Here is a 68,802-nt window from a genome sequence, read left to right as displayed (position 1 = left end):
CGCCGAGCTTGAGAGCACTTGCACCAGTGCAGCTCTGAAGGCATTTGCCACTGTAAAATTGAACAACAAGGAACGCCTTGAACTGCTTACCTCAAAGGAGAGTTCATCCGCTGCCTGGGCAACGTATCTCTTAATAGCATGGGCAGCAGCAATAGCTGGAACATTCACAGGTGCCACCTCATGGTCCAGCAGGGGCTTCCCCTTGTTCTCAGCCTGAAACAGAGAGCACAGGCCACAGTGAGGAGCTGGGAACCAACAAGGAGGACTTCAAGGTGAGGAGCACATCTGCAGAGAAAGCTGCAGGAAATGCACTCGGTCCTTATCATGGGCACTTCAGAAGGAACTGCAAGTCTAATAACGGCTGTTTCTCTCCCTGGTGTGCAGCAGGCACACGCCAGGCAATGCAAAGATGCATCTCTCCCCACCCAGACTAATCAGCAATGGCACTGACGCAGACAGGTGGCCTTGTCCATTTTGCCCCCTCCTTTCCTGCGCTCTTTGTGCAGGAAGGCTGACTGTTTCAGATGCTAGGAGACCGTGAAGAGGGAAACCAAAGCTACGGCTGCAGTTACAAGGTGCAAACAGTGCCATTGCAAGCACCAAGCAGCTCTCTTGAGCAGTCCAACCAACAGCAAGGCCAAACAGAGCAGAGAATGATTGTTGTTTCTGCAGCCATTTCAAGGGAAAAGTCAGTAGAGGACAAACACAACAGCCGAGATGGCTCTCGTACTTTTATAAACTTGCCACCCTTGCACTGCTGTCTTGCCACAGAGGAGCTCTCTTGGAAAGCAGGAGAGCACATCTGCGGCTCACTCTGCTGGCTGCAGTCAGGGAACAAAGACCAATCAGAGCTTCATACTCTACCTCTGTCCATGCCAGGTCAGGCCCACAGCTGATCTCGCTGCACGCCACAGCCATCAGCGTAGGTGTGACAAGCTGGAACTGAAAAGAAACACACTTTTATTTTCTCTGTTCACATCTCTGCTGTGCTCCCTACAGCTGTCGGGCACACTCACACAGCCCAAGCACGCCTGCTGGTGTCCCTGGTGATGCTGTGCAGCTCTGCACAAGCTGGGGCTGGGACTCTTTGCCTAAGGGATTGCTTTCCATAAAACCAGCTGGTCACAGCACCACAGACAGCATCCTTCTGAGGGCTGAGCTGCAGAGCACGTGGAGAAAACCCACACGTGACCAGCGTCCCATCAAAGCTGGATGAGGCTGTGTTACTAAACACGGGGCGTCACGGGCTGCTAAAGCATGTGGGGGGACAAACCATGGCAGGTACCTGGCAAGAGATCAGAACGAGGGAGACAAATCTCACGAATCCGCAGCCGTTCCTTGTCACTATGCTCTGATCTTCCACGAGCAAAAGCTGCAGCAGGGAAGCAGGCAGAGGGTGGAGAGAGGAGAGAGAAAGAGCAGGTCAGTTTGCTTCCACGGTTTAGCAAAGAATACGAGGGAAAAACCAAAATCTGCCCTCCCTCAACTTTAATACTTAAGTTTTCAACTTAAAACCATTTCCCTTTGTCCTGCTGTTATCTACCCTTTCAAAGAGTTGATTCCCCTCCTCTTTTTAGGCTCCCTTTAGGTACTGAAGGCTGCCATGGGTTCAACCCACAGCCTTCATTTCTCCAGGCTGAACAAGCCCAGCTCCCTCAGCCTGTCTTTGCAGGGGACGTGCTCCTGTCCCCTGATCATCTCTGTGGCTCGCCTCTGGACCCTCTCCAGCAGCTCCCTGTCTTTCTGGACACTGTAGTGCAGCTGGGGCCTCACAAGAGCAGAGCAGGGGGGGACGATCACCTCCCTGTCCCTCATGGCCACCCCTCTGCTGATGGAGATAATGTGATCCTATGAGCTCCGCCAGCCAGCAGTTCTCAGCACTCACTGTCCCCCCGTCTCTCCCACACTGTCTCAGCTTACCTACAAGGTGCTGCACAGCACGGTGTGAAGACAAAGGGACGCAGTCGGTGCACAAGTGCAACAAGCGAGCTGCTCAGTCAGAGCTCCAGCGCTCCAATGAAGGGACGCAGCACGCACTGCTCCTCCCCTCATTCTAGCCCTTATGACATCACTGAGGGCCACCAGGCTGCTCCACCACGACGGACAGGGTGGGGAGGCAAGACCAGTCACAAGGGCAGAAGATTCCAACAGCCCAGCCCAACGTTCTGGAATCAGGGGCTGCTTGGAATTCTACCCCAGCCAAATCCTGGAGAAGCTGGCACGGGGTCGTCATGACCAAAGCGCAGGACCTGGCGCTTGCTCTTGTTGAGCCTCGCACAACTGGCCTCAGTGCATCCCTCTGGAGGGCCTTCCTGCCCTCAGCCAGATGGACGCTTCCTCCCAGCAGCGTACCTTGCAGTGCTGGGCCCATGTCAAATCCACACTAGAGTGGGTTTTGTTACATTCAAGGGCATGTTGCAGCACCCATCTATTTCACCTGGAAGGAAATAAAGCAGGAGATGGGAGAAACACAGAACTACTGCCAGACTGCTTTATCCCTTTCTCAGCCCAACTTCCCTTGCCTCATCCCCTACCCCAACTCCTAAATGATGCCCACAGGCTGATAGTTGGATCTCAAGTCCATAGGACTCCTTTCACAGGGCTCCATCAAAAAGGCTGTCACACTTGTTCCGTACGCTCACACTGACCCAGCAGTGGTATCACAGTCACTTAACACACACACAACAACCAAACCCCGAGCATGCACATCCCTTCCTGCGTGACTGCAGCCCACAGCTCCCCTTCACACCTCCGTGGATCTCTGGTGTTTTACACGGATGCAGCCTCGCTGCAGCTCCGTGGCTGTCACACAAGGCCTGCAGGACCTCTTTCTCTGCAAACCCCGTCTGCAGGCATTGGTTCACGAGGTTCACCTCCTGCCCTCCTGAGCAAAAACAAGCACTAAGAACAAGAGCAAAGCACGCTGGACTCGACCTGGCTGGATCCCCAACCCTCAGTCCTGTCAGACGGACCCTGGTGTGGAGACTCATCCCCAAAGCCTGGCTGGACATCAGCACAGGCATCATTCTTCAAACGCCCCATCCAAGCAGCAAGGGATCAAAGCGTTGGCACAGCTGAAACAGAAATGCTGTGTGAGTTTCCTGTTAGCACTGAGCAGGAACAAATCTACCGCTGAGCAGCAGGATGTGAGACAAGCAGCAGAAGACACCCAACCTGCAGAACCAGCTCGTTTGGGGTCGGTCCAGATGTTTGTCTGCTCCCTTCCCTGGCCCAGGCCAAGCTTGTGAGCTGCTCCTCCTTGGTGCAGGGGGAAATGGTGCAGATGCCATGTGGTGGCTATGCACAGCATGCCTTGCACTTGCTTTTCCTCTCTCCATCTGCCATTAGCAAACAGCATCTCCAGCCTGCAGAGATCACTGAGTCCAACCCCTGCACAACAGTGAAAAAAAAGATATGATAAGGGGTACTTAAAGCACAGCATCTGTAATCAGATCAGACTCCTGCACTGTGAATACTTCCATGAGTATTCCTGCAGAGTGCATCACTTAGTCTCTCTCTAGCCTTGTGTTCATGGTTTTCCTGTAAGAGCTTGTCTAAACACTGCCTATAATCGTGGTTATGCTGGAAGCATTTGGATTTATTGATCCTTAGTGTGATTTCAATAACAAATGCAGATGTTTTTTTGTTAGGGACAGCTTTCAATTTCTCAACTGAAATTTCAATATTGCATTAGGTGTTGACAACCACGGGGCTGCAGTACAGAGAATTACAGGAAGATTAATTTCTCCATCTCCATGCTCCTAGACATTTATGATTACAGTGATGTAGTTATATACAAAGTTGCAAGATACCAAAGCTAGAATAACCTCTTGGTGCAGCAGGATGTCTGGAGCCCAAGTGCAGAGTCTCAGTGTTGCAAAGCCTTGAAGAGGTGCACCGTATGTGCTGGGGCTGATGACACAGACACTGGAGCAAGGCCAGTGTGCTGTTAGAAACTTGACCAGCAGCTGATCTGTTGTCAGCCATTTCTGGACACAAACGGGATCTGGTCGACTTAGGACATGACCTTTGGGCTGGAGAGCAACTCCCCGAGGAATCACACAGCCACTGCAGACCGTTGGCAAGAACCCCATACCAAAACAGCTCATCTGCAATCAGTTTTTAATCTGTGCAGCAGTGATTGGAACAGGCGCACGCTCTCTGCAATTGCAGGAATGTTCACAAGTGGAATGTACATCACCTGTGTGCTCCAGCTCTTCTGTGTGCATGCTAGGAGCAGTGATCCCCCTGCACCCAGGGCTGCAATAAAGTCATGTTGGGTTTCTAACCTGCCCACCAGCAGCCCAGGCTGCCCAGAGCCACATCCAGCCTGGCCTTGGATGCCTGCAGGGATGGGGCATCCACAGCCTCCTTGGGCAACCTGTTCCAGTGCCTCACCACCCTCTGGCTGAAAAACTTCCTCCTCACATCCAACCTAAACCTCAACACCCCCCGTCTCAGTTTAAAGCCATTCCCCACTTGTCCCATCACTATCCACCCTCCAAAACAAAACACCTCGGCTGTTCAACACTGAAAGAGCAAAATAACCCACAGCTCTTACTTCCACTGTATGCATTTAATTCCAAACTTAAGGTCACAGGTTAATTACTCATGTGATCCTTCCTGACAGAAGAACTACTCGTAGTGATGTGTAGCAGTAAGGAACAGTTTGAAAAGGTCATGGACATATTAGAACTTGCAGCATTTATCTTAATAGATCCCTACATTGCAAAGCATTTTGTAAAACACACGTTACAAGTACTGTGCACTGGATTACACTATATCAAACTCTAAGTAACAATACAGGTTGCTTTTAAATCTACACTTACATGTTTTCTTCTAACTCCTTTTTTTTTTTTTTAAATGGTGAGTGTACCATTAATTCAAGACAAGAATTTTGTTTGTAAGTCGATCTCTATAACTGTTCTTGGCATCATTCTGTAGGATGAACTAGATACATGGAATTTGGCACTGGCTCCCCAGGGCAGTGGTTTGGCACTGAGCTGACAAAGGCCAAAGAGCATTTGCACAATGCTCTCAGACACAGGGCTTGACCCATAGGAGGTCCGGTGTGGAACCAGGAGGTGGAATACATGATCCTCGAGGTCCCTTCCAAATAAAGATATTCCATCATCCTCTAATACTTATATTCCCAAGTCCTGTACACAGTGCTCAGGTGCTTAATTGAAAGGTTCCATGAAACAGTGAGGTATCTATGTCCCTTTACCACCCAGTTATTCAATTTGCCACGTGGATCTTTTATCCAGTCACATTAAAAAACCCCTCAAAGTATTTCCTTCAGTCTTCCATTCTGATAGAGCTTTCTGGAGCAAATAAAGAGTTGCACCTCAGAATGTCCACACCTCCCTTCCTGCACCCTGCATACTTTTTTCATTGTACTGTGATTACGTACCATTCTATTGTCACCCTCATTCTGTCATTATCTAGGCAGTTTACTGCCATTAAATTTTCCAGCAACAGATGCCCACAAGTACAGCCAGCCTGGACTTATTTCCAATACTTACCTTTGTCCTGATGTCCTTGTAGAAGCTGGGACATTTCTCCATCTCAGCAGAAGAGGGCAGGAGGGGTCCAAGGTGAGGGCACGCTCTCCTCTATTTTTCTGGCACTCAAAGACAAAGGGAACAAGAAAACCAGATGTGTTTCCCTGCCCATGGCAAACACCAGCCTTTCCATCCTTACAGTCCTTCCTGCCATCAGCAGAGATATTTTGCTTTCTTGTGCCACTTCATCCCTTTAGCATCTGGCATTCTAACAAAAAAGTACTTACAAGGAGTTTTAATATTTTCATATTAAATGTCAGAATTAGAACCATTATGTTTACCAAATATTTAAAACGTTCAACCCAGTGAGAAGTGAATTGATGTTGTATTTAGCATTCAGATAAGAACTTGTAAAGGAAGTAAAAAGTGCTGCTTTCATAAACTATAGTCTCATTGTCAAGCCTTGCGCTGTCTCAGCAGATTATTACAGAATGTTCATTCAAGCAGGAATTAAGAGATGCGTCTGAATTGATAAGAACAACGAATAATTAAGAAAGCTTGACTGCAGTCTGCTTGAGGATTCCAGTCTGAAGTGTGTTCCACCTGGTGACAACTGGGAATGTCTTTCTCTCACCATTAGTATCATTGCACCTCTGACTAAACACATAGCTAATCACCACTGAAGACTAACTACATGTTGATTAACATTCAGAGAGATTGTGCAGGTGTCCTTTTAGGAACTGGCCTACAGTATGCTAAGAGGGATGGATGTGGGGACATTAGGATAACGTGCCCTCTGCCTGTTAAGACAGCCCCAGCAGAGCAGGTCAGCAGGCTGAAGAGCTGAGTGGGTCACCAGGGCTCAGAGACTTCACTCGGCCATCTGAAAGTTGAGGGACTTCAGCCCAAGCTGCCCTTTTCCATGCAGGCAAGGAGGCCAAGAGAAGGTGGATCGGCACGGTTCTGGTGCAGACAGGGGCTGCAGTGTGAGCAGGCCTACACAGACAAGGCTGTGCCCACACAGAGTGACAGCAGCTTTCGCTGTGAGCAGATTCCCAGGGGGCCTGAGCCATGGCAGTTCTTGATGGCAGCATGTTCCAATCAGCCCTGGAAGTCTTCTCTGGACGTCTGTCGCATTCTGGAATCCACACTGAGGACGCAGTCGCTGTGTCAGAGCAGCTGGCAGAGTCACGGGGAACCGTGACGTAGTTGGCCCAGGGAGCAACAACAAGGCCTGCACTGCTCAGCCAGCCCAGGCCAAAGGGGAGCACGAGAGAGAGCAGAGGAGAGAGGGGGGGAAAGAGGGCCAGGAAGGAAAGGCCTGTGCCTGAATGGACGTGTAGCAGCAGCTGCTGACAGCAAACTCGGTGATGGCAGGGGCACAGCAGAGCAGTGCAATGCTGGCAGCTTCCTGTGTCTTTCACACAGGCACTGCAGACATGGCCAGCACTGGGAGATCAGCAGAACTGCTGCACACCTCTGCCAGCCCAGGCCAGAGGAGTGCAGAACAGTGAGCTGCTGCTGAGGGGAGAGAGGATGGCCTGAGAGCTGACCTGAGAGGCAGGGCTGGCTGTGTGACAGCAGCCTCTGTGTCCTCCTCCTGTGTCTGTGAGGGCCAGAGGGCCAGAAGAGAACATGCCCAGACAACGAAGCCCTGCTGTCCTCTGCTGCTCAGCTGGAGAGATGTTCCGCCTTCCTGAAGGACGCTGATCCAAAGGGAAGGAATCAAAGGAAGTCCAGGCTGGCTGTCCTTGCGGGCATCAGCTGCTGGCATCTGCATTGCTGCTGCCATGAGCATGGCACAGGAGGTAAAAGATTGCTTTTCCTTGTGTGACACAGGAGCTCTTGACTTGAAAGCTAGAGGGATGCAATAGAAAGAGCTGCAACCTCTGCCAGACATGGGAAAGGTGAGTGGGATGTTGTTTCAATTAGTGCTGATGTCAGGAGGACTTTAAGGATGGAAACTCTGGTGTTTGCCATGGGCTGGGAAACACATCTGGTTTTCATTTTCTCTTTGTGTTCCAGAAAAAGAGGAGAGTGTGCCCTCACCTTGGACCCCTCCTGCCCTCTTCTGCTGAGATGGAAAAATGTTCTAGCTTCTAGAAGGAAATCAGGACAAAGATATGTAATGTAAATAAGTCCAGGCTGGCTGTCCTTGTGGGCATCAGCTGCTGGCATCTGCATTGCTGCTGCCATGAGCATGGCACAGCCGGTAAAAGATTGCTTTTCCTTGTGTGACACAGGAGCTCTTGACTTGAAAGCTAGAGGGATGCAATAGAAAGAGCTGCAACCTCTGCCAGACATGGCAAAGGTGAGTGGGATGTTGTTTCAATTAGTGCTGATGTCAGGAAGGACTGGAAGGATGGAAAGGCTGGTGTTTGCCATGGGCAGGGAAACACAGCTGGTTTTCATTTTCTCTTTTTCTTTGAGTGCCAGATAAAGAGCAGAGTGTGCCCTCACCTTGGACCCATCCTGCCCTCTGCTGCTCAGAGGGAGAAATGTCCAAGCTTCTAGAAGGTAATCAGGACAAAGATATGTAATGAAAATAAGTCCAGGCTGGCTGTCCTTGTGGGCATCAGCTGCTGGCATCTGCATTGCTGCTGCCATGAGTATGGCACAGCAAGTAAAAGATTGCTTTTCCTTGTGTGACACAGGAGCTCTTGACTTGACAGCTAGAGGGATGCAATAGAAAGAGCTGCAACCTCTGCCAGACATGGCAAAGGTGAGTAGGATGTTTTTCCAGTTGCTGATGATGTCAGGAAGGACTGTAAGGATGGAAAGGCTGGTGTTTGCCATGGGCAGGGAAACACATCTGGTTTTCATTTTCTCTTTCTCTTTGAGTGCCAGATAAAGAGCAGAGTGTGCCCTCACCTTGGACCCCTCCTGCCCACTTCTGCTGAGATGGAGAAATGTTCCAGCTTGTAGAAGGACATCAGGACAAAGATGTGTAATGAAAATAAGTCCAGGCTAGCTGTCCTTGTGGGCATCAGCTGCTGGCATCTGCATTGCTGCTGCCATGAGCATGGCAAAGCAGGTAAAAGATTGCTTTTCCTTGTGTGACACAGGAGCTCTTGACTTGAAAGCTAGAGGGATGCAATAGAAAGAGCTGCAACCTCTGCCAGACATGGCAAAGGTGAGTGGGATGTTGTTTCAGTTGCTGCTGATTTCAGGAGGACTGTAAGGATGGAAAGGCTGGTGTTTGCCATGGGCAGGGAAACACATCTGGTTTTCATTTTCTCTTTCTCTTTGAGTGCCAGATAAAGAGCAGAGTGTGCCCTCACCTTGGACCCCTCCTGCCCTCTTCTGCTGAGATGGAGAAATGTTCCAGCTTTTAGACGGACATCAGGACAGAGATATGTAATGAAAATAAGTCCAGGCTGGCTGTCCTTGTGGGCATCAGCTGCTGGCATCTGCATTGCTGCTGCCATGAGCATGGCAAAGCAGGTAAAAGATTGCTTTTCCTTGTGTGACAGAGGAGCTCTTGACTTGACAGCTAGAGGGATGCAATAGAAAGTGCTGCAGCCTCTGCCAGACATGGGAAAGGTGAGTGGGATGTTGTTTCAATTATTGCTGATGTCAGGAAGGACTGTAAGGATGGAAAGGCTGGTGTTTGCCATGGGCAGGGAAACACATCTGGTTTTCATTTTCTCTTTCTCTTTGAGTGCCAGATAAAGAGCAGAGTGTGCCCTCACCTTGGACCCCTCCTGCCCACTTCTGCTGAGATGGAGAAATGTCCAAGCTTCTAGAAGGACATCAGGACAAAGATATGTAATGAAAATAAGTCCAGGCTGGCTGTCCTTGTGGGCATCAGCTGCTGGCATCTGCATTGCTGCTGCCATGAGCATGGCAAAGCAGGTAAAAGATTGCTTTTCCTTGTGTGACACAGGAGCTCTTGACTTGAAAGCTAGAGGGATGCAATAGAAAGAGCTGCAACCTCTGCCAGACATGGCAAAGGTGAGTGGGATGTTGTTTCAATTAGTGCTGATGTCAGGAAGGACTGTAAGGATGGAAAGGCTGGTGTTTGCCATGGGCAGGGAAACACATCTTGTTTTCATTTTCTCTTTCTCTTTGAGTGCCAGATAAAGAGCAGAGTGTGCCCTCACCTTGGACCCATCCTGCCCTCTGCTGCTCAGAGTGAGAAATGTCCCAGCTTGTAGAAGGACATCAGGACAAAGATATGTAATGAAAATAAGTCCAGGCTGGCTGTCCTTGTGGGCATCAGCTGCTGGCATCTGCATTGCTGCTGCCATGAGCATGGCACAGCAGGTAAAAGATTGCTTTTCCTTGTGTGACACAGGAGCTCTTGACTTGAAAGCTAGAGGGATGCAATAGAAAGAGCTGCAACCTCTGCCAGACATGGGAAAGGTGAGTGGGATGTTGTTTCAATTAGTGCTGATGTCAGGAAGGACTGTAAGGATGGAAAGGCTGGTGTTTGCCATGGGCAGGAAAACACATCTGGTTTTCATTTTCTCTTTCTCTTTGAGTGCCAGATAAAGAGCAGAGTGTGCCCTCACCTTGGACCCCTCCTGCCCACTTCTGCTGAGATGGAGAAATGTTCCAGCTTGTAGAAGGACATCAGGACAGAGGTATGTAATGAAAATAAGTCCAGGCTGGCTGTCCTTGTGGGCATCAGCTGCTGGCATCTGCATTGGTGTTGCCATGAGCATGGCACAGCAGGTAAAAGATTGCTTTTCCTTGTGTGACACAGGAGCTCTTGACTTGAAAGCTAGAGGGATGCAATAGAAAGAGCTGCAACCTCTGCCAGACATGGGAAAGGTGAGTGGGATGTTGTTTCAATTAGTGCTGATGTCAGGCATGACTGTAAGGATGGAAAGGCTGGTGTTTGCCATGGGCAGGGAACCACATCTGGTTTTCATGTTCTCTTTGTCTTCGTGTGCCAGAAAAAGAGGAGAGTGTGCCCTCACCTTGGACCCCTCCTGCCCTCTTCTGCTGAGATGGAGAAATGTTCCAGCTTCTAGAAGGACATCAGGACAAAGATATGTAATGAAAATAAGTCCAGGCTGGCTGTCCTTGTGGGCATCAGCTGCTGGCATCTGCATTGCTGCTGCCATGAGCATGGCACAGCAGGTAAAAGATTGCTTTTCCTTGTGTGACACAGGAGCTCTTGACTTGACAGCTAGAGGGATGCAATAGAAAGAGCTGCAACCTCTGCCAGACATGGCAAAGGTGAGTGGGATGTTGTTTCAATTATTGCTGAAGTCAGGAAGATTGTAAGGATTGAAAGGCTGGTGTTTGCCATGGGCAGGGAAACACATCTGGTTTTCATTTTCTCTTTCTCTTTGAGTGCCAGATAAACATGGGATAGTTTGCCCTCAACTTGGAACTCACTTGCCCTCTGCTGCTGAGAGGGAGAAATGTCCAATCTTCTAGAAGGACATCAGGAGAAAGATGTGTAATGAAAATAAGTCCAGGCTGGCTGTCCTTGTGGGCATCAGCTGCTGGCATCTGCATTGCTGCTGCCATGAGCATGGCAAAGCAGGTAAAAGATTGCTTTTCCTTGTGTGACACAGGAGCTCTTGACTTGAAAGCTAGAGGGATGCAATAGAAAGAGCTGCAACCTCTGCCAGACATGGGAAAGGTGAGTGGGATGTTGTTTCAATTAGTGCTGATGTCAGGCATGACTGTAAGGATGGAAAGGCTGGTGTTTGCCATGGGCAGGGAACCACATCTGGTTTTCATGTTCTCTTTGTCTTCGTGTGCCAGAAAAAGAGGAGAGTGTGCCCTCACATTGGACCCCTCCTGCCCTCTTCTGCTGAGATGGAGAAATGTTCCAGCTTCTAGAAGGACATCAGGACAAAGATATGTAATGAAAATAAGTCCAGGCTGGCTGTCCTTGTGGGCATCAGCTGCTGGCATCTGCATTGCTGCTGCCATGAGCATGGCACAGCAGGTAAAAGATTGCTTTTCCTTGTGTGACAGAGGAGCTCTTGACTTGACAGCTAGAGGGATGCAATAGAAAGAGCTGCAACCTCTGCCAGACATGGCAAAGGTGAGTGGGATGTTGTTTCAATTATTGCTGAAGTCAGGAAGATTGTAAGGATTGAAAGGCTGGTGTTTGCCATGGGCAGGGAAACACATCTGGTTTTCATTTTCTCTTTCTCTTTGAGTGCCAGATAAACATGGGATAGTTTGCCCTCAACTTGGAACTCACTTGCCCTCTGCTGCTGAGAGGGAGAAATGTCCAATCTTCTAGAAGGACATCAGGAGAAAGATGTGTAATGAAAATAAGTCCAGGCTGGCTGTCCTTGTGGGCATCAGCTGCTGGCATCTGCATTGCTGCTGCCATGAGCATGGCAAAGCAGGTAAAAGATTGCTTTTCCTTGTGTGACACAGGAGCTCTTGACTTGAAAGCTAGAGGGATGCAATAGAAAGAGCTGCAACCTCTGCCAGACATGGCAAAGGTGAGTGGGATGTTGTTTCAGTTATTGCTGATGTCAGGAGGACTGTAAGGATGGAAAGGCTGGTGTTTGCCATGGGCAGGGAAACACATCTGGTTTTCATTTTCTCTTTCTCTTTGAGGGCCAGATAAAGAGCAGAGTGTGCCCTCACCTTGGACCCCTCCTGCCCACTTCTGCTGAGATGGAGAAATGTCCAAGCTTCTAGAAGGACATCAGGACAAAGATATGTAATGAAAATAAGTCCAGGCTGGCTGTCCTTGTGGGCATCAGCTGCTGGCATCTGCATTGCTGCTGCCATGAGCATGGCAAAGCAGGTAAAAGATAGCTTTTCCTTGTGTGACACAGGAGCTCTTGACTTGAAAGCTAGAGGGATGCAATAGAAAGAGCTGCAACCTCTGCCAGACGTGGCAAAGGTGAGTGGGATGTTGTTTCAATTATTGCTGAAGTCAGGAAGATTGTAAGGATTGAAAGGCTGGTGTTTGCCATGGGCAGGGAAACACATCTGGTTTTCATTTTCCCTTTCTCTTTGAGTGCCAGATAAACATGGGATAGTTTGCCCTCAACTTGGAACTCACTTGCCCTCTGCTGCTGAGAGGGAGAAATGTCCAATCTTCTAGAAGGACATCAGGACAAAGATGTGTAATGAAAATAAGTCCAGGCTGGCTGTCCTTGTGGGCATCAGCTGCTGGCATCTGCATTGCTGCTGCCATGAGCATGGCAAAGCAGGTAAAAGATTGCTTTTCCTTGTGTGACACAGGAGCTCTTGACTTGAAAGCTAGAGGGATGCAATAGAAAGAGCTGCAACCTCTGCCAGACATGGCAATGGTGAGTGGGATGGTGTTTCAATTAGTGCTGATGTCAGGAAGGACTGTAAGGATGGAAAGGCTGGTGTTTGCCATGGGCAGGGAAACACATCTGGTTTTCATTTTCTCTTTCTCTTTGAGTGCCAGATAAAGAGCAGAGTGTGCCCTCACCTTGGACCCCTCCTGCCCTCTTCTGCTGAGATGGAGAAATGTTCCAGCTTGTAGAAGGTCAATCAGGACAAAGATATGTAATGAAAATAAGTCCAGGCTGGCTGTCCTTGTGGGCATCAGCTGCTGGCATCTGCATTGCTGCTGCCATGAGCATGGCAAAGCAGGTAAAAGATTGCTTTTCCTTGTGTGACACAGGAGCTCTTGACTTGACAGCTAGAGGGATGCAATAGAAAGAGCTGCAACCTCTGCCAGACATGGCAAAGGTGAGTGGGATGTTGTTTCAATTATTGCTGAAGTCAGGAAGATTGTAAGGATGGAAAGGCTGGTGTTTGCCATGGGCAGGGAACCACATCTGGTTTTCATGTTCTCTTTGTCTTCGTGTGCCAGAAAAAGAGGAGAGTGTGCCCTCACCTTGGACCCCTCCTGCCCTCTTCTGCTGAGATGGAGAAATGTTCCAGCTTCTAGAAGGACATCAGGACAAAGATATGTAATGAAAAGAAGTCCAGGCTGGCTGTCCTTGTGGGCATCAGCTGCTGGCATCTGCATTGCTGCTGCCATGAGCATGGCAAAGCAGGTAAAAGATTGCTTTTCCTTGAGTGACACAGGTCCTGTTGACTTGACAGCTAGAGGGATGCAATAGAAAGAGCTGCAACCTCTGCCAGACATGGCAAAGGTGAGTGGGATGTTGTTTCAATTAGTGCTGATGTCAGGCATGACTGTAAGGATGGAAAGGCTGGTGTTTGCCATGGGCAGGGAACCACATCTGGTTTTCATGTTCTCTTTGTCTTCGTGTGCCAGAAAAAGAGGAGAGTGTGCCCTCACCTTGGACCCCTCCTGCCCTCTTCTGCTGAGATGGAGAAATGTTCCAGCTTCTAGAAGGACATCAGGACAAAGATATGTAATGAAAAGAAGTCCAGGCTGGCTGTCCTTGTGGGCATCAGCTGCTGGCATCTGCATTGCTGCTGCCATGAGCATGGCACAGCAGGTAAAAGATTGCTTTTCCTTGAGTGACACTGGTTCTGTTGACTTGACAGCTAGAGGGATGCAATAGAAAGAGCTGCAACCTCTGCCAGACATGGCAAAGGTGAGTGGGATGTTGTTTCAATTAGTGCTGATGTCAGGAAGTACTGTAAGGATGGAAAGGCTGGTGTTTGCCATGGGCAGGGAACCACAGCTGGTATTCATGTTCTCTTTGTCTTCGTGTGCCAGAAAAAGAGGATAGTGTGCCCTCACCTTGGACCCCTCCTGCCCTCTTCTGCTGAGATGGAGAAATGTTCCAGCTTCTAGAAGGACATCAGGACAAAGATATGTAATGAAAAGAAGTCCAGGCTGGCTGTCCTTGTGGGCATCAGCTGCTGGCATCTGCATTGCTGCTGCCATGAGCATGGCAAAGGAGGTAAAAGATTGCTTTTCCTTGTGTGACAGAGGAGCTCTTGACTTGACAGCTAGAGGGATGCAATAGAAAGAGCTGCAACCTCTGCCAGACATGGCAAAGGTGAGTGGGATGTTGTTTCAATTAGTGCTGATGTCAGGAAGGACTGTAAGGATGGAAAGGCTGGTGTTTGCCATGGGCAGGGAAACACATCTGGTTTTCATCTTCTCTTTGTCTTCGTGTGCCAGAAAAAGAGGAGAGTGTGCCCTCACCTTGGAACTCTCCTGCCCTCTTCTGCTGAGATGGAGAAATGTCCAAGCTTCTAGAAGGACATCAGGACAAGGATATGTAATGAAAATAAGTCCAGGCTGGCTGTCCTTGTGGGCATCAGCTGCTGGCATCTGCATTGCTGCTGCCATGAGTATGGCAAAGCTTGTAAAAGTTTGCTTTTACTTGTGTGACATAGGAGCTTTTGACTTGACAGCTAGAGGGATGCAATAGAAAGAGCTGCAACCTCTGCCAGACATGGCAAAGGTGAGTGGGATGTTGTTTCAATTAGTGCTGATGTCAGGAAGGACTGTAAGGATGGAAAGGCTGGTGTTTGCCATGGGCAGGGAAACACATCTGGTTTTCATCTTCTCTTTTTGTGCCAGAAAAAGAGGAGAGTGTGCCCTCACCTTGGACCCCTCCTGCCCTCTTCTGGTGAGATGGAGAAATGTTCCAGCTTCTAGAAGGACATCAGGACAAAGATATGTAATGAAAATAAGTCCAGGCTGGCTGTCCTTGTGGGCATCAGCTGCTGGCATCTGCATTGCTGCTGCCATGAGCATGGCAAAGCAGGTAAAAGATTACTTTTCCTTGAGTGACACTGGTTCTTTTCACTTGACAGGTAGAGGGATGCAATAGAAAGAGATGCAACCTCTGCCAGACATGGCAAAGGTGAGTGGGATGTTGTTTCAATTAGTGCTGATGTCAGGCATGACTGTAAGGATGGAAAGGCTGGTGTTTGCCATGGGCAGGGAACCACATCTGGTATTCATGTTCTCTTTGTCTTCGTGTGCCAGAAAAAGAGGAGAGTGTGCCCTCACCTTGGACCCCTCCTGCCCTCTTCTGCTGAGATGGAGAAATGTTCCAGCTTCTAGAAGGACATCAGGACAAAGATATGTAATGAAAATAAGACCAGGCTGGCTGTCCTTGTGGGCATCAGCTGCTGGCATCTGCATTGCTGCTGCCATGAGCATGGCAAAGCAGGTAAAAGATTGCTTTTCCTTGTGTGACAGAGGAGCTCTTGACTTGACAGGTAGAGGGATGCAATAGAAAGAGCTGCAACCTCTGCCAGACATGGCAAAGGTGAGTGGGATGTTGTTTCAATTAGTGCTGATGTCAGGAAGGACTGTAAGGATGGAAAGGCTGGTGTTTGCCATGGGCAGGGAACCACATCTGGTTTTCATGTTCTCTTTGTCTTCGTGTGCCAGAAAAAGAGGAGAGTTTGCCCTCACTTTGGACCCCTCCTGCCCTCTTCTGCTGAGATGGAGAAATGTTCCAGCTTCTAGAAGGACATCAGGACAAAGATATGTAATGAAAAGAAGTCCAGGCTGGCTGTCCTTGTGGGCATCAGCTGCTGGCATCTGCATTGCTGCTGCCATGAGCATGGCAAAGCAGGTAAAAGATTACTTTTCCTTGAGTGACACAGGTTCTGTTGACTTGAAAGCAAGAGGGATGCAATAGAAAGAGCTGCAACCTCTGCCAGACATGGCAAAGGTGAGTGGGATGTTGTTTCAATTAGTGCTGATGTCAGGCATGACAGTAAGGATGGAAAGGCTGGTGTTTGCCATGGGCAGGGAAACACAGCTGGTTTTCATCTTCTCTTTGTCTTCTTATGCCAGAAAAAAAGGAGAGTGTGCCCTCAACTTGGACCCCTCCTGCCCTCTTCTGGTGAGATGGAGAAATGTTCCAGCTTCTAGAAGGACATCAGGACAAACATATGTAATGAAAATAAGTCCAGGCTGGCTGTCCTTGTGGGCATCAGCTGCTGGCATCTGCATTGCTGCTGCCATGAGCATGGCAAAGCAGGTAAAAATTGCTTTTCCTTGTGTGACACAGGAGCTCTTGACTTGACAGCTAGAGGGATGCAATAGAAAGAGCTGCAACCTCTGCCAGACATGGCAAAGGTGAGTGGGATGTTGTTTCAATTAGTGCTGATGTCAGGAAGGACTGTAAGGATGGAAAGGCTGGTGTTTGCCATGGGCAGGGAAACACATCTGGTTTTCATCTTCTCTTTGTGTGCCAGAAAAAGAGGAGAGTGTGCCTGCAACTTGGAACCCCTCATGCCCTCTTCTGCTGAGATGGAGAAATGTTCCAGCTTCTAGAAGGACATCAGGACAAAGATATGTAATGAAAAGAAGTCCAGGCTGGCTGTCCTTGTGGGCATCAGCTGCTGGCATCTGCATTGCTGCTGCCATGAGCATGGCAAAGCAGGTAAAAGATTGCTTTTCCTTGTGTGACAGAGGAGCTCTTGACTTGACAGCTAGAGGGATGCAATAGAAAGAGCTGCAACCTCTGCCAGACATGGCAAAGGTGAGTGGGATGTTGTTTCAATTAGTGCTGATGTCAGGAAGGACTGTAAGGATGGAAAGGCTGGTGTTTGCCATGGGCAGGGAAACACATCTGGTTTTCATCTTCTCTTTTTGTGCCAGAAAAAGAGGAGAGTGTGCCCTCACCTTGGAACTCTCCTGCCCTCTTCTGCTGAGATGGAGAAATGTCCAAGCTTCTAGAAGGACATCAGGAAAAAGATATGTAATGAAAATAAGTCCAGGCTGGCTGTCCTTGTGGGCATCAGCTGCTGGCATCTGCATTGCTGCTGCCATGAGCATGGCAAAGCTTGTAAAAGATTGCTTTTCCTTGTGTGACATAGGAGCTTTTGACTTGACAGCTAGAGGGATGCAATAGAAAGAGCTGCAACCTCTGCCAGACATGGCAAAGGTGAGTGGGATGTTGTTTCAATTAGTGCTGATGTCAGGAAGGACTGTAAGGATGGAAAGGCTGGTGTTTGCCATGGGCAGGGAAACACATCTGGTTTTCATCTTCTCTTTTTGTGCCAGAAAAAGAGGAGAGTGTGCCCTCACCTTGGACCCCTCCTGCCCTCTTCTGCTGAGATGGAGAAATGTTCCAGCTTCTAGAAGGACATCAGGACAAAGATATGTAATGAAAAGAAGTCCAGGCTGGCTGTCCTTGTGGGCATCAGCTGCTGGCATCTGCATTGCTGCTGCCATGAGCATGGCAAAGCAGGTAAAAGATTACTTTTCCTTGAGTGACACTGGCTCTTTTCACTTGACAGCTAGAGGGATGCAATAGAAAGAGCTGCAACCTCTGCCAGACATGGCAAAGGTGAGTGGGATGTTGTTTCAATTAGTGCTGATGTCAGGAAGGACTGTAAGGATGGAAAGGCTGGTGTTTGCCATGGGCAGGGAACCACATCTGGTATTCATGTTCTCTTTGTCTTCGTGTGCCAGAAAAAGAGGAGAGTGTGCCCTCACCTTGGACCCCTCCTGCCCTCTTCTGCTGAGATGGAGAAATGTTCCAGCTTCTAGAAGGACATCAGGACAAAGATATGTAATGAAAATAAGTCCAGGCTGGCTGTCCTTGTGGGCATCAGCTGCTGGCATCTGCATTGCTGCTGCCATGAGCATGGCAAAGCAGGTAAAAGATTGCTTTTCCTTGTGTGACAGAGGAGCTCTTGACTTGACAGCTAGAGGGATGCAATAGAAAGAGCTGCAACCCCTGCCAGACATGGCAAAGGTGAGTGGGATGTTGTTTCAATTAGTGCTGATGTCAGGAAGGACTGTAAGGATTGAAAGGCTGGTGTTTGCCATGGGCAGGGAACCACATCTGGTTTTCATGTTCTCTTTGTCTTCGTGTGCCAGAAAAAGAGGAGAGTTTGCCCTCACTTTGGACCCCTCCTGCCCTCTTCTGCTGAGATGGAGAAATGTTCCAGCTTCTAGAAGGACATCAGGACAAAGATATGTAATGAAAAGAAGTCCAGGCTGGCTGTCCTTGTGGGCATCAGCTGCTGGCATCTGCATTGCTGCTGCCATGAGCATGGCAAAGCAGGTAAAAATTGCTTTTCCTTGTGTGACACAGGAGCTCTTGACTTGACAGCTAGAGGGATGCAATAGAAAGAGCTGCAACCTCTGCCAGACATGGCAAAGGTGAGTGGGATGTTGTTTCAATTAGTGCTGATGTCAGGCATGACTGTAAGGATGGAAAGGCTGGTGTTTGCCATGGGCAGGGAAACACATCTGGTTTTCATCTTCTCTTTGTGTGCCAGAAAAAGAGGAGAGTGTGCCTGCAACTTGGAACCCCTCATGCCCTCTTCTGCTGAGATGGAGAAATGTTCCAGCTTCTAGAAGGACATCAGGACAAAGATATGTAATGAAAAGAAGTCCAGGCTGGCTGTCCTTGTGGGCATCAGCTGCTGGCATCTGCATTGCTGATGCCATGAGCATGGCAAAGGAGGTAAAAGATTGCTTTTCCTTGTGTGACAGAGGAGCTCTTGACTTGACAGCTAGAGGGATGCAATAGAAAGAGCTGCAACCTCTGCCAGACATGGCAAAGGTGAGTGGGATGTTGTTTCAATTAGTGCTGATGTCAGGAAGGACTGTAAGGATGGAAAGGCTGGTGTTTGCCATGGGCAGGGAAACACAGCTTGTTTTCATCTTCTCTTTGTGTGCCAGAAAAAGAGGAGAGTGTGCCCTCACCTTGGAACTCTCCTGCCCTCTGCTACTCAGAGGGAGAAATGTCCAAGCTTCTAGAAGGACATCAGGACAAAGATATGTAATGAAGATAAGTGCGGGCTGGCTGTCCTTGTGGGCATCAGCTGCTGGCATCTGCATTGCTGCTGCCATGAGCATGGCAAAGCATGTAAAAGATTGCTTTTCCTTGTGTGACATAGGAGCTTTTGACTTGACAGCTAGAGGGATGCAATAGAAAGAGCTGCAACCTCTGCCAGACATGGCAAAGGTGAGTGGGATGTTGTTTCAATTAGTGCTGATGTCAGGAAGGACTGTAAGGATGGAAAGGCTGGTGTTTGCCATGGGCAGGGAACCACATCTGGTTTTCATGTTCTCTTTGTCTTCGTGTGCCAGATAAACAGGGGAGAGTGTGCCCTCACCTTGGAACTCTCCTGCCCTCTGCTACTCAGAGGGAGAAATGTCCAAGCTTCTAGAAGGACATCAGGACAAAGATATGTAATGAAAATAAGTCCAGGCTGTCTGTCCTTGTGGGCATCAGCTGCTGGCATCTGCATTGCTGCTGCCATGAGCATGGCACAGCAGGTAAAAATTGCTTTTCCTTGTGTGACAGAGGAGCTCTTGTCTTGAAAGCTAGAGGGATGCAATAGAAAGAGCTGCAACCTCTGCCAGACATGGCAAAGGTGAGTGGGATGTTGTTTCAGTTGCTACTGATGTCAGGAGGACTGTAAGGATGGAAAGGCTGCTGTTTGCCCTGGGCATTGAAACACATCTGGTTTTCATTTTCTGTTTCTCTTTGAGTGCCAGATAAACAGGGGAGAGTGTGCCTGCAACTTGGAACTCTCCTGCCCTCTTCTGCTGAGATGGAGAAATGTCCAAGCTTCTAGAAGGACATCAGGACAAAGATATGTAATGAAAAGAAGTCCAGGCTGGCTGTCCTTGTGGGCATCAGCTGCTGGCATCTGCATTGCTGCTGCCATGAGCATGGCAAAGCAGGTAAAAGATTACTTTTCCTTGAGTGACACAGGTTCTGTTGACTTGACAGCTAGAGGGATGCAATAGAAAGAGCTGCAACCTCTGCCAGACATGGCAAAGGTGAGTGGGATGTTGTTTCAATTAGTGCTGATGTCAGGCATGACAGTAAGGATGGAAAGGCTGGTGTTTGCCATGGGCAGGGAAACACAGCTGGTTTTCATCTTCTCTTTGTCTTCTTATGCCAGAAAAAAAGGAGAGTGTGCCCTCAACTTGGACCCCTCCTGCCCTCTTCTGGTGAGATGGAGAAATGTTCCAGCTTCTAGAAGGACATCAGGACAAAGATATGTAATGAAAAGAAGTCCAGGCTGGCTGTCCTTGTGGGCATCAGCTGCTGGCATCTGCATTGCTGCTGCCATGAGCATGGCAAAGCAGGTAAAAGATTACTTTTCCTTGAGTGACACAGGTTCTGTTGACTTGACAGCTAGAGGGATGCAATAGAAAGAGCTGCAACCTCTGCCAGACATGGCAAAGGTGAGTGGGATGTTGTTTCAATTAGTGCTGATGTCAGGCATGACAGTAAGGATGGAAAGGCTGGTGTTTGCCATGGGCAGGGAAACACAGCTGGTTTTCATCTTCTCTTTGTCTTCTTATGCCAGAAAAAAAGGAGAGTGTGCCCTCAACTTGGACCCCTCCTGCCCTCTTCTGGTGAGATGGAGAAATGTTCCAGCTTCTAGAAGGACATCAGGACAAACATATGTAATGAAAATAAGTCCAGGCTGGCTGTCCTTGTGGGCATCAGCTGCTGGCATCTGCATTGCTGCTGCCATGAGCATGGCAAAGCAGGTAAAAATTGCTTTTCCTTGTGTGACACAGGAGCTCTTGACTTGACAGCTAGAGGGATGCAATAGAAAGAGCTGCAACCTCTGCCAGACATGGCAAAGGTGAGTGGGATGTTGTTTCAATTAGTGCTGATGTCAGGAAGGACTGTAAGGATGGAAAGGCTGGTGTTTGCCATGGGCAGGGAACCACATCTGGTATTCATGTTCTCTTTGTCTTCGTGTGCCAGAAAAAGAGGAGAGTGTGCCCTCACCTTGGACCCCTCCTGCCCTCTTCTGCTGAGATGGAGAAATGTTCCAGCTTCTAGAAGGACATCAGGACAAAGATATGTAATGAAAATAAGTCCAGGCTGGCTGTCCTTGTGGGCATCAGCTGCTGGCATCTGCATTGCTGCTGCCATGAGCATGGCAAAGCAGGTAAAAGATTGCTTTTCCTTGTGTGACAGAGGAGCTCTTGACTTGACAGCTAGAGGGATGCAATAGAAAGAGCTGCAACCTCTGCCAGACATGGCAAAGGTGAGTGGGATGTTGTTTCAATTAGTGCTGATGTCAGGAAGGACTGTAAGGATGGAAAGGCTGCTGTTTGCCCTGGGCATTTAAACACATCTGGTTTTCATTTTCTGTTTCTCTTTGAGTGCCAGATAAACAGGGGAGAGTGTGCCTGCAACTTGGAACTCTCCTGCCCTCTTCTGCTGAGATGGAGAAATGTTCCAGCTTCTAGAAGGACATCAGGACAAAGATATGTAATGAAAAGAAGTCCAGGCTGGCTGTCCTTGTGGGCATCAGCTGCTGGCATCTGCATTGCTGCTGCCATGAGCATGGCACAGCAGGTAAAAGATTGCTTTTCCTTGAGTGACACAGGTTCTGTTGACTTGAAAGCAAGAGGGATGCAATAGAAAGAGCTGCAACCTCTGCCAGACATGGCAAGGGTGAGTGGGATGTTGTTTCTATTAGTGCTGATGTCAGGAAGGGCTGTAAGGATGGAAAGGCTGGTGTTTGCCATGGGCAGGGAAACACATCTGGTTTTCATCTTCTCTTTCTCTTTTTGTGCCAGATAAACAGAGGAGAGTGTGCCCTCACCTTGGACCCCTCCTGCCCTCTTCTGCTGAGATGGAGAAATGTCCCAGCTTCTAGAAGGACATCAGGACAAAGATATGTAATGAAAATAAGTCCAGGCTGGCTGTCCTTGTGGGCATCAGCTGCTGGCATCTGCATTCGTGTTGCCATGAGCATGGCAAAGCAGGTAAAAGATTGCTTTTCCTTGTGTGACACAGGAGCTCTTGACTTGACAGCTAGAGGGATGTAATAGAAAGAGCTGCAACCTCTGCCAGACATGGCAAAGGTGAGTGGGATGTTGTTTCAATTATTGCTGATGTCAGGCATGACTGTAAGGATGGAAAGTCTGGTGTTTGCCCTGCTCAGGGAAACACATCTGGTTTTCATCTTCTCTTTCTCTTTGAGTGCCAGATAAGCAGGGGAGAGTGTGCCCTCACCTTGGAACTCTCCTGCCCTCTTCTGCTCAAAGGGAGAAATATCCAATCTTCTAGAAGGACTTCAGGACAAAGATATGTAATGAAAATAATGATACAATAGAGTTGACAAAGCAGCATGAAATAGAAAGAAAGAGTGCTCTGACACTGATGACTCAAAACCAGCAAATTCTCCAAATTTCAAAGCCAGTGTAATTTGAAAACTGTGATGAAATCATAGGAGTATGTTTAGCAAAAAACACTGTGATTACCTCTTTCTTGACAGTCTGCTGCTTCATGGATACTTGATTGATATTATGTGCATTCATAGCAGTACATAGTTTGAGCAAATGAGTTTCAAGTACAAAGCTAAATGTTTTCATAATTCAATATTTTAGGATGAACATAGTGCAGATGAGACCTAGAAAATCAGTTCTCTAGAAACATGGTGCATTTCTTTTGTTACATTTTGGCTTATTGAAGGATACAGGTAAGATTGCATGTTACAGTTGTCACTGGAGCACATATTTTACATAGAATGTCTATTTAAGTTTAAAAAATATTTTACTTTTTTTTTTTTTTTCCCAATATTGAAAAGATATTATGCTGTATTGTGGATTCTGGGCTATCATTTATTCACACTTTTATGTACCTCTGATTGCAATTCCTGCATATATTATTTCTCTCTTTAGCAGCTTCATCTGCAGGAAGAAAAATGGCAGCACAAGAGTTGTCCTATCTGCAGATTTTGCTCCTTGCAAACTCTGAAAAACATTTCAATACAGTTTTCCTTGTGCGACATCTAATACTGCTAAAAGCTGTGTTTTGTTCCCATTTCTAGATTATTTACAGTATGAGGGAACCATCAGCTGCACTTCCTTTCTCTTGTAATTTTTGCTCCTTGATTGAAGTTGCTGTTACATGGCTTCTCCTGGAAGCTGTTGGCACTGTCTGTGGTCTCTACCAGCATCATGATTTGGAAGGTACGACATTTCTGGCTCAATGGAAAGAAAGTACATGTAGTAGATGTAGAAAGTCATGCTTCCATATTCTGACAGCACTTGGTTACAGGACGGCAGCCCTTTGGCACTGTGCAGCTGGGTGTGATTTAGAAAGAAGTTTGCCGAGGCATCTCCAGACAGTGTGGGAAATTCAGTTCACCAAGGGCTTAGAAATGAAGGATGTATATTCCTGTGCCCTTTTTCTGTTGCTGTGCTTTTTCTTGGCAGTGTGAAAGTAGGAAACAGTAACGGAAGGAACAGAAACCTGCAGATGATGTTCTTGCAAACAAAGTACGCTCATGTTACTCTTGAGATTTTCACCTTGCAGATCGCTGAGTAGAATTCAGGTGCTTATGCATGAATGGCTACAACTGTTTTAGGTGCTTTGGGACACCTGAAACATTCAGAAGCCTGCAGATATGCCATGGATCCTACAGAAGATGTGTATCCTTTTGGAGAGAAAGTTACAGGCCAAGAGAAAAGCTGGGGAGGCTTAATTGGTGTTAGATGTCCTGTGCTTATTTGAAAGATTCCTGTCTACACTGCGTCTCAGGTGAGTGTCCTGTGTCTGAAAGGAGAGGGCAAAGAGTGGAGAAGGGAGGTTCACATGGATGTATTGGTAGAAATGTTCTGTAGATTGTAGGTCAGTTGGCCCTTATCTTCACCATCACTGTTAGTAAGAAAACTATTTTGCATTGTATAGCACTGTATGAGTGTGCCTTTCAGTGCATGGATTGTTCTTACCGTGTTTGCTCTGAGAACTTGCCCCTTGCTCTACAGCACTGGTGACGTGAAAGAGGGGAAGGTTGAGCTCATCACAGCACCAGTGCTTTTTGTGAGAGCACTTATATAGTGTATGTTAGCCTCCAGAACTGCTGGATGTTCTTTCCCCAGGTCAGGAGGTACTGCTTAAAATGGAGATTGCTTATGTTACCTGAAAGCAGGTAAACTGTGTTACAAACACTGATGAAATGATTTAATCTCCTTCATTCATACAAATACAATTAAACCACTTTTCTCCACTCTTCCCTCTAATCCTCACATTGACACAGAGTCAGTGGGACAGTTGTTATTCTGGGGTTTGCTATCTGATAGAACAAAAAAAATAAAGGACTTATTCATTACAAAATGGTTTATGGTCAGTGAGGCTCTGACTACCTGTTCTCTTTAGTTGTACTGTATTCTCATGTCAGGAATGAGAAAATACAAACTTGTCCATTTCATCTCTCTTTTGGGAACAAAAAAAGTTGTAGCAATTTTTGTTTGGACATGTGCTAATTTTTCTTCCTGCCCTAGGACAGAATGGTTTGGAAATGGCTTTAACAGAGCGCTTTGGAAACTGTTCCCAGCTAATGAAAGCTATTAAGTAGCCAGATCTAGCTGAAGGAGGATGGCTTTGGTAACCTGTGCAGAGCAACATGCTGGTTTTGCTTTGCAGTATAATTAGTCTCTGGATGAGGCACCCTGCTTTTATTTTAAAAGTAAAATATATGTGTGGTTTATGAAAACCAAGCATCTGCCACAGAGACACTAAAATATGTACCCTAAAATATCTTCTGCTAATACACTGCTAAGTACATTAAACAAATTAACAACGATCCAAACGGACATTTTAACACTGAAGTTATGGTTACCTGTCACTTAACTCATGTATCTTCCTGTTAATTATACTCCTGATATACAGAACTTACTTGCTTTAAAAATATGTCTTCCATGTTTCTGAATCATCTTTTCATCTACTGACCACAAGACTTGCTTCACTCCCAGAATGAGCAGATCTTATACATTTTTCTTCTCAATTCTTTTCTTCTTAATTTCTTCTTTACTTCCTCCTTAATTGTATAGGATTGATTCCTCTTTATCATTGCTCAGTGATGTCTACCCTAGAAAAACAGAAGACCAGTTTGTCACCTGTCAGATGCTGGCAGAATAAGAGACACTGATTGATGGAACGATGACTTCAATCTCCCCACATATGCCGAAACTGCCTTAAATATTCCTTTGGCCGTGGTATTTACAGGAAAAAATGCTGGAATGTGGCAATAAAGGAAATGAATATGAAGGGCAGACTGACTTTTCTGCTGGTGGTTTTCGCTACACAAAAACTTAACTCCCAGGCGGTGACACCTTGTACTAATGAGAAGCACCGTTATCCAGGGTCTTTCTTAACAGCACATGAAGCTTACTTGAAGTTTCAGCTTTCTCTCCCCTACTAATTGAAACTAGAAAACACAACTAATGCATTTGATAATTAAACTGCCAAGTTACTTCATGGGAAACCGCTCACACCACTTCAGCTTGTGTTCAAATCAGCAACCGGCTGGAGAAACGTGGTGTCTTTTCATCATTCTGTTGTCAAAGGGCAAGCTTGGAAAACAAACTGAAACATGCATGCTGGCTTTCTGTCACTGAATAGGCGGTAGCCAAAAAGTGAATGCTGACACGGACTTAAAGATTGGAGATCTTGAAAGCGAGGGAGGCAAGTTTTCCTAAGATTTCATTAGAACTCTCTGATAAGGTAAGGCAAGGCTGCACTTACAGGCACTGAAATTGTTGAAAACAGAAATAATTTCTGTTGAGAGTCAGAGTTGTAGTTCATGGGAGGAACTACTCTTAAAATCACCTCGTCTGAATGGAGTTTGATAGCTGGATAAGCTAATGGTGTGAATTAAGTTTCTGTCTGTACATTCCCTTTTCTTTATTTGTTGATTTGTTTAGTTTGCTTTTCAGGGAGGAAGAGGCAGTAGGACAAGACCAGCTGTTTTAACATCAGGCTGTGAAAAACAGCCACCAAATAATGCAATAAATTATTCCTCTTGTCCAGTGAGCAGCACTATGGAACCACCTTCAGTGAGAAAATAGAGATTCGTAAATACAGAACATTTCACAAGGATTGTATTAAGAAATCTTTGAAAATAAATTTGTTTCAACTTCATTTAGAATAAAAAATGTGTGCATTTTTTATGCTGCATGTTGGTGGTAAACTTGAGACACACACAAAATGAACATACTTCTACATGTATAATAAGCCATGGTGCAAATGAGAAATCTTTTTTAAAAGAAATAGGTTGTTTTTCACTGAGGGCATTCTGAGTCTTCATGCTGGAAAACTATGGCTCTCATTTCAGTACGATTTTAATTGCAAAGTCTCCTTCAGCAGAAAAACAATGAACTGGTGGACAGGTAGATGAAGGTACGTGATTAATGGAGTTGTTACCTGGAAAGGGAAATATTCGGCCACATTAGAAGTCTAGCCTGTTTCTGTTTGCATATTTAGCAGCCTTAAAAAAAAGACATTAACCAGTACTGCTGTGTCAGTGGGGTTATGTCATATTGTGTGGGGACACCAGTGGTTCTTCCCTATATGATATTCTAAGGTTAAAAAGGAGAGAGAGAGAAAAAAAAAAAAGAAAATAAAAAGAAATCAAAATCAAAACCAAGTTGTGCATTTTTGCTGTTGTAGTGTTTCTTTCAGTGCATAAATTAAAACATAGCTTTATTATGCTTTAAGACATGCGACCTTTGTCTGTGAATAAAATGTATCAGAGAATCATAGAATCACAGGATAGCCTGGGTTGAAAGGAACAATGATCACACAGTTTCAACGCCCCTGCTGTGTGCAGGGCACCAAGCACTCAACCAGGCTGCCCAGAGCCACATCCAGCCTGGCCTCGAATACCTCCAGGGATGGGCATCCACAGCCTCCTTACTCTTCTCCAGTGTGAGAAATGCTATTGCTGGGCTACCTTTGAGTTTGTTCTGTGTCCTCAAGATGTTCTAGTGAGGCCAAACATCTGCCAACCTGTCTAATTGAGCGTGGCTGACAGCTGCTTTTGCTTCTGGAAGTCTGTAAACCCACTGAATCTAACTAGGAGCACAGCGTAGTTGTGAGAGATGTGTGAACTTGCAGCCTAATTCCACCCTTAGCTGTGCAGCCCATCTGCCACTGCTGAGAGTGGCTTCTATTACTGTTGGTTCACATTTCATGCTGTTGCCAAAATAATGCAAATTATTGTGTGAATATTTCCAGATTTGCTGCCAAGATAAGCAGAGCTAGCAGATAAATACCTGTTTGGCATCTGAGTTGCCAAGAGACATTGCTGAGCTTTGAACGAGCGTCAGCCACTCAGTGAGGAACCACCCACAGCTCCAACATGGACCAGATTCTCTCAGTGGTACTCATGTCTGACTGCACAACTGAGGAGCCTCCAAATTTAAGGCGTCTGCAGCAACTACATTTGAGTGTCTAAATGTAAGTGTTGAATCTAGAGCTGAGCTACACAGCTTCTGGTCTGAAAGACTGTTAAAATTAAAGCCTGCCACCAAGCACTGTCTGCCAACATATTATGACACATTTTGTCATAGATGCTAGGGATGTGAGGAATTTAAGGGGGAAAAAGAGACGTGTAGATGTGTCCTAGTTTCATGAGAGACACATGCACTTAGACTGCTGAGGTAAACTTTTACAGTTCATAACTCAACTCGTTTTTCAATTCTGAAGGCCATTCAGACTTTCAGACCCTTCAGTAAGGGTGATGCAGCACTGGAGCAGGTTGCCCAGAGAGGCTGTGGGGTCTCCTTCTCTGGAGACATTACTCAAAGCCTGCCTGGATGCGTTCCTGAGTGACCTAATCTAGGAGTTCTGCTAAGGCAGGGGATTGCACTAGATGAGCTTCCCAGGTTCCTTCAGCTATAAATAGGAAGACTGCTAAAAAAATACCCTTTTCACATCTCAGCCAGGATTCTCGCATTTATTTATTTTTAATAAATGATACAATTTTCTCTTTCTTCTCTTCTCTTCTCTTCTCTTCTCTTCTCTTCTCTTCTCTTCTCTTCTCTTCTCTTCTCTTCTCTTCTCTTCTCTTCTCTTCTCTTCTCTTCTCTTCTCTTCTCTTCTCTCTTCTCTCTCCTCTCTTCTTTCTCCTCTCTTCTCTCTTCCCCTCTCTTCTTCTTTCCCCTCCTTCCCTTTTTCCTTCCCTTTTCCTTTCCCTTTCTCCTTCCATTTTCCCTTCCCTTTTTCCTTCCCTTTTCCTTTCCCTTTCTCCTTCCATTTTCCCTTCCCTTTTTCTTCTACTCCTCTCATTTTAAATTTCTTTTTCATTCCCTTTTTCCTTCCCTCTCTGTTTCCTCCTCATCCCCTCTCCTTTCCCTTTTCCCTCCTCTCCCTTCTCCTCCCCTTCTCTCTTTTCATTTTCTTTCCTCTCCTCTCCTCCCCTCCCCACTCCTCCCCTCTCCTCCCCTCTCCTCCCCTCTCCTCCCCTCTCCTCCCGTCTCCTCCCTTTCTTCTCTTCTCTTCTCTTCTCTTCTCTTCTCTTCTCTTCTCTTCTCTTCTCTTCTCTTCTCTTCTCTTCTCTTCTCTTCTCTTCTCTTCTCTTCTCTTCTCTTCTCTTCTCTTCTCTTCTCTTCTCTTCTCGCCACCTTTCCCCTCCTTCCCTTTTTCCTTCGCTTTTTCCTCTCCTCTCCTCTCGTCTTCTCTTTTCTCTCCTCCTTTCCCCTCCTTCCCTTTTTCCTTCCCTTTTTCCTTCTCTTTTTCCTCTCCTCTCCTCTCCTCTCCTCTCCTCTCCTCTCCTCTCCTCTCCTCTCCTCTCCTCTCCTCTCCTCTCCTCTCCTCTCCTCTCCTCTCCTCTCCTCTCCTCTCCTCTCCTCTCCTCTCCTCTCCTCTCCTCTCCTCTCCTCTCCTCTCCTCATTTTAAATTTCTCTTTTTCATTCCCTTTTTCTTCCCTCCCCTTTCCTCTCATTCCTCCTCATTCCCTCTCCTTTCCCTTTTCCCTCCTCTCCCTTCTACTCCCCTTCTCTCCTTCTTCTCTTTTTTTCTTTTTTCTCTTCTCTCCTTTCGTTTTCTCTTTTTCCTTTCATTTCCTTTTCTTTTTCTTCCTTTTTCTTCTACTGGCTCCACCGTTGAAGGCAGAACTCTCTTATTCTCTTCCACGTCTCACTAGAAAATGGAGAGTCTCAAGTTGTGACTGAGTAATTTCCACCTCACACAGACTTTGAGAGGAAAAAAGAGAAGCTGCCTCCTCCCTGGATCCCTCTGGCAGAGGCAAGCTACAACAACAGCAAAGGCAGGAGTGCCAGTACCTGTCTGTGGGTCCAGGCGGCCGGGAGAAGTTGTTCATCACGGCCTCAGTGTGACAGCGGGTGAGGATGACCACCGCCTGGCACAGGAAGGGCACGAACGTGCTCTGCTGCGTAGATGACGCGCAGCTGCGCAGGATGTAGAGGATGGGTGGCACCTGGAAGAAGAAGGGGAGAAGGAATGACTTGCTGCATCCTGGACTCTGCAGGGCCTAACCACGGACATTCAGCGCGTGAGCAGTGCCTGCTCCCTTGACATGCTGCAACGCCTAAGCCTAAATTTCAAACCAGCCCCCCTGTCCAAGCCCTGGCTCTGCGCTCAGGCTGTGCTGCTTTAGTTCCAGAGGCAGACGGCACAGGGCATGGTGCAACAGCCAGAAACAAACCAAGACACGTGGAAGAAAGAAAGTCTCTTACGTTCCAACAGATGTCCTTCCCGTGCATCTGCAGAAAGGTGGTCACCCACTTCCCAGCAGCACGCACGCGCACTCCTGTGGCTTTCCGGATGGTCTCCTTGGTGGCCATCATGAAGTCGACGGTGCGTTCGACGGGGAAGTTTCTGCACACGATCTGCAGAGAGATGAGAAGCAGGAGAGATCCCATCACTGCTCTGCGCAGCTCTTCAGAGCACAAAGCAGGCTGGAGGGCATTCTTAGCTCAGTGGCTTGCCGGCCATTCACAACGCTCCTGCTGTCCGTACCCTGCTATTTACACGGAAGGCGGCTGAGCCTTCGCTCAGCTTCTGCACCCATGGTGTCTGCTGACATGCAAAGCCTACCTCCCAGCAGCCACAGTCACACATGCACGCAAGTGCACACACACACACACACACACACGCACATCATGGAGTCAGCCCCTTGCACTGCGTGCCTGAAGGCCAGCCATAGCTCAGAGCCTCCTGCTGCTTGCTGAGAACAGCGGTCTCAGGGCGACAGCTCATTTTGGAAACGGTGTGAAAGGCTGGGAGCAGCACAGAGTCGTGCAGAAGCCTCCGCACAGAGATCCCACCACCCCTTTCTGGGTCCACTTACCATGGCCATTTTGGACGTGGTCTGGAGCTGAGAGACAGTGCTGCAGGCATGCAGTCCCTCAGACAGGCTCCCGATGTCTCCTGGCTCCCTGTTGGCTGCTTTGGCTGGAAAGAGCCCAGGGAGAAAAGGGAAGTCATGCTTCTGGAAATGGAACCGCTCTCCACGGGGCAGAGACAGAGGACAGGGTGGGGACGAGAAGAGAGCTGTGCACGGTGCCTCTCCCTCCTGTAAACAGGGCCCAGCCCGTGGGGCTCTGGCAGTGCCACGGAGGAGGGCAGAGGGCTGGTGCAACCTGCTCTGCTCACCTTGGATTCGGAGAAGGGAGCTCAGACAGGAGACAGCCAACTGGCGGGATGCGGGCATGGGGTCGCACGTCAGAGGCGCCAGCAATCCCACCAGGGAGCCAAAGTGCTCGCAGGCATCTGCTCTCTGCAGGGGTGAGAGGCAGGAAGAAAGCTGTAGGCAGCCCCGGCTCTCCCTGCCTTCTCCGCCTGTGCCTTCCTCACGCCGTGGCACAGCATGCACAGCTGGGCAGAGCTCGCCTTCCAGCTCAGGGGCTCTGGGGAGGGAGCAGGGGGCATGCGGTGGGGCTCTTTACTCACTCGAAGCTCTTCGCAAACAGCCAGCAGCTGGGAGCAGGTCTGCAGGGCCCTCTTGCGCTCCCACACGTTGTCTGAGACCATGGATTTCTGCAGGACCTGGGGTAGAGCATCTGTCTCACTGAGGACGTCTTTGCTTTCCCTCCTGCCGCCCCTCTCCCTGTCCCTCCTTCCCCAGCACTTTCCCCCAAGGCTGCCCTGTGGCTCCACGTGGCCTCCAGCCTCACTGAGCACCGGCACTGCTGCCCCCGCTCTCTGCAGTCATCCTGCCTGCCAACCCGGGAGCTTTTCCTCGGCTGTGGCCTGCCAGGGGCTGGCTCCTGCCTTTCCCCTGCAGGGCCCATCGCTCTGCCCATTTCCGAGCTCGCAGTGAGCTGGCACGTCAGCAGGAGATTGCTCCCCTCTGATCACCCTCTCAGTCCCCAGATCTGCCCCCACTGCCGACAGGCACCATGCTTTCTCCCTTGCCCCACACATACTCACATGCACTATGTTCTGAAAGAAGCCGCCGCTGGGCTCTGTCTGGAGCAGAACCGCCATGAGCCGGCCCAGAGCTTTCAGGGACGTTTGCTGAAGCTGAAAGCAGAAGAGGGCAGTGAGGTTTAGCATCACGGCTGCTGCCAGAGCATAGGCTGTGTGTGCTGAGGTCAGGTTTGACCGAGAGGTGGCCGGGAAAGTTACGGCAGGTTACCTGCAGGTACTGCGCTGCGTGCTGTGACTTCCTGATCTTCAGCATCATCTCTGCTGAAGGGTGCGTCACGATGTTCTTGCAGCACAGGACCAACATCTCCCGCATGTCCTTGCTTTCGAAAGTGGGCTTCAGCTTGCTGACAGGAGGAAGAAAGGAAGAGAAATCAGAAAGGGCCTTTAGCAGTGCTCTCCAGACTGGTTCAGACAACATCTGACTTTCTCCTAATCGACAGCTACCAAGCCAATACCCCCAGCTCCTGCTGCTGAGCACTGTCTTCAGTTCCAGCAGCGCCCACCTCCTCCCCAGCAGCACTGAACCAGCTCCTGCTCTGAAGGGAAGGAGACCCCAACTCTTCCTTTCTCTTCCCTGCCAGGGGACAGGAGCACCAGGGCCTTTCTCCCTGCCCAGAACCTCAGCTCCGCTGGGCACAACAGCCCAGTCTTCACTCCTATAGATGCGGCTCCTCGCCCCCTACCCCCTGCAGGCCTTCAGGAGCTACCCAAAATGGGGACCTTACCTCAACTGCTCCAGGGCCAGAACCACCTTGAGGGGCACTGGGGAGACAGGGATGCCCAAATAATATTTCTTCAGCAGGTCCTGCAAATCCCAGAGAGACACTGTCAAGGTGGGCAGGGGGCACACGAGAGCTGTTCTACCCAGCCCTGAGACAGACACAACTGCCACACATCAGCCCCATCACTCCCATGTTTCCCATGGAAGCACTGCAGGATGCAGCAGCTCGACAGCTGGTGCACCTAGCCCGCTGCCCAGCAGCTGCCTCCAGCACCCAAAGTCCCCACCAGCTGGAGACGTGTGGCTGATGGAGACCTGTGTGCCCCCAGGGAAGCGGGCCGCGTGGCGCAGCCCAGAACTCTGCAGGCAGCCCTGCCTCTAGGCACTCACCATCAGGATCTCCAGAAGCTTTCCCTTCAAGGAGGGATTAAAGCATGCAGAATCACCCACGACTGCTTGGAAGGCAGAGCTGAAGTCGGTGATGCTCTGCACCAGTGCGAGGTTGTTCTGCAGGTCCTGAGACCCAAGAGAGAAGAACATTCTTTGAACTGCGGGATGGGACAAGGGCTGCAAGGGGGACACGTGGGGGCAACGCTAAGGGAAGGGCTTGGGTCTTCATCTGGGCAAAAACCATTCCCCGGGGGACCTTTGGAAAGGGAAGATCCCTCTCAGCATCCCCCCTTGTGGAGGGGCTGCAGCTGGGCGCTCAGACACCCTGGCACGCTTTGAGCTCTCACCCGGCAGCTGCAGCTGTAGAGCATCAGGATGTTGCCCACGATGTCTCCCTCCAGGTGGGCGAGCAGCTGTTCCTTGGAGGCACGCAGTGCCAAGCTGCCGTGGGCGAGCACGAGAGCGCTGCGTGTGGCCTGAGCTCTCGTGCTGTCCAGCTCCATCTGTGTGGGAAGAAATGCCTTGAGACACTCGCTCAACGGCCCCCAGTGCCCCGCGATGCACCTGGGCTCCAGGGCAGAAAATAAGGCAGAAGAATGCCAAGATGGAAACCCGTAACGCTTTACCTTCTTGCGCCTGGAAATCCTCGCGTTGCGGCCTTTGCACAGCCTGGACGCAAACGTGGTGAGCGTGGCCAGGACTGCTTGGAAGTTACTCTCAGCCGCGTGGCTGAGAAGAGAGACCATTCCCTGCACAAAGGAACAAGGGGCAGTTGGCACAGGCCTGAATCTACAGATCCTCTCCTGAGGAAAAGGGCAGCAGGGAGGAGATGGAAAGGCGCGGAGCAGGGCCAGGAGAAGCCCTCTGCCCCAGGGACGGAGCGGGGATGCTCGCAGGAGCTGGAGGAGAGCAGGGCTCACCTGGGCCTCACATGGGTCCTCTGCGTTTGCTTCCTCCAGGTGCTGCAGCAGCTTCTCCTGGACGTGGAGGACTCCCTTACAGGCTCCCAGCACTGTGCCCAGAGCCTTGTACAGGAAAGACTGCAGGGGAAGGGAAGGAAGAAGTTGAGATGTGGCAGCAGCTTAACCTGTTGGGGGAGGGCCAGGTGGAAGGAGCCACGCTCCCCAGGAGTCGCTGAGAGCAGCTGCAGGGCCGAGCTTTATCCATCCCTGGGCAGCTTGCAGGGAAAGGCCCTCTGGGGGCACAGACTGGGGAAGCAGCACCAGCATCCCGCGTGGGCAGAGCACCAGCCGCAGCCCCAGCCCCAGTTGGACACCTGCAGCTGCACCGCTGCGTGGAGCCGGGGGGAACTCACCTTTTCTGCAGAGCTGCTGGCAGAGCTGCTCAGCCACCGGCTCAGCTCACAGCTCAGGGCCTCGATCCAGGCCTCATCCCGTATGGTGTCCATTGACGCCCCGAGGAACTGTTGGAGAACAGGAGAAGACGATGTTCCCTTGCCCTTTGCCTCTTCCCTCACTCCCAATTGCTGCAGCCCTCTGGGGAGAGGTGTCTGGAAGAACAGTTCCTCTCCCAGCTCCCCCAGCATTCCCTCCATTAAAGCCGCCTGCCCCCCTTCTCCTAAGACCCCCCTTGGGCTTGGGACAGAGCGGAAGAGGCAGCGCCTCAAAGGCTCCTCAGCAGCACTGGAGAGGCTGTTCCTGTCCCGTGGTGGCTCATATGGGAGCGGGGCTACTTGGGGCAGGCAAGCACTTCTCTGCACCCAGCAGTGCTGTACCTTCAGCAGACGGCGCTCCCACCCTGCAGCGTCCAGGAAGCTCTCGTCTTTCCCTGCACAGCAACAGGAAGAAAAAGACCCTTACTTGGGATCAAGGCACAGAAGAAGAGCTGCTGCAAACCTGGCTTGGCCTGGGCACTTGACACTGCCAAGCTGGGACCCGCACCCCCTCCACAAACTGACTTGTCCCTCCCCACAAACACTGTCCCCGCAGGAACACAGAACTAACTGAGGGGACGTGAAGGGCCCATCCGTGTCCTGGAAGGGGCAGATCCCCGCGGGGAAAGATCCCCGGGCCTCAGCGCTGTCTCCCTGGAATGGGAACAGCAGCAGAGCAAGCACTGGGCTGCAGGCAATGCTTCCCCTCTGCCACCCTGCAGAGAGAGCTGCATTTTCACTCCTGCCCTTCCCTGCCTCCGCCTCTCCCACCCCACCAGCACTTTACCTTGGAGACACTGCAGCAGCAGGGGGATCTCAGCGGCCCACATGGCCCCCACAGCTCTGTGGAACCTGCTGTGGAGGTTTTGCATCAGCTGTAAGGCAGCGGCCTGGAGTTCGCTGCCTGCAACAGGGCTCCCTGCCACCACCTGAGCGAGAGCAAGGAGAAGCAGGGTCACTTCTGCAGCAAGAGCAGCGGCTTCCCCCCAGGATGGAAGCAGCGTGGCTCTGCCCTGGCGGGCAAGGAGCAGCCAACAGCTCTGCCCGTGGCCGTGCTGCTTCCTCCCGGGGGCTGGTGGCACTGGGCTCTGGAGCATCTACTCACCAGCAGGCGCGCCAGCAGTGTCTGGGGAGTCAGTCGTGGGCCTGTGAGGAGAAAAAAGTGCTGAGTCAGACTCCAAGACGCTCCGTGCCCAGCCACGCGCAGCTCCGCTGTCCCTTCTGGGTGGTAGCACAGGTCAGCAGAGCTCACTGGCGGAGTCTCTGCTCCTACCTTGAAACATGGAGCTGAGGAAATGGGGATCCAGCTCCTCTACTCGCCGTCCTGTCAGATCCTCTCTCTCGGCCAGGGCTCGGACACAGCGCGAGACCGGGATCAGCATGCCGGTGTGCTGGGCTGGCACCACGAACAGCAGCAGCCGTGGCCACAGGAGCTGTCGGGAACGAGGCAGTTGAGCGTGTCAGCATTCCTGCCTCCGCTCAGAGACGAAGAGGACTCTGTGAATTTCCCTGAGTCTTGCGTGCTTCAGAGCACGCTGGAGGAGAGACCTGGGGTGGTGGGATGAGGAACAGGTGGTGCGAAGGCAAGGAGCAGCAGCAGGGCAGATGTGACTTACTTTGGACATCCCTGTCGCAGAGACGTCCAGAGACCCCAGGATGTCCATGCACAGCTCCTGGAGAGCTCCTTCTTCCTGGGCTTCCCGGGCAGAAAGGTCTCCAGCTGCCTGCACAACAACGGTGTTGAAACCCGGTTACCTCAGTTCTCAGGAGCCTCTCAGGAGGCTCAGGTGCGGCCCCAGCGGTGCTTCTGTGCCACCCTCTGAGCAGCACAGGTCTTCCCAAAGAAGATGCTGCCCACTGTCCTTACCCTTCTTCCAGCGGTGCGGCTGAACTCAGTGAAGATGTGCCCCACCACATCCCAGGCTGAGCAGCTCCGGGTGTTCGAACTGAGCAGGTCCTTGATGAAGTGCAGAACTGCCGTCCTCACCTGCCAGGGGTCAATTGTGGGTGTGATTTTTCAGGTCAGAAGGCAAAGGGAAGCCACCTGCTCATCGGGGCAGCCTTTGGGCACGAGCAGAGACAACAGGAGCAGAGGAGGAGCCTTGGCTCCTGAGGTGAGGGCCAGGCTGTAGCACCAGGCTGTGCACTTTCCAAGCACAGCACAGGGACCTGCCCGCTCCACTCTGCCTGCTCTCCCACAGGAGCCATCGCGACCGTGTGGTCAATGCCCCAGCACCTCTCTAGTCACCCCAGCCCTGCCCGTGTTGGCAGCAGCATCACCACCCCAAAAGAGCTTTCCTTTCCCAAAGCAGCTCACCCGGATCCTGAGGTCGCTGCACAGACACTGCACAGCCTCAACCACCTGGGGCAGCTTCTCCATCATCACGGGCTCTGCAAGAGATGCACAGAAGCATGAGCGGAGCCACAACCCCGATGGCAGAGGGGATCCCTGGATGTCCCACCCTGTGGTACTGACCATCAGAGCGAGCCAGAGCACCGAGCAGACCCAGTGCTGCCACGCGTCCAGCCTCCCAGTCCTCGCCCAGCTGTGACTGCAGAAACAGGACCATTTCCTCTGGGCAGATCCGGGCTGCAGGGAGGAAATCCCACGCTGTGTTAGCAAGAAACTCATGCCCATTCCTGAGGTTTGTGAGAGAGGCCCTTCTGGCAAGGGCACCGCCAAGCATTGCCAAAGCTCCTCTCCTTACCCTGCAGCAGGATGCAGTGGGTCAGCTGTGCACGATCAGCCTCGCTGTGCTGCTTGGTGTTGTCATAGAGCTGTGGGAACAAAGTCCATATGAGAAAATCACATCAGCACTGAGGACGGAAAAGACGCTGTGCTGCTGCTCTCGTTTCCCTGGGCATTCTCAGGAAGAGGACAGGCAGACCAAACCCAGCCTGCCTCACAGCATCCCCAGGGGGACAGGCACGGCTCTGGAACAGCCTTGAGCATGCAGAAGCCAAGGCTCAGCTGCATTAGTCAGGGGCTCAGACCTTTGCACTCCTCCTGAGACTTAGGTAAGAGGGAAACTGCTGTGGGCACAGGGATAGGCTCCCCTTACCTGGTAGAACACGGCACTCGTGACGTCCAGAAACTTGTCCTTCTGGATGACAGACTCAATGCCCTCTAAGGCCTCCAGGAAGACAGTGAGGCTCTGCAAGAGACAAGGAGAGGAAGAAAGGGATGAAGACACATCTAGCCACTTGGGAGTGGAAAAACTCTTTCCCAATTGTTTCTCTGCAGAGAGAAGCTCCTGCACAGGCTTTTTATCCCCCACCTCCCAGCAGCACCGAGAGTCTCTCTGCTCTCAAACAAGCTGTGTTTGGGCATCATTTGCAGGCATTTCCCACCCAGCAGCCCTCTTCTCCCCCATCAGATGCAACTGGATGTGGTCCCCCCAGTTGCTAGCACAGAGCTCCTCAGGCTCTCAGGCACCCATTCCTCCTTTTTCCAAGGGCTCCCCACCTCCTCCCTGCACCCCCCGACCCCTCGTGGCACTTGCACTGGCCCCACGTCCACCCTGAGCCCTGCACAGCGTCTCACCTTGGCCACCCTGCAGGTGTCTTGGATCTCCTGACACGGGTGCACGAGCCAGAGGAGCTGCTCCCAGACGTGCTCTTGGTGCAGCTCCTCTTGCAGGAGAACATCCAGCATGGCAGCCACGGCCCCGAGGATGGCCTGTTTGTCCTGGAGAGGGATGGCAGAGGCCCGGCATCAAAGACCGAAGGTCTGCCCTTCCTACAGAGAAGGCTTTCTCTTTCCCTTCCCCTTCCCCAACCCCCACGCCCAGCAGGGGATGGGCTCGCTCTGGAGGGCAGGCAGGTTTTCCCCAGACCCTCATCCCCAGCTCTTCCTGCCACAGTGCTGTGACATGCAGCTGCTCCCTGCCACAGAGCCACTTCGGGGCCCTTTGCAGAGCCAGCCCACTCCCTCCCATCACTGCTCAGCTGCCAGCCCACTGGGCACAGACAGAGCTGCCACATGGGTGCTCTGCTGCCACCCTGGGCTGGGAGCGCAGCAAGGCTCACCTCCTCCTCCTGGCAGTCCTGCCAGTTCCTCAGCATAGAGAAGAGCAGCTCCTGAAGGTTCTCATAGATCTGCTCTTTCTCCATGGCAGGCCAGGGGCATTGGGATCCAGAGGACAAGTGAGTCTTCACTCCGTCCAGCCACTGTTTCACAACTGAAAAAACAAAATTAAAGAAACACATATGAATAGTAATTGTTATTTTCTGTGTTTAAAGAGAGTGAGAGAAAAGGCAGCCTGTGAGAGCCTGCAGCAGGGCGAGGTGCAAGGGCTGTCCCGAGGCCCCCTGCTCTGGTCCGGCACTCACCAGCACAAGCGAGGCGCAGGGTCCGGCCGCTCCTCACCTGGCCCACCACACTGCGCAGGCCAGCCAGCATCAGCCACGTGAAGGGGATGCACTGTGGAGCTGCAGAGGAGAAGGAGAGGTCCACAGTCAGAGCCCTGGCAGCAACAGAGGAGGGGGCGAAGCCCTGCATCCCCCAGAGAGGAAAGACCCCTTTCCCCAGTTGTCATAGGTGTAGGGTGGCTGAGAGCACTCTACCGTAGATGCCGAACAGTTTGCTGAGGGTGATGAGCACAAAATCCTTGGGTTTCTCCCCGATGGCCTTCAGCTGGCCCTGGAGCTCAGCCATCACCAAGCTGAAATGCATCCGGGCCAGAGCCACCAGGACGTTGCTGGCAGCCATCCTCACGTTGTCCCTGACACCCTGAAAAGGAGTCACTGGTGACACACCGTCCAGGAGACTGCCTGAGACCCTGGGAAGGGCTGAGCCACCGCCGTCCACCAGCACAACACCAGCACGGGCAGCGGCTCCCTTTGCCTTTGGCTGTAACCCCTCACCTGGGCTGCCGTCAGGTCCCGGGACACCTCTGCCAGCAGCCGGTTCACCACTCCGCACGGCGGGCGGCTGTCGTCTTCCCACAGGGCGCCCTCCAGCTCGCGGTACACCTGTGCTCGATCACCCTGGGGACAGGGACCAGTCATGCTTTGCTTTGCCCTTGCTCTCGGGGAGCCGCCCACTGCCACCCATCACCGTGCCGGTGTGGTGCCGCGGCCCGGCACCCACAGGACCACGGCACTGCGCCACGGCAAGGATTCACGGCCGGACGTCCCCAGCTCACCTCCCGGTCTTGCAGGCGCTGTTGCAGCACAGTCACAGCGGAGACAGGGACAGGGCTCGGCACCCTGCTTCTCTCCCTGCGACGCGTACGTCTGGGCACGCAGCCCACACAGGCAAAGAGACCTGGAAGCAAAGAGCGGAGCAGCTGCCGCCGGTGTCGCTCGGAGCCAGGGCCGAGCATCCGGCCGGCTCTGGGAGGAACGCTCCTCCAGCCCCACGGTTGGCGGGGACGGGGGAGGGAGCTTTCCCCTTGCTGGGGTGCCGGGGAAACCACGGCGGGCAGCTGCGCTCAGCAGAGCGAGGACGGTGCTGCCGGCGCGGCCTGAACTGACTCTGGAGGCACACGTGCGCTCGGGCGGCGTCACGGCGTGCGGAGAGGTGGAGGGACTCACCTCGAAGGGCTCTCAGCCGCTCCATGACAGCAGGAAATCTCCAGGTAGACGCAACGCTCTCTCTGGTTCCGCTTCCTGCGGGTCCCACAAGCGGACTGAGCCACCGCTCCCACCGCTGCCACGAGGGCGCACGAGGTACCACTGTGACATCACAGCGCAGTGTCACCTCACAGGGAATGGCTGGGGACCAGGCAGCACGCAGGGCAGCCCTGCAGGCCCCCAAACGCAGCATGTTCTGTGATGCACTCGGCTCTGGGGTTCTGGTTCCATGCGGAATTCCAAGCAGGGAATGACCTCAGCTGAGGGAGAGCCCCTGCCAGGGAGCAGCTGCTGGGCACCGCTGCCCGGCACTGTCTCAGTGACTGGGGACTCCATGCCGGGAGGTCCCTCTGGATCGCATCCCTCCCTTCTACTCTGCCAGCTGTACCACCTCACTGGGTATCATCAGCAAATTTGCTGAGGGTACACTTGTGTCATGGAATCATAGAATCTTGGAATGGCCTGGGTTGAAAAGGACACCATGATCACATAGTTTTAATCCCCCTGCTGTGTGCAGTCACAACCAGCAGCCCAGGCTGCCCAGAGCCACATCCAGCCTGGCCTTGCATGCCTGCAGGGATGGGGCATCCACAGCCTCCTTGGGCAACCTGTTCCAGTGCCTCACCACCCTCCGTGTGTTGTTTCCACTGCCTGTGACATTGATGAAAACGCTGAAGAGCACCAGCCCCAGGATGGACCCTTAGGGGACACCACTCACGACTGGCCTCCACCCGGACTCAGAACCGGTGATAACAACCTCTGGCTGTGACCATCAGACCAATTATTTACCCACAGAATGATTCAGCCTTCAAATCCATCCCTCTCCACCTCAGAGATAAGGACGCAATGTGGGAACATGTCAAATCTCTATTGTAGAAAATGCTGGCATACAAAATAATCTCCTTTATTGAAAAGTTTAATGTTAAGAGTTCAGCCCACATGAAGATAGAAGCTTCACATCTTTTGGTTGCTATCTGGAGCTCTGATGCTACATTTCTAATAACATTAGAAACATGACAAACCTAGCTAGCAACACTAACCTTAGAATCTAAACCATGAAAAAGAAAAGGGAAGGCAGCAATTTCACATTTCCACTGCTGTCACCATCCAAGGAGGTGACTAGGCTGCATTATTTTCAACAGCTGAAGTCATCAGGGCCCAAACTGTTTAAGTGTAAAGGAAGACCAGCGTGTTCTGACTCAGACTGCTTGCTTATCTCTGTGGCTGAAAGGAAAAACTGAAATCTTCCATTCAGTTCAGCAGTCAGCTCCTCCAGCTGACACAAGGCCAAATGTTCTATTGCACTCACTCATAAATAAAGCATGGGGCAGATCTGCTAGGTTTACAGATTGCTGGAGGAGATGGTGTCTGCAGATTGCCTTTCCTTTGCCCTCTTCTACTACATGTGAGAAGAATCCAAACTGAGTTCTTCCTCTGCCTGGGGCATTTGGAACCCACACAGTCAGATCCGATACTAGGAGAAAAATTCTAAGAGTGGTGAGGTGCTGAACACCTCAATAGAAAGCAGAAAACTGTCCAAATCCTGTCCTTATTTCTTGTGTCCCACACTGAAGTTAGCTTTTCCCTTCCCACGAACGGCTGCAGTCTTTGATTCTCTCCATCTTCCCCCATCTTGCTCCCTTGTCCGTCACAGGAAAGCTCTACTTTCTAAAGTGCACACGATGCCTTGTTTACCTGCTGCCATGCTGCTCAGTGCCGTCTCTTCTCCTGCTCTGTGCTGGAATACATTCAGACACAGCCTGATTTTCCAAGAAATCAAGCTCACAGTTCTGTTCCGACCATTACTGGATTGTGGAAGGATGCTCCCAGCAATATGCCATTCAGCAGGTAGAGCTTGTTGCTGGGAGGATGGTAAGATTTGACTGAGAAAGAAGGCTGTCACTGCAGCCAAAACCTTGTCAGAAGAGAGACGTGAGCTTGTCATTTGTCCATTGCATTCCTTGCAGGTTTGATATAGCACATGAAGATTTCGGTACATCAGCAGTGAGCTTTCACCATTCTCATCTTCACTTGTGATTGCTTGGGTGATTTACATACCAGCAGCACAAGGAGCCTTTGTACTTCTTCTTCCTTTGTTTTCTTATTGGAAAACCACTGTGAGACAGGTAAAATGGTTTACAAGTGTCAGTGCAATATATTTGCTTCTAGTAATGCAGATGTATTGATGCCTTGTTTTTCATCTGGCGAGTGTACTTTGTAAGTTATGTACTTCTTTGTAAGCAGTAAGCAAGTACTTTTAATTACTGATACAAATTATTTTACCTGGACTTGAGCAAGGCCTTTGACATGGTCCCCCACCACATCCTTCTCTCCAAAATGGAGGGATGTGGATTTGATGGGTGGACCACTCGATGGATAAGAAACTGGTTGAAAGGCCGCAGACAGAGGGTGGTCATCAATGGCTCCATGTCCAGGTGGAGGCTGGTAACGAGCGGCGTCCCCCAGGGGTCTGTGTTGGGACCGGTGCTCTTTAACACCTTTATCAATGACATCGATGACGGAATCGAGTGCACCCTCAGCAATTTGCTGACGACACCAAGCTGAGTGGTGTGGTTGACATGGTTGAAGGACGGGATGCCATTCAGAGGGACCTCGAGAGGCTGGAAAGGTGGGCCCGGGTGAACCTGATGAGGTTCAACATGGCAAAGTGCAGAGTTTTGCACTTGGGCCGGAGGAATCCCAAGCATCCCTACAGACTGGAAGGAGCGGTCCTTGAGAGCAGCCCTGTGGAGAAGGACCTGGGGGTCTTGGTAGACGAAAAACTTAACATGAGCCAGCAGTGTGCCCTTGTGGCTCGGAAGGCAAATGGGATCCTGGGCTCCATCAGCAGAGGGGTGGCCAGCAGGGACAGAGAGGTGATTGTTCCCCTCTACTCTGCTCTTGTGAGGCCCCATCTGGAATACTGCGTCCAGGTCTGGAGCCCCCAGTACAAGAAAGACAGGGAGCTGTTGGAGAGGGTCCAGAGGAGGGCCACAAAGATGATCAGGGGACTGGAGCACCTCCCCTATGAGGACAGGCTGAAAGAGCTGGGCTTGTTCAGCCTGGAGAAAAGAAGGCTGCGGGGTGACCTCATTGCAGCCTTTCAGTACCTAAAGGGAACCTACAAACAGGAGGGAAATCAACTCTTTGAAAGGGTGAGTGACAGCAGGACAAGGGGAAATGGTTTTAAGCTGAGGGAAGGGAGATTTAGGTTGGACGTCAGGGGGAAGTTCTTTACAGAGAGAGTGGTGAGGTACTGGAACAGCTGCCCAGGGAGGTTGTGGATGCCCCGTCCCTGGAGGTGTTCAAGGCCAGATTGGATGGGGCCCTGGGCAGCCTGGTCTAGCATTAGGTGGGATGGTTGGTGGCCCTGAGTGTGGCAGGGGGGGTGGAGATTCATGATCCTTGAGGTCCCTTCCAACCCTGGCAGTTCTGTGATTCTGTGATTCCTTGATAAAATTCCTTACTACCTTCAGTTGTATAGCCAAAGCAGTGTTTGAGCTGGTAATGTATTCTTGAACAGCACTGCTGCCTTTAGCATTTGTATGATTAGATATGAAAAGAGAACTTCGTCATTATTTCACGATGAGAGAACCTTGATTTCACACAACAGAATTACAATACTGTAAAATGCCACTGTAAGAATGTGGCTTTTCTTCTTTCTTTTTTTTTTCTTTCTTTCTTATTTTTTTTTTTTAATTGCAGTGGTGAGTGTATGATTGATTCAAGATAAACATTTTTTTGTAAGTCAATCTCTATACCTGTTTTGAAAAATATGTGTTTTTATTTCTCATTATTTAAAAATTGTCAGGCATGAAGAATCAGGAGGTCACTCATGATACAAGATCAGTAAATATCTCATATCAAGGTTAGAGAACATTCTCTCTGTACATTTTAACAGAGGAGCTGCATCTGTACGTAACTGTAGCTACACACGATGAGCTTTTCTTGAAGGTAGGCAGGAAATTTGGTCTGCGCTGGAACAAAAATCCAGTCCTGTTTTGACTGCTATACTTTTCACTGAGATAAAAAAATGGCATCATTCTGCAGGATGAACTAGATATACGGAATTTGGCACTGCCCTTAAATTTTGTGTAGTGAACTGAGGGACATCAGAGCTTTACAGATTTCTACATATTCTCATGGAGAAATCTAGAGAGGTCACAGGACGTAACACAGAGCTTCCAAATGAATAACAAAACACTGATGTTTTTCAGAAGACCAGGAGCTGTAGAGGACCGAGTAGCCTGGCTAGAAAAAGAGTGCACTGAATAACTGGATGGATTAAATGAACTGCAGTGTATTTGCAGTGTTTATTCTGGAGTACTGCAGGACTTGACTGATTTTTGGCTTCCTATGAGGAGATACTACAGCATTTACATTCTGATTAAATCATAGAATCACAGAATGGCCGGGGTTGAAAAAGACCACAATGATCATCTAGTTTCAACCCCCTGCTCTGTGCAGGGCAGCCAACCACTAGACCAGGCTGCCCAGAGCCAAATCCAGCCTGGCCTTGAATGCATACAGGAGTGGGGCATCCACAACTTACTTGGGTTTTCACTTTCTGGTAATATTCCAGAGATGTCATGCAGCCGGGAGGAGAGGACCAAAGTGACACCTGATGAGGACCTGCTGAAAACTGAGAGATTCTTCAATCTGTGTTTGTCTAGTCTGAACTATGGGCAAACTGTCAGGTGGATCCTCAGGGTCCAGAAGAATGTGTGATTGCCAAAGTGAAAGACAATTTGCTGATAGTCCATGGAAACAGGAATCCTCCTGGCCTCTGGCACTCAAAGACAAAGAGAACAGGAAAACCAGATGTGTTTCCCTGCCCATGGCAAACACCTGCCTTTCCATCCTTCCTGATGCCCACAGACGCCAGCAGCTGATGCCCTCAAGGACAGCCAGCCTGGACTTATTTTCATTACATATCTTTGTCCTGCTGTCCTTCCAGAAGCTGGGACATTTCTCCATCTCAGCAGAAGAGGGCAGAAGGGGTCCAAGGTGAGGGCATACTCTCCTCTATTTTTCTGGCACTCAAAGACAAAGAGAACATGAAAACCAGCTGTGTTTCCCTGCCCATGGCAAACACCAGCCTTTCCATCCTTACAGTCCTTCCTGCCATCAGCAGAGATATTTTGCTTTCTTGTGCCACTTCATCCCTTTAGCATCTGGCATTCTAACAAAAAAGTACTTAGAAGGAATTTTAATATTTTCATATTAAATGTCAGAATTAGAACCATTATGTTTACCAAATATTTAAAACGTTCAACCCAGTGAGAGGTGAATTGATGTTGTATTTAGCATTCAGATAAGAACTTGTAAAGGAAGTAAAAAGTGCTGCTTTCATAAACTATAGTCTCATTGTCAAGCCTTGCACTGTCTCAGCAGATTATTACAGAATGTTCATTCAAGCAGGAATTGAGAGATGCGTCTGAATTGATAACAACAACGAATAATTAAGAAAGCTTGACTGCAGTCTGCTTGAGGATTCCAGTCTGAAGTGTGTTCCACCTGATGACAACTGGGAATGTCTTTCTCTCACCATTAGAACCATTGCACCTCTGACTAAACACATAGCTAATCACCACTGAAAACCTAGATGCAATTTCTGCAGTGCACAGACCAACTACGTGTTGATTAACATTCAGAGAGATTGTGCAGGTGTCCTTTTAGGAACTGGCCTACAGTATGCTAAGAGGGATGGATGTGGGGACATTAGGATAACGTGCCCTCTGCCTGTTAAGACAGCCCCAGCAGAGCAGGTCAGCAGGCTGAAGAGCTGCGTGGGTCACCAGGGCTCAGAGACTTCACTCGGCCATCTGAAAGTTGAGGGCCTTCAGCCCAAGCTGCCCTTTTCCATGCAGGCAAGGAGGCCAAGAGAAGGTGGATCGGCACGGTTCTGGTGCAGACAGGGGCTGCAGTGTGAGCAGGCCTACACAGACAAGGCTGTGCCCACACAGAGTGACAGCAGCTTTCGCTGTGAGCAGATTCCCAGGGGGCCTGAGCCATGGCAGTTCTTGATGGCAGCATGTTCCAATCAGCCCTGGAAGTCTTCTCTGGACGTCTGTCGCATTCTGGAATCCACACTGAGGACGCAGTCGCTGTGTCAGAGCAGCTGGCAGAGTCACGGGGAACCGTGACGTAGTTGGCCCAGGGAGCAACAACAAGGCCTGCACTGCTCAGCCAGCCCAGGCCAAAGGGGAGCACGAGAGAGAGCAGAGGAGAGAGGGGGGAAAGAGGGCCAGGAAGGAAAGGCCTGTGCCTGAATGGACGTGTAGCAGCAGCTGCTGACAGCAAACTCGGTGATGGCAGGGGCACAGCAGAGCAGTGCAATGCTGGCAGCTTCCTGTGTCTTTCACACAGGCACTGCAGACATGGCCAGCACTGGGAGATCAGCAGAACTGCTGCACACCTCTGCCAGCCCAGGCCAGAGGAGTGCAGAACAGTGAGCTGCTGCTGAGGGGAGAGAGGATGGCCTGAGAGCTGACCTGAGAGGCAGGGCTGGCTGTGTGACAGCAGCCTCTGTGTCCTCCTCCTGTGTCTGTGAGGGCCAGAGGGCCAGAAGAGAACATGCCCAGACAACGAAGCCCTGCTGTCCTCTGCTGCTCAGCTGGAGAGATGTTCCGCCTTCCTGAAGGACGCTGATCCAAAGGGAAGGAATCAAAGGAAGTCCAGGCTGGCTGTCCTTGTGGGCATCAGCTGCTGGCAGCTGCCTCTGTGCTGCCATGGGCAGGGCACAGCACACACAGTGTTTGCAGTTCCCTGTGTGACACTGGCCCTGGTGACCTGACAGCCATAGGGAGACAAGAGAAAGAGCTGCCTCCCTCTGCCAGATGAGGCAAAGGTGAGAATCCCAGAATCACAGCATGGCCCGGCTTGGAAAGGAGCTCAAGGTTCATGAATCTCCAACCCTTGGCTCTCCAAGGGTGCACAGGGGGCTTTGTTCTCCCTGTGGTGCAGCTTCAGTGCCAACTCACAGCTGAGCTGGTTGGCACACTGTGACAGCCTGCCGCTCTGAAGCTCTTGGGGCAGTGCTCAGTTCTTTCTGAAGTACTCTGGAAAATGCTGCTGTCATGACTGTCATTCTAAAGCTGATATTGTTTCTACCGCATCAGGCTTGCATGAAGCATCTCTGATCAAGACAGAAATCAGAAAAATTGCTGTTCCTATTGCAGTTTCCTTTTAACTAGTGATGAAAGCTGTCAGTTTATTTTTGGCACCAGAAATCCTGGGATGCAACCAGGTTAGATAAGAAGTGAAACTGAGTGCACAGTAAAGGAACATAGATGAGATAGCATCACACAGCTCTGGAAAAGATGTTCCAGCTCTGTGTCTACCTACACCTTCAGGAGATGAAAAGTACTGGCTTACTGAGGTGTCCTGGGTTGCAGGTTCTGTTAATCTCCATTTTTGGAAGAGCTGCTTGCAATAAATACCTTGTAAGGTGAATGAGCTTGATAGAAGTAGGGTGTGAAAGAGATGGATTTGCTGTTTCCCTGAAGGTGCAGGAGTATTGCTGTGCCTACAGTCAGTAAACAAGGCAGAAATCACTGTGTTCCTCAGAATGAAAAGCAAAAGAATAAAAATCTTTTTGGGAGTGACAGCACGCCTGAATGAAGCATAAATCTAAACATTTAAAATAAGGGCTAGTGTCAAAGGGACTTGCAGTATTTCTCGTGAAGAAATATTTGATGCTTCTTCACGAAAGTCATCCTAACAAAAGTGTACTGATGTCTTTGCTGAGGATTTCCTTGGTTCCAGCCTGAAGGTGTGCGCAGGCATGAGCAGGCAGTGCTGAGCTGCAGGTGAGTGCCTGTGTCCCACAGCAGGAAACCCGTGGATGTCTTCAGGGGTTTGAAATGGGCAGAGCAGTAAAACCTGCAGGCTTTCACTGAAATTGTCCCCTGCTTTATTTTGTAATCTTAGTTTCACCAATGCTTTCCAATATAATTTTCGTATGAATGCAGATACATGGGATAGGATTTAAAGTTTTTATGGTGCTGCTGTATAGTTTTCTGAGGTCATCATAAGCCAATAAAAAAAATAAATGGTAATCAGGCAATCTATTAACAACCTGTGGCACGTGTAAAACAATGAAATTCCTTGCAGGAAGACAATATTGCCATATAATAATGTGGCTATCCAAAACTGTTAATTATACTTGATGAGCTGGAGATAAACCTGAAATGCAGGACTTTGATCTTAGCCAAGAATAATAAAACTTATTATCATTCTTAAATTGGCAGCTGCTATCAAAAGCCTGTGTCTTATTTCCCTTTTAGTAACACTGGCTAAATCAGAGAAACTGATAAAAGAATTTCATGATTGCAGCTTAGGGATTCTTTCCCACTTGACCAGAAGTAATCAATGTCCAAAAATGTCTGTAAATACTTTTTCTATCTTATTTTGCCAGATGTATTGATATTTGAGATGAATGGCAAAAACATTTTGCGTACATAGATAAGCAGTGCAAATTTGCAGGATTGTTTTAGAGAAAAAAGCTCCGGTTATCAGACCGTTTCCATGCAGAAATAAGATTTACAGAAAAATTCTCCTTATTATTATTCACGCATGAATAAGTACAAAAAAGAGATGTGGGGGATGTTGTTTCAATTCAAGCTGATTGTAGGAAGGACTGTCGGGATGGAAAGGCTAGTGTCTGCCATGGGCAAAGAAACACTTCTGGTTTTCATCTTCTCTTTGCCTTTGAGTGCAAGAGGCCATGAGGAGAGTGTGCCCTAAACTTGGACCCTTTTTGACCATTGCAGCAGAGATGGAGAAGTGTTCAACCTTCTAGAAGGACTTCAGGACAAAGATATGTAATGAAAATAAGTCCAGGTTGGCTGTCCTTGTGGGCATCAGCTGCTCGCATCTGCATAGTTGTTGCTATGGGAATGGCAGAACAGCTGGAATGTTGCATTTCCTTGTGTGACACAAGCACTGGTGAATTCAAAGCCAGAGGGGTATAATAGAAAGAGCATCACCTCCCTTCCAGATTAGGCAAAGGTGAGTGGGATGTTGTTTGAATTAGTGCTGATGTCAGGAAGGACTGTAAGGATGGAAAGGCTGGTGTTTGCCATGGGCAGGGAAACACATCTGGTTTTCATTTTATCTTTCTCTTTGAGTGCCAGACAAAAAGCAGAGTGTGCCCTCACCTTGGACCCCTCCTGCCCTCTTCTGCTGAGATGGAGAATTGTTCCAGCTTGTAGAAGGACATCAGGACAAGGATATGTGATGAAAATAAGTCCAGGCTGGCTGTCCTTGTGGGCATCAGCTGCTCGCATCTGCATTGCTGCTGCCATGAGCATGGCACAGCAGGTAAAAGATTGCTTTTCCTTGTGTGACACAGGAGCTCTTGACTTGACAGCTAGAGGGATGCAATAGAAAGAGCTGCAACCTCTGCCAGACATGGCAAAGGTGAGTGGGATCTTGTTTCAATTAGTGCTGATGTCAGGAAGGACTGTAAGGATGGAAAGTCTGGTGTTTGCCATGGGGAGGGAAACACATCTGGTTTTCATTTTCTCTTTCTCTTTGACTGCCAGATAAACATGGGATAGTTTGCCCTCACCTTGCAACTCTCCTTCCCTCTGCTGCTGAGAGGGAGAAATGTTCCAGCTTGTAGAAGGACATCAGGACAATGATATGTAATGAAAATAAGTCCAGGCTGGCTGTCCTTGTGGGCATCAGCTGCTGGCATCTGCATTGCTGCTGCCATGAGCATGGCAAAGCAGGTAAAAGATTGCTTTTCCTTGTGTGACAGGAGCTCTTGACTTGAAAGCTAGAGGGATGCAATAGAAAGAGCTGCAACCTCTGCCAGACATGGCAAAGGTGAGTGGGATGTTGTTTCAATTATTGCTGAAGTAAGGAAGATTGTAAGGATGGAAAGGCTGGTATTTGCCATGGGCTGGGAAACACATCTTGTTATCATTTTCTCTTTCTCTTTGAGTGCCAGATAAAGAGCAGAGTGTGCCCTCACCTTGGACCCCTCCTGCCCTCTTCTGCTGAGATGGAGAAATGTTCCAGCTTCTAGAAGGACATCAGGACAAAGATGTGTAATGAACATAAGTCCAGGCTGGCTTTCCTTGTGGGCATCAGCTGCTGGCATCTGCATTGCTGCTGCCATGAGCATGGCAAAGCAGGTAAAAGGTTGCTTTTCCTTGTGTGACACAGGAGCTCTTGACTTGAAAGCTAGAGGGATGCAATAGAAAGAGCTTCAACCTCTGCCAGACATGGCAAAGGTGAGTGGGATGTTGTTTCAATTATTGCTGAAGTCAGGAAGACTGTAAGGATGGAAAGGCTGGTGTTTGCCATGGGCAGGGAAACACATCTGGTTTTCATTTTCTCTTTCTCTTTGTGTGCCAGATAAAGAGCAGAGTGTGCCCTCGCCTTGGACCCATCCTGCCCTCTGCTGCTCAGAGGGAGAAATATTCCAGCTTGTAGAAGGACATCAGGATAAGGATATGTAATGAAAATAAGTCCAGGCTGGCTGTCCTTGTGGGCATCAGCTGCTGGCATCTGCATTGCTGCTGCCATGAGCATGGCACAGCAGGTAAAAGATTGCTTTTCCTTGTGTGACAGGAGCTCTTGACTTGACAGCTAGAGGGATGCAATAGAAAGAGCTGCAACCTCTGCCAGACATGGCAAAGGTGAGTGGGATGTTGTTTCAATTAGTGCTGATGTCAGGAAGGACTGTAAAGATGGAAAGTCTGGTGTTTGCCATGGGGAGGGAAACACATCTGGTTTTCATTTTCTCTTTCTCTTTGAGTGCCAGATAAAGAGCAGAGTGTGCCCTCACCTTGGACCCCTCCTGCCCTCCTCTGCTGAGATGGAGAAATGTTCCAGCTTCTAGAAGGACATCCGGACAGGGATATGTAATGAAAGTAAGTCCAGACTGGCTGTCCTTGTGGGCATCAGCTGCTGGCATCTGCATTGCTGCTGCCATGAGCATGGCACAGCAGGTAAAAGATTGCTTTTCCTTGTGTGACACAGGAGCTCTTGACTTGAAAGCTAGAGGGATGCAATAGAAAGAGCTGCAACCTCTGCCAGACATGGCAAAGGTGAGTGGGATGTTGTTTCAATTAGTGCTGATGTCAGGAGGACTTTAAGGATGGAAAGTCTGGTGTTTGCCATGGGCAGGGAAACACATCTTGTTTTTATTTTCTCTTTGTGTGCCAGAAAAAGAGCAGAGTGTGCCCTCACCTTGGACCCCTCCTGCCCTCTTCTGCTGAGATGGAAAAATGTTCCAGCTTGTAGAAGGACATCAGGACAAAGATATGTAATGAAAATAAGTCCAGGCTGGCTGTACTTGTGGGCATCAGCTGCTGGCATCTGCATTGCTGCTGCCATGAGCATGGCACAGCAGGTAAAAGGTTGCTTTTCCTTGTGTGACACAGGAGCTCTTGACTTGAAAGCCAGAGGGATGCAATAGAAAGAGCTGCAACCTCTGCCAGACATGGCAAAGGTGAGTGGGATGTTGTTTCAATTAGTGCTGATGTCAGGAAGGACTGTAAGGATGGAAAGGCTGCTGTTTGCCATGGGCTGGGAAACACATCTGGTTTTCATTTTCTCTTTCTCTTTGAGGGCCATATAAAGAGCAGAGTGTGCCCTCACCTTGGACGCATCCTGCTCTCTGCTGCTCAGAGGGAGAAATGTCCAAGCTTCTAGAAGGAAATCAGAACAAAGATATGTAATGAAAATAAGTCCAGGCTGGCTGTCCTTGTGGGCATCAGCTGCTGGCATCTGCATTGCTGCTGCCATGAGCATGGCACAGCAGGTAAAAGATTGCTTTTCCTTGTGTGACACAGGAGCTCTTGACTTGAAAGCTAGAGGGATGCAATAGAAAGAGCTGCAACCTCTGCCAGACATGGCAAAGGTGAGTGGGATGTTGTTTCAATTAGTGCTGATGTCAGGAGGACTTTAAGGATGGAAAGTCTGGTGTTTGCCATGGGCAGGGAAACACATCTTGTTTTTATTTTCTCTTTGTGTGCCAGAAAAAGAGCAGAGTGTGCCCTCACCTTGGACCCCTCCTGCCCTCTTCTGCTGAGATGGAGAAATGTTCCAGCTTGTAGAAGGACATCAGGACAAGGATATGTAATGAAAATAAGTCCAGGCTGGCTGTCCTTGTGGGCATCAGCTGCTGGCATCTGCATTGCTGCTGCCATGAGCATGGCACAGCAAGTAAAAGATTGCGTTTCCTTGTGTGACACAGGAGCTCTTGACTTGACAGCTAGTGGGATGCAATAGAAAGAGCTGCAACCTCTGCCAGACATGGCAAAGGTGAGTGGGATCTTGTTTCAATTAGTGCTGATGTCAGGAAGGACTGTAAGGATGGAAATTCTGGTGTTTGCCATGGGGAGGGAAACACATCTGCTTGTCATTTTCTCTTTCTCTTTGAGTGCCAGATAAAGAGCAGAGTGTGCTCTCACCTTGGACCCATCCTGCCCTCTGCTGCTCAGAGGGAGAAATGTTCCAGCTTGTAGAAGGACATCAGGACAAGGATATGTAATGAAAATAAGTCCAGGCTGGCTGTCCTTGTGGGCATCAGCTGCTGGCATCTGCATTGCTGCAGCCATGAGTATGGCAAAGCAGGTAAAAGATTGCGTTTCCTTGTGTGACACAGGAGCTCTTGACTTGAAAGCTAGAGGGATGCAATAGAAAGAGCTGCAACCTCTGGCAGACAAGGCAAAGGTGAGTGGGATGTTGTTTCAATTAGTGCTGATGTCAGGAAGACTGTAAGGATGGAAAGGCTGGTGTTTGCCATGGGCAGGGAAACAATGCTGGTTTTCATCTTCTCTTTCTCTTTGAGTGCCAGAAAAATAGAGGAGAGTGTGCATGCTTTCTACCCCTCTTGCCCTCTTCTGCTGAGATGGAGAATGTCCCAGGTTCTACAAGGACATCAGGACAAAGATATGTAGTGAAAATAAGTCCAGGCTGGCTGTCCTTGTGGGCATCAGCTGCTAGCTTCTGCATTGGTGTTGCCATGAGCATGGCACAGCAGGTAAGGGATTGCTTTTCCTTGTGGGACAGCTGTTAAGCCATTCTGATTCACCCTTTGCATCCACAGCATACAGTTTTTTCCCACACTGCTGTTTCTATCCAGCAATGTGCATATGTGCAGTGGTACAGAGGTTGGTGGCCCTGCCTGTGGCAGGGGGTTGGAGATTCGTGATCCTTGAGGTCCCTTCCAACCCGGGCCATTCTGTGTGTGTGTGTGTGACTGGCTAAACACCAATTGTTGCTAGCTCAGCAGGTATACTGCTAATTATTGAACGCCTGACAGCTGCTTATCAACACTTGGCCACTATTTCTGGACACCTGCTCATCCCTGAAGAGAGAGAAGTTTGGAACGAGGACAGAGGGGGTCTCTTGATGCCTGCCTGTTGCATCCCAACCTGCCCACAGAGTGAGTCAATTCGGCCTTGTGTGGAGGCCCTGGCTTCTTTGGAGTCTGTTTTTCTTTTGCTGAGCTTCTCCTATCCAAACAGAATGGCCTTACAACATGCTTTCTGGTCCTTAATGCTATACCCATGCAGTTTGTAACTATTACAGTTCTGTAAGTGAGAATTGATCACATGATTGAACAACTGTATTTCTAAAATATGTTATGAAATAACTTCTTTTTACTAATACTAATAAAGTCTTTCTACTTTTTCAAACTGTTTCTAAGGGCAAATTACTAAACACATGGTGCTGTACTACTTCAGAGCAATCCCACATTTGATAGCCAGTGCAGAAACAACATTCCATCCTACAGCATTAGCTAGTTCAGAGGTACCAGACGTGTATCTGGATGTGGCTGTTGTGCATAACTGGGGCTGAGGGATCAGAAGTGACAGCTCCACTCTTGGAGACCACAGAACTAAAATGGAAAGATAAAATAGTTGCAGGGCAATTGTTCTCTGTGCCTGAAGCAGGGACCGATTTATCGGGGAGAGATTTAACAGTTAAATGAGGATTACAGCTGCAAGTCTGTGAAACAGATATCAGGGGTCAATGAATGTGTTAACAGCTGTGATGAAGAAGAAATGAATCCAAAGGTGTGGGCAGGGGAAGGAAATCGGGGTGGACTCACAATTTTCCCTTACAAATAACTGCCCAAGGAGGGAGTGGAGCTGTGAAACAGCAACAATATCCCATAGCCTTAGAAGGGAGAGTGGGTCTAAAAGCTGTAACACAGACAGTGGTTAAGGATGGTCTTCTGGAACCTTGTCTGTGGCCTTATAACACCCCAATCCTGTCGGCACGGAAGGCAGACGGCACGTATCGGCTGGTGCAAGATGTAAGGAAATGACTGAACCCGTTCTCAAAAGACAGCCTGCGGCTCCTAACCCCTATACCCTAATGAGTCAGATCCCACACGGACAGCAGTGGTTTGGTGTGAGAGACCTCACAGATGCTTTCCGGACAGCCTTTGGACTCAGAGAGAAATGGCTGCGTTTGTATGAGGACACATTGTAATCCTATCGTGATTCGTGATGATACTGTAGATACTGGAACTCGTGCTAATCCTTGTCTTGGCAGCATTTGAAGCAAGCAGCTGATGCTGCTGTCATGCAGAAAGCTCCCTTCCAACCACTCAGCAAGCATTTGGATGAGACAGCTTCCTGCTGGGGAGCCCTCCGACATCACTGCTGCCTCCTCCAGAACCATACCTGCAGATGCTTCAGAGCTCTTCAGCATGGACTTCCTTCCTCCCATCAGCAGCTGCTCCTGCACTGACCTTCATTCACACTGGGATACCATCTGCTTCCAGCAGGAGCTGACCTGCGAGACAGAGAAAGGAAACGTGGGATGAGCACCAATGCAGAAGCACAAGGCTGTGTCACCACCACGTCTTGCAGCCTTGGGAAGTCAGCTGCAACTGCAGCCTTGGTCAGAATTACAACGGGCACCGTAAATTAAGTGTGACCTCTGAAGTTGTTGCCATGATCAGAAATAGACGCTCAAATCGCTCACATAACTGTCGGTGGTTCCCTCCAAATTCTTTTGCTTTGGGGAACAGATGGACTCGGAATGGAAGGACACGAGAAAAATGACATCTGTTTGAGCTCAGCAGACTTGAGAGGTGGGCCTGGGTGAACCTCATGAGGTTCAGCACAGCCAAGTGCAAGGTTTGGCATTTGGGCCGGAGGAATCCCAGGCATTCTTTTGTCATCGTGGTGGTTTCCAATAGACCCCAACAATGAGACATCAGGTTGCCGTGTGGGCTCCTGGGTGACACTGCCATTTCCCAGCCATTGCAGCCTAGGGGCAAATAAAGTAAAATACTTCAGAAAGATCTCACACTGATTGCATATTTTACTGTTCTTTTACACAAAACAGAAGGAGAGGGCAGCAGATGCATACAGCTGCATCAACACCCAGGCTGCTAAAGGAATGGAAAGACAGAAACATCAAATATCAATGCCTTATTCTAATGCAAGGAGGGAAGCTTCTATCAATGTTACTTTTTATCATTTAAAATGAGCAGTTGGCACTCTTAAAGGAAAATCCTAGGCCCCAGGTTCTGACAGTGTGGCAATCTGGACTCAGCTGTGACTGATCCAAACAGTCTGTTCCAGATTTTAACATCCCTTCTATGCATTCACAAGTTTTCTCTCTTGACTTCCCCTTACAGCCGTTAGATGCCAGCAAAACATCCCACAAACACTCCTTAACTCTGTGCACACAGGCACCCATCCAACCAGAGCCATCAGTCATTCCCAGCCATGCGCTCTTCCTCCAATCATGGTCAGCATCACACGGCTGTCACGCAGCTCACTTGACTCAGTTTTTCTCTTCTTTCTGGAGGTGTCCTTGCTTCTCAGCCTTACCTTCTCGTGATGTTTATCTCGCTCTGCAGCTCCTGCTCTGAATAGGCTTTCTTGGATTCCCGCATGACAGGCACAAAATGCAGCCACAGCCCCTGCCACCAAGGTCAGCTCTTCAGCACACATTACCTGAGGAGCACTTGGCAACTCCTGCAACCTGAGCAGTGCCAGGAAGACTGTTTCACTTCTGCTTCTCCTGGCTCAGAAATTCATTTTCCTACCTAGAAAATGGAAAAAGAAAAGAAAGAAAAAAAATCCTGACATTAGCAGACACAATTGATACTATGGAATTCTGGAAGGCAAGGGATTTGCCCTCTATGATGAGAAGTTGACTGCAAAGAACTAAGAAGAGCCATGAGCAGGTTGTGAACTTGTGGGTAAAATTAGGAAGTGCAGCAGTGCAGGGCTTCTGGAGGTGAGGGTCTGCTACAGCCGCCTGGAAAGAGAGCCTGTTGGTGGGAGCTGCTTACTGCAGCCAGCAGAAGCATCGCACTCACTGACTCTCATCCTGATGGGGGATTCCAGTCAGTCTGGGAAATCAGCATGGCTGGCTGCAAGCAATCTGACAGACTCCTGGAGTGCAGTGAGAATCACTCTGTGGTGCAGGCATTGGGCACAGCAAGCAGAAGGGAAGCATTGCTGGACATGGTGCACACCAGGGGTTACGACAGGAGGCGGTCAGGGCTGCAGTGACCATGCCCTCCTTGAGTTGGTGATCTCAAGGAATGCGGGCCTGGCAGGAAGCAAAGGCAGGAGCCTGAACTTCAGGAGAGCCAGCTGCAGGCTGTTCCAGGAATTCTTGGACGAGATCCTCTGGACAACTGTTTGTAGGGGCAAAGGGATGGCAAAGAGCTGGTCACTTTCTCAGAAAAAAACTTGCTCAGGTTGCAGGCTGAGCTGCAGGAGAGGAAGGGGAGGAGGTGCCAGCACGGCTCTGCACGATGCTCTGCCACACTGGGCAGCTTGATCATGGCTCAGCAGTGGGATCAGACGAGGAGAAGGGGAGAAGGAAATCAAGGATGGGAGGGAACCATCAGACACAGTCAATAAGTGTCTGTGAAGTCTTGCAAACCAGAGATTCCCAGGTTGTTTCTGCTTTTGCAGCATTTGTGTGGTGCAGGGTGAGCAAAAGGTTCTGCTGCTTGATTGCCGCCTAAAAGGGAAATGGCCACTGAGCTGCAGACCAAGCAGTACTGCCTGACGTTGGCCAGGGGGAGCTTCTCCTGCCGCAGTGTGCTGATGACAGGTCTGGAGATGATCTGCAGGGCCAGTTCGTAGATGGGAGCCAGGAAAGGACATGATGGGAGGAGGGAGGTGTTAAGCAACATCCAAGGCATCAAAATGCATCAGAAGGCCCTGAAAAGCGTCACAAAGCCACAGCCAGGAAGCTTGGGAGTATCATGAGCAGCATCCAGGATGCGAGAGATTATTTGCTACCATGCCAAATGGTAGCAGAGCTCCCCCTGCAGACATCCCAAAGCCAGACAAAACAGGAACAAACCCGGAGCTGTGCTGCACGCACCCCACAGCCACAGCATTGCAAGCTGGGGTGCCTTGCTGTGTGCTGCATTCATCCCAGTCCGTGTGAATGAAGACTCTGGAGGCAGTCAAGGCGTTGATTGAGCACGAGTGTGCTTTTATTATTATATAAAGGACAGGAGGGTGTGAGAGGTCCACGGTGAAGATGGGACTCATCCTGTCTTGTCATGGAGAGAGTGGCTCAGAGCTCTCAGTGCTGCTGTCCGGTGCCTGGGACTGGAGGCCTGATTGAAAGTCCCCCTGCAAGAGGCTCTGCTCCTCTTCACTGATGCTGACCTGCTCCTGCATGGAGGTGCTGCTGTCGGGGCACTCACACTGTGCTTCAGATGGGCTGCACTGCAGAGACTCTGGGTTAAAATCCACACTTGTGACTGTGGTGTCTGGGAGGCTCAGGTCAGCAACTTCAGCAGAGCCAGGTGTAATGAGAGCATGGACTTCGATGAGCTCCTTCTCTCCATTAATGTTGTTAGATGGAAGGCTGCTATTAGAACTGCAGCAATTTGTGCTTCCTATGAGCTCTCCACTGATGGAAGCACACAGAGCATCCTTGCTACTTGCCCTGGATCTTATGGCTTGGCAAGGGCTCGATTCACCTAGAAAGGATACACAGGGGTTAGTGTCAAACTTTCACAAGCTGAATTACGACAGTGGTACTTGATCAGGGGTGAAGATTTAGGCACGGGATTGAACGCCAGAAGGAGATACAAGTGCAGAGCAAGCTTGAATTCTATGTTCCTGAAAAGCAGGGATTTGGAAGCTGCATTTGCACCCTTACCTGCCAGGACTACCACTGCTGTTTCTGAGGGCTGCCTGGCATTGCGCTGCAGTTGGCGTTTGCTGCCAGAGGATGGCTTCCTGAGGCTGAAGCAGCAACACCAACTGCTAGCTGGTGATTCCTCCTTCTTGCTGGGTGGATTTTGCCTGGAGAGAGAAAACAGCCAATGCTGTGAGTCGTGCGTGGTGCAGGGTGAGGGAAGAGCAGCACTGAGCTCTTGGCAGCAGTTGCTTGTTCCTAGCACTGCCTGGTTTCTGCAGGAAAACACAAAAACCCACCCAAACAATGATGCTAGGTGCTGGAAAAGAAAGTCCTCTTTACCTGTCAGATGGAAAGTCAACGACGGTGTGGAATTTGCCCTGCCCAGCTGCAGGGCTTTCTTCCACTTCAATGTCCCTGCTGCTCTCTGTTACCACAGAAGAGGTGCTGTGGCCTCGCCTCTGTGCCTGTGCCTCCTCCAGGCTGAGCAGCTTTGTGGCAGCAGAAGAGACCCCCACAGACTTGGGCCCTGGGAGAGAATTGTGCCCTGTCAGGGAAAACCACAGGTAAGAGCGAGGATCAGAAAGCAGCAGCACAGCCACCACAGTTCTGGGGGAGGTGCTGTATTTTTCTCAGGCTTGCTTATCCGAGCCACTGGAAGAAGAGGAGCCCAAAATAACCATGTGGGAAGAGGTGTGTTTATGGCAAAGGACACGGTCATCATTAAGAGCAGCTTACTGTATCAAAATAGGCAAGGAAAAACCCAAGGAAATGGGGGCAGGGAACTGAGAAAGCTTCGCTGCCACACTTGCATCAAGCTTTTCCTGCGTGCAAACCATAATAATGACAGTTTCCTCCTTGTCAAATTTGGGCTTGGACATTCTCAGCATCCAGCAACAGGATGCCATACCCTAATGGAAGTCCAGAGGTCTGCTGTCCCCTTGATGGTAAAAGAGTATCTCAGACATCCTGGAGAAGGCCTGCATTTGGTCAAGGTGTCAGGTCAAGATCAAGCTAATGGAGGAAGACACTCACCTGCTGCATCTGCAATGTCTGCTCCGGATTTGGAGCCGAAGAGGACGTCTGTGTGGTTGATGATGAATTCCACCACATCCGACTGCGTCTGCAGCTCCATGCAGGCAGCTCTTCCGCTGGCGCAGGCAGACTCGTTCTGCTGTGATCTGTAGAAAAGGCAGATTTTAGAAGTCATTTCTCCAAGACCGTTTCCCCGAGTCTGAATTGTTGCAGCCAAAAGCTGTCAGCTGAGGCTCTGGAGACTTCCGCAGTGGGCAATCAGTGATGCCACTGCAGAAATTCCCCTGGATGATCAAGGACACGTCAGTCCCATCTCAACAAGACTGCAGAAATTGTCACCTAGACATTGTGCCCGTGGGGATGGAGAACAGCTCAGGCTCCTGCTCTTCTGTCAGCCACAGATTTTACAGGAGAAGAGCACATTTGATGGAGAAAAAGGGAGCACTGTTTTTTTTTTTAATGGAGAACAGATGTAAGCGTTGTGTTGAAACAGAACCAGCAGTTTACCTTAAGAGGTTTGGAGCCCACACTATGGCTAGGTTCTTGGCATGCATGTTTGTGATGGTGGAGCTCCCAGCCAGACACGCCAAGTGTCTCATCAGGAACTCCAGTGTCCTGGAAAACAAGAGAGGAAAACGTTCAGCACCAACGAGCATGCCGTGCTGCAATTCAGAAAGCAAACCTCCATTCATGCTACTTCTTGTGATTGCTACTGTCACCGAAGATGAAGTAGATCCAACCTGACTGAGTGCCACGCTGCAGCACCAAGCCCCAGCACAGCACAGCCGCAGCCATCAGCTGCACCAAGCGTGCCCCCGTGCCCAGGAACTGACCCCATAAAGTAAGCCCATGGAGCCTTCAACCCTTCAGCATACACAGGCATCGTGTTGCCGGCGTGAGACAGAGCCTGGAACCGCATCGTTGCCCTCTGCAATGCAGCAGGGCTGAGCTCAGCAGGCTGAGGGCAGCACTGACCTGTAGTGAGGAGCGGGCAGCTGCTGGATGACGTCCTGCATTCTGAGCAGCCGCTCCTCCTCTGTAGCGGCACCAACAGCATCCTGGAGTAGTGCAGAAAGGGAGCGAGACACCAATCAGGCTAGTACACCACTGCGAGTAAACCTCGTGGGGCTGACAGCAAAAGGGCCTCCGAGCTGGGGCACTGCTGCAGCCATCTGCCAAGAGGCCCAGGAAGAGGGAAATGAAAGACGTGGCCTTGTGCTTACCGAGAACTTGCCGTACAGCTGGTGGGTGAGCAGAGGGTTCGGGAGCTCCCTGAAGTACATCTTGCAGAGGGAGCTCACGCTGTGAATGTCACGGACGGTGAGCTCAGGAATCTGCTCCGACTCAAATTCCTGCCTGGAGAGAGGGACGCAAACCCGGTTGAGCGAGAGGAAGGCAAGCCCAAAGCCACACCAGATGCACTCAGGCTGTGTCAGTCGCAGCACTCTTACCGCAGCCTCTGGATGTTGGACGCGACGCCGGACAGGCGGTATATCCCCTGCACCACGCCGTGCTGCTCAATGAACTCAGCGCAGCTCTGGAGGACCTGGGGGACTGAAGAACACGTGCCAGCCGTCAGTGGAGCTCCTGATTCAAGTCCTGCTGCAGGCTGTGCTTCACATCCCATCCACTAAGCCCAGCCAGGCTTGGCTGAAGCAAATACAGATGTGCTTGTCTCTTAGGAGCATCCGCCTCACTTTATCCTTCAGCCATCAACTCCCATTACACGCGCCTCCACTGCTATCAGCCTGCCCCCTGCTAGATATGAGCTCCCTTTCATCTTCTTTAGATGCCCAGCAGAGGAAGATCTCAGGAATGGGCAGCTCCTTACCATCACGACCGGAGTGGAGAAGATGCTCTCCCAGGTCACCTCCAAACACCCTTTCCTTCTCCACCTCCCGCTCGGTCGGTTTCTTTGGGCGGGCCTTCACCAAGGAACGAAGGAAGGTGAGGATCTTGCTGCGTTTCTTGGGCACTGCACAACAAAAGGAAGAAACCAGGTCATTTCAGGTCTGGCTCCGTTGGACGAGGCCAAGCACAGCACATTCTACAGAGCACGTCAGAACGGGAAGAACGTTACCAACCAGTACATACAAAAAGGGATTTTCCCCATGCCTGGAGGAGCCCAAGGCCAGGTTGGATGGGGCCCTGGGCAGCCTGATCTAGTCTCACATTAAATGTGGGGGCTGGGAGACCATCCCGAGGCGGGAGGGTTGGAGCATGATGATCCCTGAGGTCCCTTCCATCCCAAGCCATTCTAAGATTCTGTACTTTCCCCAAGTCCAATCATAAACACAGGAGGATTGGGCCAAATCTCTGCCCCATGGTGTGCATGAAGAATCATCAACCCAGAGGACAATGTGGCATGGATAAAGGAGGTACTAAACATGGAACACACCCCAAAAAAGACTTCATTTTGCTTCCCCGCACCATCAAATGTATCATCCATACCTGGCTTTGGCACTGAGTTGATGAGTGCCTCAGGAATGTTCTTATTAATCAGTTCCACACACTCCCCTGGGAAAAATCCAACCTGTAACAAGAAGAGAGGCCAACTATTGCATGCAGCACTTCTCAGATCTGAACTGTTAAACCAAAAGCCAGATAACATTTCCCTCGGAACGTGCTTGCCTGACGTTCCATAAGACTATCCAGCAGAAAATGGCCATAGTTCACAGCATAAAGGTAACAATTTTTCAACATTAGCAGCCAAAGGCAAGGTCCTCTGACACCGACACAGGGAAACTGTTTATGTCCACTAGGCATCCTGTGCAGGCAGAGCAGCTCTAAGCTGAGATTCCTGCCTCTACTGAAGTTGCACTCTCCAGTCTGAAGCTTGTGCCTACCTGGAAGCCGAGCTTGCCTCTCCACCAGGGGGTCAGCTCCTTTGGTGGCATGTCGATGACACACACGATGTCTCCCACCTGCAAGAGATTGCAACGTCAATCCCAGCTTCAGCACGGCTGGGAGGAAAGCACAGCTCAAATGACTGCATTCTTCTGCACTGCCAAACATCGCCAAGCATGAGAGCACTTGCACCAGTGCAGCTCTGAAGGCATTTGCCATTGTAAAATTGAGCAACAAGGAACGCCTTGAACTGCTTACCTCAATGGAGAGTTCATCCGCTGCCTGGGCAACGTATCTCTTAATAGCATGGGCAGCAGCAATAGCTGGAATGTTCACAGGTGCCACCTCATGGTCCAGCAGGGGCTTCCCCTTGTTCTCAGCCTGAAACAGAGAGCACAGGCCACGGTGAGGAGCTGGGAACCAACAAGGAGGATTTCAAGGTGAGGAGCACATCTGCAGAGAAAGCTGCAGGAAATGCACTCGGTCCTTATCGTGGGCACTTCAGAAGGAACTGCAAGTCTAATAACGGCTGTTTCTCTCCCTGGTGTGCAGCAGGCACACGCCAGCAAAGATGCATCTCTCCCCACCCAGACTAATCAGCAATGGCACTGACGCAGACAGGTGGCCTTGTCCATTTTGCCCCCTCCTTTCCTGCGCTCTTTGTGCAGGAAGGCTGACTCTTTAAGATGCTAGGAGACCGTGAAGAGGGAAACCAAAGCTACGGCTGCAGTTACAAGGTGCAAACAGTGCCATTGCAAGCACCAAGCAGCTCTCTTGAGCAGTCCAACCAACAGCGAGGCCAAACAGAGCAGAGAATGATTGTTGTTTCTGCAGCCATTTCAAGGGAAAAGTCAGTAGAGGACAAACCCCACAGCCGAGATGGCTCTGGTACTTTTATAAACTTGCCACGCTTGCACTACTGTCTTGCCACAGAGGAGCTCTCTTGGAAAGCAGGAGAGCACATCTGCGGCTCACTCTGCTGGCTGCAGTCAGGGAACAAAGACCAATCAGAGCTTCAGACTCTACCTCTGTCCATGCCAGGTCAGGCCCACAGCTGATCTCGCTGCACGCCACGGCCATCAGCGTAGGTGTGACAAGCTGGAACTGAAAAGAAACACACTTTTATGTTCTCTGTTCACATCTCTGCTGTGCTCCCTACAGCTGTCGGGCACACTCACACAGCCCAAGCACGCCTGCTGGTGTCCCTGGTGATGCTGTGCAGCTCTGCACAAGCTGGGGCTGGGACTCTTTGCCTAAGGGATTGGTTTCCTGTAGACCAGCTGGTCACAGCACCACAGACAGCATCCTTCTGAGGGCTGAGCTGCAGAGCATGTGGAGAAAACCCACACGTGACCAGCGTCCCATCAAAGCTGGATGAGGCTGTGTTACTAAACACGGGGCGTCACGGGCTGCTAAAGCATGTGGGGGGACAAACCATGGCAGGTACCTGGCAAGAGATCAGAACGAGGGAGAGAAATCTCTCGAATCCGCAGCCGTTCCTTGTCACTTTGCTCTGATCTTCCACGAGCAAAAGCTGCAGCAGGGAAGCAGGCAGAGGGTGGAGAGAGGAGAGAGAAAGAGCAGGTCAGTTTGCTTCCACGGTTTAGCAAAGACTACAAGGGAAAAACCAAAATCTGCCCTCCCTCAACTTAAAAACTTAAGTTTTCAACTTAAAACCATTTCCCCTTGTCCTGCAGTTATCTACCCTTTCAAAGAGTTGATTCCCCTCCTCTTTTTAGGCTCCCTTTAGGTACTGAAGGCTGCCATGAGGTCACCCCACTGCCTTCTTTTCTCCAGGCTGAACAAGCCCAGCTCCCTCAGCCTGTCTTTGCAGGGGAGGTGCTCCAGTCCCCTGATCATCTCTGTGGCTCGCCTCTGGACCCTCTCCAACAGCTCCCTGTCTTTCTGGACACTGTACTGCAGATGGGGCCTCACAAGAGCAGAGCAGGGGGGGACGATCACCTCCCTGTCCCTCATGGCCACCCCTCTGCTGATGGAGATAATGTGATCCTATGAGCTCCGCCAGCCAGCAGTTCTCAGCACTCACTGTCCCCCCGTCTCTCCCACACTGTCTCAGCTTACCTACAAGGTGCTGCACAGGACGGTGTGAAGACAAAGGGACGCAGTCGGTGCACAAGTGCAACAAGCGAGCTGCTCAGTCAGAGCTCCAGCGCTCCAATGAAGGGACGCAGCACGCACTGCTCCTCCCCTCATTCTAGCCCTTATGACATCACTGAGGGCCACCAGGCTGCTCCACCACGACGGACAGGGTGGGGAGGCAAGACCAGTCACAAGGGCAGAAGATTCCAACAGCCCAGCCCAACGTTCTGGAATCAGGGGCTGCTTGGAATTCTACCCCAGCCAAATCCTGGAGAAGCTGGCACGGGGTCGTCATGACCAAAGCGCAGGACCTGGCGCTTGCTCTTGTTGAGCCTCGCACAACTGGCCTCAGTGCATCCCTCTGGAGGGCCTTCCTGCCCTCAGCCAGATGGACGCTTCCTCCCAGCAGCGTACCTTGCAGTGCTGGGCCCATGTCAAATCCACACTAGAGTGGGTTTTGTTACATTCAAGGGCATGTTGCAGCACCCATCTATTTCACCTGGAAGGAAATAAAGCAGGAGATGGGAGAAACACAGAACTACTGCCAGACTGCTTTATCCCTTTCTTAGCCCAACTTCCCTTGCCTCATCCCCTACCCCAACTCCTGGATGATGCCCACAGGCTGATAGTTGAATCTCAAGTCCATAGGACTCCTTTCACAGGGCTCCATCAAAAAGGCTGTCACACTTGTTCCGTACACTCACACTGACCCAGCAGTGGTATCACAGTCACTTAACACACACACAACAACCAAACCCCGAGCATGCACATCCCTTCCTGCGTGACTGCAGCCCACAGCTCCCCTTCACACCTCCGTGGATCTCTGGTGTTTTACACTGATGCAGCCTCGCTGCAGCTCCGTGGCTGTCACACAAGGCCTGCAGGACCTCTTTCTCTGCAAACCCCGTCTGCAGGCATTGGTTCACGAGGTTCACCTCCTGCCCTCCTGAGCAAAAACAAGCACTAAGAGCAAGAGCAAAGCACGCTGGACTCGACCTGGCTGGATCCCCAACCCTCAGTCCTGTCAGTCGTACCCTGGTGTGGAGACTCATCCCCAAAGCCTGGCTGGACATCAGCACAGGCATCATTCTTCAAACGCCCCATCCAAGCAGCAAGGGATCAAAGCGTTGGCACAGCTGAAACAGAAATGCTGTGTGAGTTTCCTGTTAGCACTGAGCAGGAACAAATCTACCGCTGAGCAGCAGGATGTGAGACAAGCAGCAGAAGACACCCAACCTGCAGAACCAGCTCGTTTGGGGTCGGTCCAGATGTTTGTCTGCTCCCTTCCCTGGCCCAGGCCAAGCTTGTGAGCTGCTCCTCCTTGGTGCAGGGGGAAATGGTGCAGATGCCATGTGGTGGCTATGCACAGCATGCCTTGCACTTGCTTTTCCTCTCTCCATCTGCCATTAGCAAACAGCATCTCCAGCCTCCAGAGATCACTGAGTCCAACCCCTGCACAACAGTGAAAAAAAAGATATGATAAGGGGTACTTAAAGCACAGCATCTGTAATCAGATCAGACTCCTGCACTGTGAAGACTTCCATGAGTATTCCTGCAGAGTGCATCACTTAGTCTCTCTTTAGCCTTGTGTTCATGGTTTTCCTGTAAGAGCTTGTCTAAACACTGCCTATAATCGTGGTTATGCTAGAAGCATTTGGATTTATTGATCCTCAGTGTGATTTCAATAACAAATTCAGATGTTTTTTTGTTAGGGACAGCTTTCAATTTCTCAACTGAAATTTCAATATTGCATTAGGTGTTGACAACCACGGGGGTACAGTACAGAGAATTACAGGAAGATTGATTTCTCCATCTCCATGCTCCTAGACATTTATGATTACAGTGATGTAGTTATATACAAAGTTGCAAGATACCAAAGCTAGAATAACCTCTTGGTGCAGCAGGATGTCTGGAGCCCAAGTGCAGAGTGTCAGTGTTGCAAAGCCTTGAAGAGGTGCACCGTATGTGCTGGGGCTGATGACACAGACACTGGAGCAAGGCCAGTGTGATGTTAGAAACTTGACCAGCAGCTGATCTGTTGTAAGCCATTTCTGGACACAAATGGGATCTGGTCGACTTAGGACATGACCTTTGGGCTGGAGAGCAACTCCCCGAGGAATCACACAGCCACTGCAGACCGTTGGCAAGAACCCCATACCAAAACAGCTCATCTGCAATCAGTTTTTAATCTGTGCAGCAGTGATTGGAACAGGCGCATGCTCTCTGCAATTGCAGGAATGTTCACAAGTGGAATGTACATCACCTGTGTGCTCCAGCTCTTCTGTGTGCATGCTAGGAGCAGTGATCCCCCTGCACCCAGGGCTGCAATAAAGTCCTGTGGGCTTTCTAACCTGCCCACCAGCAGCCCAGGCTGCCCAGAGCCACATCCAGCCTGGCCGTGGATGCCTGCAGGGATGGGGCATCCACAGCCTCCCTGGGCAACCTGTTCCAGTGCCTCACCACCCTCTGGCTGAAAAACTTCCTCCTCACATCCAACCTAAACCTCAACACCCCTCGTCTCAGTTTAAAGCCATTCCCCACGTGTCCCATCACTGTCCACCCTCCAAAACAAAACACCTCGGCTGTTCAACACTGAAAGAGCAAAATAACCCACAGCTCTTACTTCCACTGTATGCATTTAATTCCAAACTTAAGGTCACAGGTTAATTACTCAGGTGATCCTTCCTGACAGAAGAACTACTCGTAGTGATGTGTAGGAGTAAGGAACAGTTTGAAAAGGTCATGGACATATTAGAACTTGCAGCATTTATCTTAATAGATGCCTACATTGCAAAGCATTTTGTAAAACACACGTTACAAGTACTGTGCATTGGATTACACTATATCAAACTCTAAGTAACAATACAGGTTGCTTTTACATCTACACTTACATGCTAACTCCTTGATAAAATTCCTGACTGCCTTCAGTTTTATAGCCAAAGCAGTGTTTGAGCTGGTAATGTACTCTTGAACAGCACTGCTGCCTTCAGCATTTGTATGTTTAGATCTGAAAAGAGAACTTGGTCATTATTTCACGATGAGAGAATCTTATATGACAAAACAGAATTACAAAAATCTGACAATACTGTAAAATGCCAGCGTAAGAATGTGGCTTTGATATTTTTTTTTTTCTTTTTTTTTTTTTAAATGGTGAGTGTACCATTAATTCAAGACAAGAATTTTGTTTGTAAGTCGATCTCTATAACTGTTCTTGGCATCATTCTGTAGGATGAACTAGATACATGGAATTTGGCACTGGCTCCCCGGGGCAGTGGTTTGGCACTGAGCTGACAAAGGCCAAAGAGCATTTGCACAATGCTCTCAGACACAGGGCTTGACCCATAGGAGGTCCGGTGTGGAACCAGGAGGTGGAATACATGATCCTCGAGGTCCCTTCCAAATAAAGATATTCCATCATCCTCCAATACTTATATTCCCAAGTCCTGTACGCAGTGCTCAGACGCTTAATTGAAAGGTTCCATGAAACAGTGAGGTATCTATGTCCCTTTACCACTCAGTAATTCAATTTGCCACATGGATCTTTCATCCAGTCACATTAAAAAAACACTCAAAGTATTTCCTTCAGTCTTCCATTCTGATAGAGCTTTCTGGAGCAAATAAAGAGTTGCAACTCAGAATGTCCACACCTCCCTTCCTGCACCCTGCATACTTTTTTCATTGCACTGTGATTACGTACCATTCTATTGTCACCCTCTTCTGTCATTACATTCATTCTTTCAGTACATAAAGGGAGCCTACAAAGAGGAGGGGAATCAACTCTTTGAAAGGGTGAGTGACAGCAGGACAAGGGGAAATGGTTTTAAGCTGAGGGAAGGGAGATATAGGTTGGATGTCAGGGGGAAATTCTTTACGGAGAGAGTGGTGAGGTACTGGAACAGGCTGCCCAGGGAGGTTGTGGATGCCCCGTCCCTGGAGGTGTTCAAAGCCAGATTGGATGGGGCCCTGGGCAGTCTGGTCTAGCATTAGGTGGAATGGTGGTGGCCCTGCATGTGGCAGGGGGGTTGGAGATTCATGATCCTTGAGGTCCCTTCCAACCCTGGCAATTCTGTGATTCTGTGATTCTGTGATTATCTAGGCAGTTTACTGCCATTAAATTTTCCAGCAACAGATGCCCACATGTACAATTCCAGTCTGAAGTGTGTTCCACCAGATGACAACTGGGAATGTCTTTCTCTCACCATTAGAACCATTGCACCTCTGACTAAACACATAGCTAATCACCACTGAAAACCTAGGTGCAATTTCTGCAGTGCACAGACCAACTACGTGTTGATTAACATTCAGAGAGATTGTGCAGGTGTCCTTTTAGGAACTGGCCTACAGTATGCTAAGAGGGATGGATGTGGGGACATTAGGATCACGTGCCCTCTGCCTTTTAAGACAGCCCCAGCAGAGCAGGTCAGCAGGCTGAAGAGCTGAGTGGGTCACCAGGGCTCAGAGACTTCACTCGGCCATCTGCAAGTTGAGGGACTTCAGCCCAAGCTGCCCTTTTCCATGCAGGCAAGGAGGCCAAGAGAAGGTGGATCGGCACGGTTCTGGTGCAGACAGGGGCTGCAGTGTGAGCAGGCCTACACAGACAAGGCTGTGCCCACACAGAGTGACAGCAGCTTTCGCTGTGAGCAGATTCCCAGGGGGCCTGAGCCATGGCAGTTCTTGATGGCAGCATGTTCCAATCAGCCCTGGAAGTCTTCTCTGGACGTCTGTCGCATTCTGGAATCCACACTGAGGACGCAGTCGCTGTGTCAGAGCAGCTGGCAGAGTCACGGGGAACCGTGACGTAGTTGGCCCAGGGAGCAACAACAAGGCCTGCACTGCTCAGCCAGCCCAGGCCAAAGGGGAGCACGAGAGAGAGCAGAGGAGAGAGGGGGGGAAAGAGGGCCAGGAAGGAAAGGCCTGTGCCTGAATGGACGTGTAGCAGCAGCTGCTGACAGCAAACTCGGTGATGGCAGGGGCACAGCAGAGCAGTGCAATGCTGGCAGCTTCCTGTGTCTTTCACACAGGCACTGCAGACATGGCCAGCACTGGGAGATCAGCAGAACTGCTGCACACCTCTGCCAGCCCAGGCCAGAGGAGTGCAGAACAGTGAGCTGCTGCTGAGGGGAGAGAGGATGGCCTGAGAGCTG

At 50.0% G+C, this 68,802-nt stretch overlaps 4 protein-coding genes and 1 long non-coding RNA gene across 5 annotated transcripts; all 5 read right to left on the bottom strand.

The window, feature by feature from the left end:
* Positions 1 to 29,214: 29,214 nt before the first annotated feature.
* Positions 29,215 to 31,088, bottom strand: LOC149912546 (maestro heat-like repeat-containing protein family member 2B). The gene is made up of 5 exons (XM_090132482.1): positions 31,008 to 31,088; positions 30,711 to 30,834; positions 30,406 to 30,509; positions 29,792 to 29,944; positions 29,215 to 29,532 (listed from the first exon to the last, which is right to left on the bottom strand). Exons 1-5 carry the CDS (start codon positions 31,086 to 31,088, stop codon positions 29,215 to 29,217), a joined length of 780 nt encoding a protein of 259 aa, XP_089988608.1.
* Positions 31,089 to 32,586: 1,498 nt separating this feature from the next.
* On the bottom strand, positions 32,587 to 33,344 carry LOC149912545 (maestro heat-like repeat-containing protein family member 2B). Its single transcript, XM_090130904.1, has 3 exons — positions 33,225 to 33,344; positions 32,946 to 33,101; positions 32,587 to 32,724 (listed from the first exon to the last, which is right to left on the bottom strand). Exons 1-3 carry the CDS (start codon positions 33,342 to 33,344, stop codon positions 32,587 to 32,589), a joined length of 414 nt encoding a protein of 137 aa, XP_089987030.1.
* A 1,979-nt stretch (positions 33,345 to 35,323) lies between these two features.
* Positions 35,324 to 35,929, bottom strand: LOC149912544 (uncharacterized). Its single transcript, XR_016462272.1, has 3 exons — positions 35,859 to 35,929; positions 35,608 to 35,715; positions 35,324 to 35,424 (listed from the first exon to the last, which is right to left on the bottom strand). It is a non-coding gene; the product is annotated as an uncharacterized LOC149912544 (long non-coding RNA).
* Positions 35,930 to 36,619: 690 nt separating this feature from the next.
* On the bottom strand, positions 36,620 to 39,020 carry LOC149912543 (maestro heat-like repeat-containing protein family member 2A). The gene is made up of 4 exons (XM_090131838.1): positions 38,858 to 39,020; positions 38,553 to 38,723; positions 37,054 to 37,146; positions 36,620 to 36,700 (listed from the first exon to the last, which is right to left on the bottom strand). Exons 1-4 carry the CDS (start codon positions 38,999 to 39,001, stop codon positions 36,620 to 36,622), a joined length of 489 nt encoding a protein of 162 aa, XP_089987964.1. The 5' UTR covers positions 39,002 to 39,020.
* Positions 39,021 to 58,721: 19,701 nt separating this feature from the next.
* Positions 58,722 to 61,760, bottom strand: LOC149912542 (rho GTPase-activating protein 32-like; the record flags this gene model as incomplete). Its single annotated transcript, XM_090131837.1, has 8 exons — positions 61,558 to 61,760; positions 61,163 to 61,244; positions 60,543 to 60,686; positions 60,163 to 60,265; positions 59,935 to 60,067; positions 59,687 to 59,769; positions 59,219 to 59,326; positions 58,722 to 58,857 (listed from the first exon to the last, which is right to left on the bottom strand). Coding segments are annotated over exons 1-8 (840 nt in total), but the record flags the coding sequence as incomplete, so codon positions are not given.
* Positions 61,761 to 68,802: the final 7,042 nt, after the last annotated feature.

The sequence above is a fragment of the Phasianus colchicus genome, chromosome Z (genome assembly GCF_987193195.1).
Source record: "Phasianus colchicus chromosome Z, bPhaCol1.hap1.1, whole genome shotgun sequence".
NCBI classification, from domain to species: domain Eukaryota; kingdom Metazoa; phylum Chordata; class Aves; order Galliformes; family Phasianidae; genus Phasianus; species Phasianus colchicus.
Note: the sequence above shows the minus strand (reverse complement) of the source record. Positions and strands in the feature narration are given on the sequence as shown.

Bases quoted from the DNA above. Each gene is read 5' to 3' on its own strand.
- LOC149912546 (XM_090132482.1), bottom strand. From the start codon at position 31,088: ATGGTCTCAGACAACGTGTGGGAGCGCAAGAGGGCCCTGCAGACCTGC. The intron at 30,510-30,710 runs GTGAGCAGAGCA...GGCTCTTTCCAG, and splicing joins CTCCCTTCTCCGAATCCAAG to CCAAAGCAGCCAACAGGGAG. The intron at 29,533-29,791 runs GTAAGAGACTTT...TTCTTCTTCCAG, and splicing joins GGAAGGACATCTGTTGGAAC to GTGCCACCCATCCTCTACAT.
- LOC149912545 (XM_090130904.1), bottom strand. From the start codon at position 33,344: ATGGTCTCTCTTCTCAGCCACGCGGCTGAGAGTAACTTCCAAGCAGTC. The intron at 33,102-33,224 runs GTAAAGCGTTAC...CTTCCCACACAG, and splicing joins GGATTTCCAGGCGCAAGAAG to ATGGAGCTGGACAGCACGAG. The intron at 32,725-32,945 runs GTGAGAGCTCAA...CTTGGGTCTCAG, and splicing joins TCTACAGCTGCAGCTGCCGG to GACCTGCAGAACAACCTCGC.
- LOC149912543 (XM_090131838.1), bottom strand. From the start codon at position 39,001: ATGACTGGTCCCTGTCCCCAGGGTGATCGAGCACAGGTGTACCGCGAG. The intron at 38,724-38,857 runs GTGAGGGGTTAC...ACTCCTTTTCAG, and splicing joins GGGACCTGACGGCAGCCCAG to GGTGTCAGGGACAACGTGAG. The intron at 37,147-38,552 runs GTGCTCTCAGCC...TGTCTCTTGCAG, and splicing joins TGTTCGGCATCTACGGTAGA to AGCCTCACTGTCTTCCTGGA.